General features: G+C 37.8%; 2 protein-coding genes across 11 annotated transcripts; one reads left to right on the top strand and one right to left on the bottom strand.

Annotated features, from left to right (window-relative positions):
- Nucleotides 1–11,113: 11,113 nt before the first annotated feature.
- LOC127963680 (calponin homology domain-containing protein DDB_G0272472) lies at nt 11,114–53,488 on the top strand. Of its 10 annotated transcripts, XM_052563715.1 has the most exons (15): nt 11,115–11,624; nt 16,676–16,769; nt 17,771–19,064; nt 19,561–19,639; nt 24,770–27,719; nt 27,762–27,803; nt 27,846–28,135; nt 28,379–28,501; nt 46,221–46,327; nt 47,643–47,796; nt 48,235–48,403; nt 48,580–48,704; nt 50,183–50,316; nt 50,433–50,522; nt 51,939–53,488. In XM_052563715.1, exons 3-14 carry the CDS (start codon nt 17,779–17,781, stop codon nt 50,512–50,514), a joined length of 5,541 nt encoding a protein of 1,846 aa, XP_052419675.1. In that variant the 5' UTR covers nt 11,115–11,624; nt 16,676–16,769; nt 17,771–17,778; the 3' UTR covers nt 50,515–50,522; nt 51,939–53,488. The 10 variants fall into 10 exon arrangements, with proteins under 10 accessions (XP_052419672.1, XP_052419670.1, XP_052419675.1 ...); XM_052563712.1 differs by having other exon boundaries at nt 11,114–11,624; nt 24,770–27,677; nt 27,720–28,135; XM_052563711.1 differs by having other exon boundaries at nt 24,770–27,803.
- Nucleotides 53,489–54,237: 749 nt separating this feature from the next.
- Nucleotides 54,238–57,805, bottom strand: LOC127963691 (beta-crystallin B2-like). Its single transcript, XM_052563736.1, has 6 exons — nt 56,535–57,805; nt 56,219–56,306; nt 55,995–56,113; nt 55,124–55,256; nt 54,665–54,807; nt 54,238–54,541 (listed from the first exon to the last, which is right to left on the bottom strand). The coding sequence occupies exons 2-6, from the start codon at nt 56,279–56,281 to the stop codon at nt 54,373–54,375; spliced, it is 627 nt and encodes a 208-aa protein (XP_052419696.1). The 5' UTR covers nt 56,282–56,306; nt 56,535–57,805; the 3' UTR covers nt 54,238–54,372.
- Between the last annotated feature and the right edge of the window lie 14,284 nt (nt 57,806–72,089).

Consider the following 72,089-nt stretch of genomic DNA (forward strand, 5'->3'; position numbering starts at 1 on the left):
CCTTACAGCCATTTAAAATGTAATAATGTCCCATATCTCGAAAATGCTGCAGTAAAAGGGTTTGATATGAGGTGTGCATATAGTATGGGATGTCCTTTATAAGAACTGACCATTGTTTTTTTCTACTTATTAGAAATGATGTCTTTATAGCCCTCCAAATCACCATTTGGACCCATATCTCAAAAATGCTGCAGTAAAAGGGTTTGATATGAGGTGTGCATATAGTATGGGATGTCCTTTATAAGAACTGACCATTGTTTTTTTCTACTTATTAGAAATTATGTCTTTACAGCCCTCCAAATCACCATTTGGACCCATATCTCAAAAATGCTGCATTAAAATGGTTTGATATGATGTGTGCATATAATATGGGACGTCCCTGATAAGAACTGACTATTCTATTTTTCTACTTATTAGAAATGGGATCTTTATAGCCCTTTAAAGTGTAATAATGTCCCATATCTCAAAAATGCTGCAGTAAAAGGGTTTGATATGAGGTGTGCATATAGTATGGGATGTCCTTTATAAGAACTGACCATTGTTTTTTTCTACTTATTAGAAATGGGATCTTTATGACCCTTTAAATTGTAATAATGTCCCATATCTTGAAAATGCTGCAGTAAAATGGTTTGATATGAGGTGTGCATATAGTATGGGACATCCCTGATAAGAACTGACTGTTGCTTTTTTCTACTTATTAGAAATGGGATCCTTACAGCCATTTAAAATGTAATAATGTCCCATATCTCGAAAATGCTGCAGTAAAATGGTTTGATATGAGGTGTGCATATAGTATGGGACATCCCTGATAAGAACTGACCATTGTTTTTTTCTACTTATTAGAAATGGGATCTTTACAGCCATTTAAAGTGTAATAATGTCCCATATCTCGAAAATGCTGCAGTAAAATGGTTTGATATGAGGTGTGCATATAGTATGGCATGTCCTTTATAAGAACTGACCATTGTTTTTTTCTACTTATTAGAAATTATGTCTTTACAGCCCTCCAAATCACCATTTGGACCCATATCTCAAAAATGCTGCAGTAAAATGGTTTGATATGATGTGTGCATATAATATGGGACGTCCCTGATAAGAACTGACTATTCTATTTTTCTACTTATTAGAAATGGGATCTTTATAGCCCTTTAAAGTGTAATAATGTCCCATATCTCAAAAATGCTGCAGTAAAAGGGTTTGATATGAGGTGTGCATATAGTATGGGATGTCCTTTATAAGAACTGACCATTGTTTTTTTCTACTTATTAGAAATGATGTCTTTATAGCCCTCCAAATCACCATTTGGACCCATATCTCAAAAATGCTGCAGTAAAAGGGTTTGATATGAGGTGTGCATATAGTATGGGATGTCCTTTATAAGAACTGACCATTGTTTTTTTCTACTTATTAGAAATGGGATCTTTACAGCCCTTTAAAGTGTAATAATGTCCCATATCTTGAAAATGCTGCAGTAAAATGGTTTGATATCAGGTGTGCATATAGTATGGGATGTCCCTGATAAGAACTGATATTTGTTTTTTTCTACTTATTAGAAATGGGATCTTTATAGCCCTTTAAATTCTAATAATGTCCCATATCTCGTAAATGCTGCAGTAAAAGGGTTTCATATGAGGTGTGCATATAGTATGGGACATCCCTGATAAGAACTGACTGTTGCTTTTTTCTACTTATTAGAAATGGGGTCTTTGTAGCACTCTAAATCACCATTTGGACCCATATCTCAAAAATGCTGCAGTAAAATGGTTTGATATGAGGTGTGCAAATAGTATGGGACGTCCCTTATAGGAACAGACCATTGTTTTTTTCTACTTATTAGAAATGGGATCTTTACAGCCCTTTAAAGTGTAATAATGTCCCATATCTCGAAAATGCTGCAGTAAAATGGTTTGATATGAGGTGTGCATATAGTATGGCATGTCCTTTATAAGAAATGACCATTGTTTTTTTCTACTTATTAGAAATTATGTCTTTATAGCCCTCCAAATCACCATTTGGACCCATATCTCAAAAATGCTGCAGTAAAATGGTTTGATATGACGTTTGCATATAATATGGGACGTCCCTGATAAGAACTGACTATTGTTTTTTTCTACTTATTAGAAATGGGATCTTTTAAGCCCTTTAAAATGTAATAATGTCCCATATCTTGAAAATGCTGCAGTAAAATGGTTTGATATGAGGTGTGCATATAGTATGGGATGTCCCTGATAAGAACTGACCATTGTTTTTTTCTACTTATTATAAATGGTGTCTTTATAGCCATCGAAATCACCATTTGGACCCATATGTCAAAAATGCTGCAGTAAAAGGTTTTGATATGAGGTGTGCATATAGTATGGGAAATCCCTTATAGGAACAGACTATTGTTTTTTTCTACTTATTAGAAATGGTGTCTTTATAACCCTTTAAATCATTGTATTGTCCCATATATTAAAAATGCTGCAGTAAAATGGTTTCATATGAAGTGTGCATATAGTATGGGATGTCCCTGATAAGAACTGACCTTTGTTTTTTTCTACTTATTAGAAATGTTGACTTTATAGCCCTCTAAATCGCGATATGGACGCATATCTCAAAAATGCTGCAGTAAAATGGTTTGATATGAGGTTTGCATATAGTTTGGGATGTCCCTTATATGAACTGACCTTTGTTTTTTTTTCTACTTATTAGAAATAGGGTTGTGATGAGTGGGGCGGGGCCGCGAGCCATGAGAACGGAATGAGGCTAGTGGAGTGACTGGAAATGAGCGACGCCTGCTCCACTCACCGGTCTCGCGTCCCGCGGTGGAGATGGAAGGATACAAAAGAGGGTGCGACGACAGTGAACAACGAGAGAGGGCCAGGCCAGGCCATGATTTTAGTTTGTGTTTGGTTTTTGTTTGTAAGCGACAGTCGTCCGTGAAGGGCTGTCGCAGTGTTTTGTGTTTATTTTGTTATTAAAAGCCTTATTTGATTGATGGCCGGTTTCCGCCTCCTTCTTCCTGTGGATAAAAAGTTTTGTACTCCGCTATAGGGGTCTTTATAGCCCTCTTAATCGCCATATGGACCCATATCTCAAAAATGCTTTAGCAAAATGATTTTTTGTGTATATAGTATGGGACGTCCCTGATAAGAACTGACCATTGTTTTTTTCTATTTATTAGAAATATGATCTTTATAACCCTTTAAAGTGTAATAATGTCCCATATCTCAAAAATGCTGTTGTACAATGGTTTGATATGAAGTTTGCATATAGTATGCGAAGTCCCTTATAAGAACTGACCATTGTTTTTTTCTACTTGTTAGAAATGGGATCTTAAAAGACTTGTAAAGTGTAATATTATCCTATATCTCTAAAAGTCTCCAGTAAAATGGTTTTATGTGAGGTATGGATATAGTATGGGATGTCTTCTTTAAGAACTGACCTTTAATTGCTTCTTTCTCATCATAAAAAAGTGTCTTCTAAATCAATGAATGTCCCATATCTCGTTTTCTACTAATAATTGTAATGCTTTGAAAGGCTGAAAATTATAGTAATACAGAGCAGTCAAGGAAAACAATAAGTTACACGAATATAAGAGCAGATGGGCGAAAAAGGTCGTCATAAATCAAATCTGAACGTATAGATGAAAAGCGCTCTGAAAGCGCGTTCCCTCTCTGTTGTTCCTGCTATTGCCGTAATTATAGTAATACACGCGCATATAAATTTCACTCGCGGCTGGCTTGACGGTGTTTTTCTGAAGTGCGGCTGGCTTGACCGCAGTCTCATTTCTCTCTCGTCTTTATCTCTGTTCTTTGGCCAGAGACATAATTTACGTTATAAAACGTATTCTTAAAATACACATTTCTGTTTTAATAAATGGTCATATTAAATCATAGCATAACACATAAGTAGGTACAAAAATAATCAGTGATGCATGCGACCCTTTTGGTCTCAGTGTAGCTCCCTGCTTTACCATGTTATGCAACGCTGAGCAATCGCTGCGATGTTCAGCCTGACAGATAAATCTCACAAGCACATATAAACACTCATTTTCATGTGTATAATATATTATTCTAATTGTTTGGTGCCGTATCGCTGCAGTGTTTATATGTGAAAGGCTGTAATTTCTCTGTGGACTTCAAGTGTTCAGAGAAATACATCGCTAGCTCGCGGGCAGTTGGCTGCCGCGAATATATCATGTTATTACTTTAAACAGTTCAGAAACATCTGAATTTAGCTCTTGGTGTGCTCTAACGTGTGGATTGCGTGCAATCGCCGTTTTAAAAGGTCTTAAATAAGAATAAATTCGCTCGTTGTGAGCTCTAAGAGACAATGCCTCCAGCAGCTGACCAGCCGTGATTCTTCTCTCGTCTGACTGGTCTCTGCCCAGAAATAAATTATTAATGAGCCCTGACCCCTGTAATCAGATATGTTGGTTTAGCTTGTCAGTTTGAGGGAAATTGTATTATTTACTTGTATTTTTAACCAATGTAAAAGTGAAAGTAAACAAAACTCCGGGTATTGCAACCAGTAGGGGCGCGATTTTTCTCAGACAATGGAAGTCTATGGGTAATGAGTTTTTACATTTAAAAATTAATAAAAAAAAAACTTTAAGTCTGATCCGTCTGAAAAGATATAGCAACCAACACCGCTCTATCCCGCAGGTGTCTGCCGAGTTTGGGGCTTGTGGCTTAAAAGCCCTAGGAGGAGTAGCGTTCAGAATTTCTGTCAGAAAAATAATAATAAGAAAAAGAAGAAGAAGAAGTTTAAATAGCATAACAGTATGTTGGCTTGTTGCCAAGCCAACATAATTAAAAAATCTTCTATTCACAGATTTGCAGTTAAGATGATGGATTTCATTCCGTATACACATTGTAGATGTACCTCTAAAATGTGCTGTAGACCTGTCAAAATAGATGTTTAATTTTTGATATCAAGTAAAACAGTCCCCTCTGCTGGTCACTGTAAATACTTATTACACACACAAAAAAGAGACCTTCAACTTCAACTTCAGCATGTACAGAGCACTGATCTTGAAAACCCATCCATTACATAAACTAGAATATGTTATGATTTACTGTGACATCAGTCTCTTCACACAACCCTTATTTTCCCATGATACGTAATTAGATTTTAATAATATAAATGCCAGTAATATTAATATGGTCTTTAAAAACTTATCCTATTCATACTTTATGAAAGTGGGTTTTGTAATTGTAATTTGACATATTTTATATATGAAAGTGGGTTATGTAGTTGCAAAGTAATGCATTTTCTTCACATCATTCTAGAGAGTAGGTTCAGACCGAGTGAAAGAAATGATAAGAAGAAATGATAATGAGTTGGAATTCAAGAATCAATATTAGTGGTAAACAGTTACTATACCTGAGATTTAAAATGATCTTTTAAAGAGAAATCCTGCACAATTTTTTGTCAGGTTTTCTAACCTAAAAATGGACTAATCCTAAATTAGAAGTTAAAATTAAATTAAATCTATTTTTTTTTCTTCAGAAATCAGATCATCGTGTTACTGCGACTGTCTACTGCAAACTGTTCTGCATGAATGGTCATAGTCCAGATATTTGGGGTGTCACCTGGAGTAGCAAGTAGCAAATTACATTAGTGTCTATTATGGAGTTAGTAGAGAGATTGATTTTTCCATATGCAACTACAAAATGTGATGAAAACTCACCAGATACAAAACGAAGTTACAACTGGTACCTTATGGTTACTGGTTGAAATATATCCACTCTTGCACTAACACAGAAGGGTGCTTGTGTGTAACATGCAACGTCGTCTACATTTTACACTATTTCACTTCAGATGCCTGTGTCCACTTTTCCCCCCAAAACACACACATTCAATCGACTTGTGATCTCCTATAATCCTATGAGTGCCACTTGGACAGCAGATTAAAAATATTTTTAAATTATAAATTAATATTATAATATTGTTGCAGTGTTCATCTTGGTTCTTGGTTGTTTTCTACATTGCAATGGACTATTTTTCTTTATGGAAGTTTTAAACTATAATTGAATAATTTCAAGCCAAATCAATCTTTCATGTGCAATTATATTCAATGTATTTCATGATCATGACAAACTTTATAAAACTGTAAAATGTCCCTATGTTATAACCAGTGTAAATTAATATAAAAAGTCTTACCTGACTTTGGCTGTTATGTACAGACAACTTGCAAAATAGTAAAACCCAAAATGACAAAGAATCTTGATAAAATCGTGATATTTCTGACAAAAAATTAAAATAATAATCGTGATATGATATTTTTGCCATATCACCCACCCCTACGTGAAATCTTTGAAAATGGCTTAAAAAAGCACATGGTGCCATAGTTTTATTACCTTAGAGTATCACAGTGACTGTCTTTTTGCAGTAAAGGACCTGTCAAAGTTTAATGAGTGGGAAGATGACATGAAGTGACGACGCAAGGTTAGCTGTATTGAAAACAGATGAGCGCAGGTGAATATATAGCACCCGATCGGGGGAAAGTTAATGCGATTTTGATGAATGATAAGAGCACACGTTTTAACATATTATTTTATTATTTCATACTCAGTATTTTTAACTTAAGCGCTGCAAGCATGCATACTGCGCCGGACACAACAGATTTTCTGATATGCAAAACAACAACTTTAGGAGTTCCTTAGCTTAATTTCTGTTACTGTGGCAGCCAACAACAGCACAGCTTAACTCTGCTCACATTTTTATATCTAGTTACCGTATTTTATCAGTCGCACCTGAGTATAAGTCCCATCAGTCCAAAAATATGTCATGATAAGAAAAAAAACATATATAAGTCGCATTTGACTATAAGTCGCATTCATTTAGAACCAAGAACCAAGAGAAAACATTACCGTCTCTGTATAGAGCGCCCTCTCGCGGCTGTAGACGGTAATGTTTTCTTTTGGTTCATTTCTCTCGGTTCATGCCAAATAAATTTTGATGAATAAGTCGCACCTGACTATAAGTCGCAAGACCTGCCAAACTATGAAAAAAAGTGTGACTTATAGTCCGGAAAATACAGTATATTGAAAAAAGTTCAAGTTTCCAGTCAATCTTTTTTTTTTTTTGTTTTTGTTTTTTTTTTACAAACTTTAAGTTGGATTTCTGGAGAAAGCCATAGCTGTCCGGGAAGATGGCGGATAGCAGCAGCAGTACATACTATTTGCATACTGATTGGTCAGATCGCCTGTCAGTCAAGTGCTTTGCAGATGGTCAATAACATTATTACAACAAAAGCACATTTTAAAGAAAGCAGAAAATACTTAGTTATATTAATTGTATATATTAATCTTTAAACTTAATATACATATATTTATTGTAGAAATAACAAATGTGAACAAATATAAATGGCTGAACATAAATATACATTTATAAAGCCACATTTTCTTTTCTTTTTAATTCAAAAGCTAGCTTATTCCTTATGATAACAGCTATACAAAGTGGCCAGGTTTACAATGCAACTAAATGAGCTTGTCAATTCTCCTTTTAGTGCTTAATCAACTTCTGTTTCAAACACTTCAAAAGTTTTTTTCTCCTCTCTTATTTTTGCTTTTTTTGCAAAAGGGTGTATTCAATAGCCTATAATGTATCACATTTGTATTTTTATTAGAGAAATACACCTCTTACAACAAATGTATTGCAATTTCTTTGCAAGCACACACACAAATTTTCACATTTCTTTTTAATTCATAATTAGCACCAAAAATATAATTCTTCTTTACATCAATAAAACGTAATCAGATTAAACGCTAGTAGATTCAACTCTCTGTTAAATGGAAAAATAGGCCTCATGGCACGCTTCTTGGTGTATTTTCCATTGTGACTCCATGACTTTGACCAAATGCGTGAGATGGAAAAGTTAGAAATTTTTACATCTGTGTCAAAGTTGCACATGGTGAAACTGTAAATGATGGGATTCACTCCTGTATTTAAATGGGGTTGTCTCTCTTCTAAACTTTACAGTGTGTATGTGTCTGTTTATGGCTATCTGTTAAGTGCTCATTTCACTTGTTTAATTTGTTTCATGGTCACTTCAATCCTCACACATATAACTGGATATTCTCTCATCCCATCCTATTCTGTGTTTTGTGTCAGAAATAAGATGGTGAGCTGTGATGCTTCTGCAGCTGTCACTGCCTCTATCTCACTAATTACTGGATAGGAAAGACATACAGAAATAAATCACTATTGTGCTTTGAGCTTACTTTAATAAATAATAAATAATCTCCCAAGAGCTTTATTTGTCATGAAAGCCTTGTGTTGAGCTGGTGATGCTTTTCCGCATTTTACACTGCCTTCAATTCAGTGAAAACAGAGTTCCAGTTTTCTTCAAAACATTATTGGTAAGAAAAGTATAAAGAGTTTACTTTTGTGAACATAAAATTCAAATAATGAAACCGCTTCTATAAGTTGTACTTCCCTCTGATTGCAAAACTTTATTTAAATATCAACTGCCCCCTCTGCTGGTCACAGGAAATATCTCCATTCACAACACAGTTCTCTTCCACAAATTTTTGTGGAAACCTTTCCAACAATGGCTGCATGATTTTGAGAAACTGAATTGCCTGTATATTTATTTGAAGCATATCCTGAGTCATTTGAACGGAAAGAACTGATATTCCTTCCAGGTGCTGTGAAGGAAAGGTGTTCAGATGAACCTTTTTCTTCTTCATTTCAAAATACGAGTAATAAATTCAAATGTATAAACCTCTGTCAATTTTAGTTTCAGGATCATGTGACAGCTTGTATCTTATGTTGGTCAGCAGACATGTTACCCTGTAGCCCAAGACCGGTTTACCACTGAAGCCAAGCAGGGCTGAGTCTGGTCAGTACCTGGATGGGAGACCTCCTGTAAAAACTAAGTTGCTGCTGGAAGAGGTGCTAGTGAGGCCAGCAGGGGGTGATCTCCCTGTGGTCTGTGTGGATCCTAACACCCCAGTGTAGTGATGGGGACACCTTACTGTAAACAAACACCGTTCTTTGGATGAGACGTTAAACTGAGGTCCTGACTCTCTGTCTGCAGTCATAAAAAATCCCAGGATGTCTTTCGAAAAGAGTAGAGGTGTGACCTCGGCATCCTGGCTAAATTCACCCATTGGCCTCTGACCATCATGGCCTCCTAACAATCCCCATATCTACTAATTGCCTTCATCACTTTTCTCCTCTGGCACAATGTGGCTGCCCTCGCATCATCCTGGTGGAGGATGATGAAATTCCCCCCTTTCATGAAAAGTGCTATATAATGTAAGGAATTATTTTTATTATTAACTGAGAAGTCCTTGCAGAATCTTAATTTAAACTAACCATACCCTTAACATATATTAAACATGCTCAGATAAAATAGATGAGGAATAAAACAGTGTGACCTTGGACATGTTTTGACATACACTCCAGTTGTTCCTTTGTGCTCAGTTCACTTGTTTGGATTGTTTCATGGTCACTTGAATCACTTATCACTGGATGCTCTCATCCCATCCTACAGTACTTTGTATTCGTGGTTTCTGTTAGAAATGTGATATGGTGAGGCACGTTACTGGCTACTGATACTGTCATTGTCGCTTACTGTATAGACACAATAACACATTATAATATTGCTAATTTAATATTTAGCTAACTACTGTAGTTTTCAACTCAGAAAATTGTTAGTTGGTTCACACACACACACACTGTGAATTATGGGGACTTTCCATAGACTTCTATCCTTTTATACTGACCAAACAATATTTTTCTATCCCCTAAACCTACCCCTAACATGAAACCTGTTTGAATTGTTATACTTTCAGATAAACATTATTTAGCTTTTTTAAAATAAAAAATGTAAGGTTTTACTATCCTTGTGGGTCCCCCGCAATGTAGCATAAACAAGCCGACACACACACACACACACACACACACACACACACACACACACACACACAATGTCCCAGTTTATCACCATCTCAACATTATTATTATTATTATTTGTCATTAGAATGATACTGCTAAAATGCGTGTGCTTCTTTTAAGCATGAAAAAAAGATTATTCAAATGTAATTATTCATTATTTTGATTTTACTATATTCCATATAGCCTACTTTGTCGTCTTGTTAAAATATTAAAGGGGGAGGGGGGGGGGGGTGAAATGCTATTTCATACATACTGAGTTTTTTACACTGTTAAAGAGTTGGATTCCCATGGATTCTCATGGACAAAGTTTCAAAAATTAAGTTGTACGTTTGAAGGAGTATTTTTGTTAAAAAAAAAAACTCTTCCGGTTTGTCACAAGTTTCGGAAAGTTTTTTTTGAGTATGGTTCTGTGTGATGTTAGATGGAGCGGAATTTCCTTATATGGGTCCTGACGCACTTCTGCCGGAAGAGCGCGCGCTCCCATATAGCACAGCACTGAGAGGCTGAGCACAGACAATCACTGATCAGAGCGAGAGCGTCGCGAAATGTCACAGAAGAAGTGTGTTTTTGGTTGCCAGGGCAAGACAACCCTGCACAGATTACCAAAAGAGAAACACATCAAGTAAACAACATGCGATGTTGTCATCAAACTGCACTTTCCACATGTACAGCTTAAAAAAAAAAAAAAAAAAGATGACATAAAGTGGAACTTAGTCATTTTCCAAAACCGCTAAGCAAATATATACAGTTTCAGTACATACCACATAGAGACGCCTTTGCTGATGCTGCTCTTGTTAAATTTCAGCCTCTGGATCTGTGTCACAGCTTCCAAACGCTCTCAACGCAAAAGCCTACTGGCGCTCGTGATTCTTTAGCTCCAGACTATCTTTCTCTTATAAATATAATAAAAATAAAGACTTTTTGGAGTTATGAAGGATGCAGTACTCTATAGGTACTCAAGATTAACAGGATATTGAGTGAAAACGAGCATTTCACCCTCCCCCCTTTAACACAACGACAATGCATTTAAATATTGAAATAACATTACAGTGACTTGGTATATTAGGTATGAGCTAATATAATAGCATACAACTAGCTATTATCATTACTAAATCAAACGTACATGATAAGATTCCTGTATATAAATGTGTTCGCCTTTGTAAAGTAATTACTGCAGTTTGTCTTACCTGACTATATATGGGGGAGCTGTCACGTTTGTACTTCAACCACGCAACAGACTGAACTGAAAACTCTCAAGGAACTGAAAACTCTCACGTTGTCACGTGACCAATATCTCCTCTATCGAGTCCAGTTTGTCTTGGTCTATTTGATCATCCTCCACAAGGGGGCGCAGGGACTAACTCCCCCTCTAAACTGCCCAGTCTGGCGTACCAAAACAAATCCTCCATCCTTCCGTGCAATGCGATCCCACGCCGCCTTCCGGCTCTCTCGGGAAGTTTGTGGGAACCAGCCTGTGATAGTGTTCGTAGAAAGACTAAAGTTTATCCGGGGGTAACGTTACAGGTGTGAGGAATGGTGTCCCGGTGCAATTCCTGCAGGATATAACTTACCAGCTAAATAAAGAGCGACTCTGCGGTGGTGGAGCCGAGCGTTAACCCGCGATCGACAAGGACGCTGGCTCCGGTGTGTACGTTACCGACAGACAGCAGCGAGGGTTGAGCTCAGATCCCAAACAGCTCACACACAGGTGGGGCACAGACGGCTGCTTGAAGGTGAGGAAAATGTGCGTAAAGTGAAAAGTTGCGCTTCTGTTTGTGTTTACCTTCTTTATCTCACGCTGCTTATGTTGATCTTCAGACTAATGACAATAAAGAAGCAGGCTAGTCAAGTCTGCTAACAAAGAAACTCACACGCGAGCTATTTACTTTTCTTACCATTACAAAATATACCATGTTAACCATAATTTACGCCAAAGTACCATAGTTACTGTATGTATTGTTACTGCAGCAAAACTGAAGTTTTCTCAGGAAAAGTAACGTATTATGGAATTAGTATTAAGGTAAGTTAATAGCTTGTGATACAATAGAAATAAAACAAAATTGCAAATCTTGAGAAAGCTCCTTACACTGTTAGCAAGGGACCATGATAGTGACCATAATAATTCCCACACTGCAACCATGTTGCATTTTAAAGGGCTTTGTGCTTCGTTTCACCATTATATGGATGGAAACATTGTTTACTTTACGTTTCTGTAAAGGATTTTGTGTCCTTAAGTTTACAGTGTACATTCATTGTGGTGGACTGATGCTTGTTTTTTTTTATATTTTTATAAATAATTTTTATTTATTAGTATAACTATTATTATAGTCATAATAAGCATGTAGTTGTACTGTAGCTGTTTATTTCTGGTAGTTGTTAATCAAGCTTTTCTACAGTGAGTCAAACTGTAGATCTTTTGTTATGGTCTGTGATTTTGTTCTTGGTGACATTGTGACACTGTATGTGTCACACGTTTCTGAGTCAGCTTTCTTCTGTATTGAAACATTCTGCATACAGTACGTGACTTTAAAGGGGACGGCATCATCAACACTGCCATTCAAATGTTTGGCACCACTAATTTAGAGTTTTTTTCTTTTAATCTGCAAGGATACTGTAAATTAAACTAAAATGAATTTAAATAAATTTATAATGTTATAAAATATTTATTTTTCAAATACATTTATATTCATAAAATAGTCCTGAATAACTGTTTTTGATAATAAAGACTGAAGACTGGAGCAACTGCTGCTGAAAATTCAGCTTTGCCATCACAATAAAAAATTTTCAAATATTTCACAGTATTACTCTTTGTACTTTATTTTTGATTAAATAAATGCAGCCTTGGTGAGCACAAGAGACTTCTTTAATAAACATTAAAGGGATACTCCAAGCCCAATTTTTTTTTTTTTTTTTAATGAATCACTTACCCCCATGTCGTCCCATAGACTTCCTAGTAAAATACACTATCAAGGTCCAGAAAAGTATGAAAGTCCTTGTGGCGAGTCTGACACAGAAGAGCGTACACAGTTTGCGTTTAGCAGGTGTTTTCCAAAATGGCATTACTGTGATGTGGGAAGAGAAAGAGGAGAGAAATTGTAGAATAAATTGTTATTTTTGTTTTCTTGTCGCTTCATAACATTACGATTGAACCACTGATGGCAGATGGACTATTTTGACAATGTTTTCATACTTTTCTGGACCTTGACAGTGTAATTTACTTGGCAGTCAATGGGACAGTCTCAAGCCTCCCGGTTTTCATCCAAAATATATTAACTTGTGTTCTGAAGGTGAACAAAGCTTTTATGGGTTTGGAACAACATGGGTGTAAGTGCTTAATGACAAAATGTTCATTTTGGGGTGGAGCATCCCTTTCGAACTTACGAAGTGTATGTGTCTGAGTGGTTGATCAAAGTAAATTCAGTTTAATCTTAATCAGTTCACCCAAATACGGCATCCTTTACCTTTTTGGTATTCACATTTTTCTTCGTGAACTCCACTTTCCTAGCAGGTGTGCTTTACATACAGAAATACACTGAATGATGTCATCTGTGTGTTCAGGTGATGAGCTTCATGTGTGTGTGCTGAAGCCCTGTCAGTCCTGCTCATTCATTAGTGCTGTTGCTCAGGTAGAGCATGGAAATTATTTTCTGCAAAACAGGTTGAACCAGAGTGTCAGTTGTGCACACACATGCTGAAAAAAAAAAAGACAGGAAACAAACTGGTGTAAATTGGTTTTAGGGCAATCACTTGGTCCTTGCTGATTTGGGTTCCTGCCAGGTTAGTTGAAAAATGGTAAATCTATAAAACTGATGCATTCAATCAAATTGTGCTCACTACCATTTTTTCAAATATTTTCAATTATGGCCTAAAATATTTTATTTTTAAGGACAGAAGTATTTTATTTGACTTTTAAGCACTTGGCTTTTTTTTAATATAAGTATCTTTAGCTCAGAGATTTTCTTTGCAAAGTTGGAAAGAGGGTGAGGTTCAGAGTGTTGTTCTTCAATGGCATCGCTCTGAAGAACCCTTTAAGCACCTTTATTTTTAAGAGTGTACCTTAGACATACTAGAGTGAAAGTACAAGATGTCTCTGCTTTTCAATGTATTCAAGAATTTAAAAGTAAACATTATTATTATTATTATTATTATTATTTTCGTTGCCTTGTACCTTACATGTGCAGTGACAAAAAGTTGAATCTAATCTAATCTAATTATTATTATTTAGCCTATTTTTAATGGACTGCAATCATGACACCCTGTGGATTTTGATTCACAAAAAAAAAAAAATAAGAATTTGCTAAAAATGTACTCACTCTCAGGCCATCAAAGATGTAGATGAGTTTGCTACTTCAACAGAACAGATTTGGAGAAATGTAGCATTACATCACTTGCTCACTAATGGATCTGCAGTGAATGGGTGCCGTCAAGATGAAAACCCTAAAAACGGATTCAAAATATCACAATAATACACAGTTTATCCACATGATTTAGTTCATCAATAAATGTCTTGTTGAAGTTAAGCATGCTTAGGCTGCATTTATGTAAGAAACATTCATCATTAAGGCATTTTAACTTTAAACCATCGCTTTTTTTCCAAATTATCAGTTCTGTAATAATACTTCACAAAATGTTAATTGATGGACTGGAGTGGTGTAGATTAGTTGTGGATTTCTGTGATTTTTTTGGATTCTTATTCTGATGGCACTCATTCACTGCAGAGGATCCACTGGTGAGCAAGTAATGTAAAGCTAAATTTATCCAAATCTGTTCCATTGAAGAAACAAACTCATCTACAAATGAGTCATCTTGGATGGCCTGAGCATAAGTAAATCAACAAATTTTCATTTTGAATGTTAAACTGAAACCGATATCCTGAAGTTAAAGTTAAATTCAGTAGCAGAAGTGCCATTTCTAAACACTTGAATATATAGTAAATCAGATATTGTCTTGTCTTCACACTCATCAAGTTTGTCTTTAACAATGGTCATTTAACACAGTTACAATGTATTGCCTAGGACAAAGACTCTATGTTGTGACTGATGAGATGTTTCTTCACAAGCATGAACGACCAATGTTTTAGGCCAATTACTTTTTACTTAATTAGCAACAATTACTGTAACATGAGCTCAGTAAGAAAGTACTTCATTTTTATGATGATAGATTTATGTCATGGTGCTCACTGATCAGTAGCATGTTCCTTGTACTTTGATTATCTAAACGAAACTGAAAGGAGTAAAAAGTGACCTGGGTGGTGCACAGGTACTACTACCCCTCTCTTTTGTCTACTTCCCAACACTTTAGCATTCTTGTAAATAAAAATGAAATTAAACCAAATGAAATAGATGTAGTAACTCTGCCAGCTTCTTCTTAAAAACAGTTGTTAATTTACGCTCTTTAGGCAGCTAATGCAGTGCCTGAGGACGGTGTTCTTGTTTATCTTTCCACTGGAATCTGATTTGATCTAGACATTTTTATAGCCATTCCTAGAGCTTGACTGTGTGGTGCTGACTTTCAGTATGTGGTTTTTAGTGTGGTTTCTGTTTTTTTAGTATTGGTTTGATGGCCAAGGTCAGGCCAAACATTTGACCACAACATGGTGGGAAAGGTTTGCACTTTGTGCTATATAAAAACATATGGTAGCACTGCTGGTAAAATATTTAAAGCTTGCCCATCACCATACACAATTTGGTTTATATAGTACAGTTAATATATTTGAGTAGATATAGATTGAATGATAGTGATTTCTTCTGTATAGTTTGGAAAAACGATAAGAAATATCCGAGTCATATTTTTCACTACCAAACAAAGAAATAACTAAATACATTTATTTAAATAATATTTATTTAAATGAATATAATTAGTATTTTATCTAAAAAAGAGAAGGGTGTATATGTTTAGCACCATTATACAATTTTTAGTACTGTCACATAATTGACTGTCCTTATATAAAAAATTTAAACCATAAATATGAAAAAAAAAAAAAAAAAAAAAACGTGTTTGAGGCGTAAGATTTGCTGTTACTAAGGAGTCTTCCAAGTTTTGAGATTTGCAGTGTGACGTAAGTACTGCTAACATTAACACAGAGGTGTAAAGATCTGTCTCAAAATTTCTAGGTTAATGGCTTTATCATGTTTGTGTTTAAATGGGTCTCCACGGGATGCCAGAAACGACTTCCCTAAACACTCTGGAGCTGAAGTTTTGAAGCTGTAGATATTAAACATTCCAGCTGCAGAGGCGTTTCCTGTCAACAAGAGACTGTCAGTCAGTGAATTTAGACCATGATCCTCCTTCTTTCCTTCCTTCACAGTTGTTCTCCCTCTTTCTGTTCATCTGTGTGCCGTCCCCCTTCTTCCATGTCACTACTTCTGTCCCCCTTGCGCAACCACACAGCTACGATTTCACTACGGGAGACGTATCGAATGTTTTGGTTTGCTTGGTAATCTGTAGATGTATGTCAGTCGTGCTGGTAAATATCTGGCTTCGATCTGTTTGTCTGCTTTCTGTGTGTTCATTTGTTTGTAAAAGAGACTGATTGAGTCTAATTTGCATGTTGCAAAAATTGTGTAGATTTTGGATACGTGTTTGTGTGTTTGAGTCTGTGCTGTGTCTCAAAAGACTTTGTTACATTCTCATTTGACTTTTCAATTATGATATTCAAAAACTTAAAAAGCTCTACCATTGACAACGTGTGTGCATGTGTGGAGACTTCAAAATTACAAAGGACACCGATACCTTAATTGTGCAGAAGTAACTGTGTCTGACCATGCTGTGTTCCCTGCAACAGAGTCCGGCTCCGCCTCCTCTACATATGATATGACATCACTCTGCGGTTACCACAGAAACCAGGGCTCCACTGCAGACGGTTGACAGCCAAGCAGGTGAGTTATTATCGTGGTGTTGGAAAACTGCAGACAAAGCACAGTTTACTAGCAGCACAGGGAAGCATGGCAAACGCATGTGCATTTACACAGGCATGTGAATGTGTTATGAAACGCTCTTGCATTTTGATTAAAATGTGTGTGCGTGTTGTAAAAGTCTGCGTGCCCATCTAAGTGTGAACACGTGTTTGTATTAGCACACGGCTTCCAAGAGTGACATGTGTATTGGATTAGGAAATATGGCTCTTTGGATCCTCCTGTGAATTCCTTTTGTTTGATGCGTGTTTGCCTGTAGTAGCAGGATTTTTTTATGCACAGACCCGGTCTCTGTCTGGACTCTTAATTCAGCAAATTGATCCCTCCCTTCTGGGTAATGTCCAATCATACTGATTTAATACAGCCGTACACACACGCACTCTCACGGCGTGATTAATGATGTGTCAGTAAAGCGTTCGAAAGTGCTCTTGTGAGCTCTGTATCTGCAAAGGCAAAGTCCACAGCAGAGGAGAGGAAAAGGGTTAGAGAGCATTTTTCTTCAGCCTCATAGACACACCCCACCACAGCAACATTTCTGAGAACACTGTATTTGTTTGCGGTGTAAAACGATACTGCAGAGATTCTGCTCAGCTTGCCGGATTTTAGACTGGTCAGTGGTTTCAACTGACTACACACTTTTTCTGCAAACTTATCAGAGGGTTTGCACTGACAGCATTGAGCTACGATAAGTTGACTGGATATCATTTCCAATGAGAGCACGTGACAGTTGGCAGTAAAATAGTGTTAAACCGAGCTAAAATTTATGCAAATTAGCAACGAAGAGATTTGGTGACAAACAAATTGAGTGCAGAAAGTAATCTATTGCCAGATACAGTTTAATACCTGACAGTGTAGGATAGCCTTCTACAAACTGAAATCCTAGTGATCTGCAATTTATTCTCTGTCAGAAATTTTTTTTAAAATTTTGTTAGCTAACTCTGGATCTCTTTTGTTTCTTGTTTTAGGTGGTGCGATGGCTGCCCAGGTGGAGGTTGATGCTGGGCGGCCATGTGTGGTTGGAAGTCGTCTGCACCTTAGCCCTCTCATAGACTCTAGTAACAAGAGCTTGATGGAGAGTTCAGGTGGCACCCAGGGGGCACTTATTTTTCCCTCGGAGCTTAATAAACCTGCCCCGGGTCCCAAGCCTAGACTCACCCCAAAACCTTTCACTGTGGAAAAAAATCCCACTATACGGCCCATTCTTGCTCCTAAACCACAACCAAAACCAAAACCTGAACCCAGTCGACCAGTTTCCTCCAAACCAGACCTGCCCAGCAAACCTAAACCACAGCCAGCCAGTAAACCCAGTGTACCAGCTGCCTTTAAACCGAAGCCCAGCGGGCAAACAAACAAACCTGTGGCCTTTAAACCAGCACCTACCATCGCTTCTACAGATTCCAGCAAACTTAGAACAACCCAAACCGGGGATGTGCTGAGAAGAACAAGCTTTGGAGCCTCACCAGCTCGACCCAAAACTGATTTTCAGACCTCCACTCCTGATGCTGAATGGCCTTTTGCTTCTCGGAAGAAACAGCCTGGCCGTTCAATCACTCGTGCTAAATCATTGGGCTTTCTCTCAGAGATCGAACTGAATAATGAGGACACTAAAGAGGATTCTGGAGCCAAGGAGGAATGTTCTTCTACTGTTCTTCGCCCCCAGTCTAAAGGTTCAAGACCCAGACCGGTTTCAGCTGCTTTCCTCCAAAACCCCACTATGTCTGAGTCTCAGGTTGTATCCCCTACCCCTGCTCCTCGTTGGACAAAGGGACGACCCCTTTCATCTGATCTTACCTCAAAGTTTGAGTCAATTGGGCTGTCTCTAAACCAGCAACCTACCAAGGAGGACGGCAAAGAAAACACTCCTCAAATGTCAGAGGATGTTGGAACTAAGACTCAAGAGAAAGAACACAGTGCTGTGAAGGCAGAAGGGTCAAATAAGATCCCTGTGCCTGAGAAAAGGACTCAAAAGATTGAATCAAAAGATGAGGACTCTAAACCGGAGGATACAGGAGGTAGCAGTATAAAGAGACGCATTAGTCTCCTCTTGGACTCTTCTTCTTCCTCCTCCTTCTCAGTGGCACGTGTGGATACTCCAGGGACTGAGCCTCGCTCACCAGGGCTGTCTGTCTCTGATACTGATGGAGCAGTGGGGGTGAAACAGCGAATCAAAGAACTGACCGAAGAAGTGCCTACTACACTGTCACCACCCCAGAAGCCACAATATAAGCCACGTACCCTAGTATCTGACCGCACCAAAAGGTAAAGTCCAGTGGTTTTCAACATTCGTTACCGAGGTCTGCTAATAACAGTTGTATAATCCGTTATCAACCTCATGTTGTATGTAAATATTATCTATGTAGTAAAATACTTAAATATGCACAGTTTTTCAGTATTTTAATGCCTTTGGGTTTTACAAATGAGTTTCATAAGTTGTAATTATGTCATTCAATGGTTTTTGTGGGAATAAAATAGATGTGGTATGCAACATCTTTTATGTTCTGAAAAAAGAAGAAAGTACAAAGGAAGCATTTTATGACTGATCTACATTATGTGCATAAGTGATTCTTTATGTATATTATGCTGACATTATGTGTAATTACGTCTCTAACCCCCCCCCCCCCAAAAGTACACATTTGTGTAGTACACATTTACAGCTGGATGGTACATAAATCATAATTAATGCCCATTTGCTTTTTTCATGACTCACATTCTTTACTTTGAAAATCAAAGCTATAATAATCTGATTTGTATACAGATTTGAAGCAGATCTTGAAAGCCATAGTTCCTATGAGCTCAAAGGCCCCCAGCAGGTTGAAAAAGATCTCAACAAAAAGGTAAGGGAATATGAACCACTGCTATTAATCATACTGCCCCAAACAAAGCATCTTTGCAAGTTGCAGTTAGGCTTTGCATTTAGAAGTTTAGTTTTTCCATAAAATCTTTTTTTTTTAACAAATGACACCAGAGTATACTATAATTGTGATAAGTCTTTCACAAATTGAGTGAACTAACTGTAATTGCTTGTTTTCATTTCCTTAAACATTTGTGGCAGAAGGCCCTGTTTAATGATTTTAATAAGGAAACATACAAGTGTTTTAATACTGCATACAGCATTTATTTTAGCTCTTTATTCTCAAAAATTATTTGTATTTGTGTGTTCTTACCCTGACAGTTTTTCTATGATAGTCACATGTTTGATAAAGTTAAACAATATATTGTTACATGAATAGAAAAATACTTTTGAAAAGGACCTTTTTTGACATTTGTGACAGTAACTCTCCTACTGTGGTCACAGCCCCAAAATAAAAGTTGATTACCCTTGAAAAAAGAAAAAGATAAATTTCACTTTCAGAGAGAAAGAGGAATAGAGGAATAACAAATGACAGGGCTCCAGACTGCGACCAAATGGTTGCAATTTGTGACCATTCTTTCTGCCGGTGCGACTAATTTTTGTGAGCAGTCGCACTGGCGCAACCATTGTGTGGTCCAACTCATAAGCTTTGCTATTTCTGTTGCATTTGAGAAAATGTGCATAAAAACAAATGAAAGTGAAACTAACCCCTGCTACGTTTCAGCAGCGCAGCGCGGACAGTTTGGGGTCATTCACATATCGCGTCTTTTGCGTGCGCAAGTTCGTTATTTCCAATGTAGGCGCGCGGCATGCGCGCCCATAATAGAAGCGACGCGCGTGCGGTGCGACGTGCCCGTTTTTTCCAGGCGCGTCCGCACCGCATCAAGTTAAAAACATCTCAACTTTTCAGAATGCCGCAAGCGCACTGCGGGTCATGTGACAAGAACTAACCAATCAGCTTCATCCTTTCCCGTAACAACGTTGAAAACTCAGCCAAGATGAAGGAACAGTTGTTCATAGCTGTATATGGATTGCCATTTTGAAATAAATTTAGTAGCAGAGACATTGCGAGTGATTTTTAGTGCTGCAAATCCATTTATCCTTTGCTGAAATTTCCGCGTCTTCATGGAGAGAGCACGTCATGGTTGCTTAGCAAAGGCAGACGCCTCAGGGGCGCAACTGCCCGAGCGATTTGGAAAGAACGGCGCGCCTAGCGTTTTCCACGCGTTTTAGGCGCGATATGTGAACGGCCCCTTATTTGTGATTATTTCATTAATTTCAGGGTTTGTACAACCTTTTGAGAGAGAAATTCAAGCACTTTTTAATGACTTTCAAGCATTTCACATGCACTTAAAAATAAGATGATCCAGTTTGAATGTTATTTTAAATGGGATGAATACAAAAAAATTGTGTTAAACACTTATGTAAAATTAAAAAATTGGTTGCACTTTATTTTACAGTACTTAAATACACTGTAAGTACACTATAAGTACATGTATCTAAGAAATTTCTGGTAATACAAGGTAACTACATGGGGTAGGGTTAGGTTTAGGGCTAGGTTCAGGGTTAGTACCTAGTTATTACATAGTTATTGTAATTACTATAATAAGTACATAGTATGTTCTAGAGATCGACCGATATGGGTTTTTCTATAGCCGATGCCGATGCCGATGTTTAGAGGTCAGGGTCAGCCGATGGCCGATATGTGCTGCTGATTTTTAGGGCCGATATCTTGGAGTTTTCCCCTTGATTTGCATGCTAAAATGTCACACTAATAATAAGTGGATGCACAACACATTTTTTCTAAACCTATCATAATTTATTGAGCACTGACTTGAACCATCTCTTCATTCATCTTAATTTAGTGCACTAAAATTAATAAACTGACCAAGTATTAAATATATAAAACAGGTAATATATATGTCAATCATTTACATAAAAGTTTTAGAGCATTTACATTTATCAAGTAGAATTTTTCAAGTTTGTTGGAACATAAATGTAAACTTAAATATACATTTAAATAAATACAATTTTAGAAATAAAAATCAATTAAACTGAAAAATATAAAAAATTAAATATATAAAAAATAAATAACAGTAGTGCTGCAAAGACACTAGCAACCAGCAACATTTGTGTTTGGTATAAATGACACAGAACACCTAAAGTGCATTCTAATTTCGAACTTACATCGCAGTCTGTTCATTATTAAAATAAAGTAGAGTCAACCAAACATTTAAAAAGTTACACTGGTCAGTTTAAATACACCCTATACCGGTCCTCTCTGCTGTTATGCAAAGGACGTTTTTGCTCATGTGAAGAGGATGATTTTTCCGTCTAGTTTACATTAAAAAAAATATTATAGTTTAACATTCAGATACATTGCGAATATGGAAACATTTGGATATGTGCAGAACGAGACGTGAGCAATAACCTCCAAATACATCTAGTCAAACCCGCGCTCGCTCGTCCTCGTATGGACTTAGTGCACATGGCATAATATCTTCTTTTTAACATAATAATAAGGACTTCTCATCTCCCAGTCTGCTGTGATGAAGTGAGCAGTTATCATCACAGAGCTCTCCCTATCCCTGGACGTCCACCCGTCTGTCGTGAGCGCAACAGAGGATGCTCGGGATAGCTCATCCACAACTTTTTTCTTCTCCTGTTCATAAAGATCTGGCACAATCTTTTCACTCTAACCTCTTTCCTTCATCATTATATCTGACAGGGAAGCCAAAATGCGCGGGGCGTTCAAGCTCCTCCGCTCGGCATTATCACTGAGTGTGGACTGAACATGTGCAACTTTTTTTTCTTTTTTTTCATAAATCAATCCGCGGGTCACGCGTATGCCGAACTGAAGATATTGATCTGAACGGATCACGGATCAATGATGATCCGTTGCACCACTACTATAGTGTCATTTGAAAACATTGCAGTTGCGTTTCAAAATACAACAACGAGCACCACGAAACCATTTAAAGAGGCGCATTCAGCTGTCTCCTTGACAGAAAACATTCAGCAAAGTAAAATGATCTCAAACGTATGGCGCGCTCTCTTCAATTTATCAAACGATCATAATCACATTTATTCATTTTACAGTCCTGCTACTAGCATTTTATTAATACTAAAACCCCTTTAATTCAGGTGAGAAAGCTTTTTTTTCCAAGTGGCTTTTGCACATAATAATAATACCGCTGCAGACGCATTTTGCAGCATTAAGGTTATTGCTTGACCGTTAATTTAAACGACGATCGATCATGGAAATTATCAAATATTGACATCCCTAAATACAAATGAGTTGGATGGAAAACTGGTTATTGTCTGCATCAAACCATGCTTCCGAACACATGTGATTCACCGTTCTGGGCAGCTCCAGGACAGCTGTCTCTCAGAGCACGCTGCTGTCTGTGAGCAGGGCGGAGTAACGGAGCCCTCAATCACGCTGCAGTGTTTGTTAGAGCTGACAACTTCTCCACCCCATTTACAGAGTGAAATTCTCTGACTACCTTTATCTCGCAGGTCTGTTGTTGAATCTTCCAAAAGCTTCACATGCAGTGGCTGCAGCAGCACTTTCCACCGCGTTAATAACACGGGGCTGTCCGCCGACGTGCCTGACTTTAAATCGGCGCTACTAAACACGGATATCGGCCGATGCCGATATATTAAAAAATGACAAATATCGGCCCGATATATCGGCCGAGCGATATATCGGTCGACCTCTAGTATGTTCGTGAGGAACAGGACTGTAAAATAAAGTGCTACCAAAAAATTCATCAAATCACAATTATAACCAGTAGGCAGCAGCACTTATTGGATTATTAGTCATTAATTTCTACTTTTTCCTCTATATTTTGAAATGATAAAATCACTATTATAAAATATCGAATCAAGAAATCTGATTTTGTCGGAATTAATTTTTTTTGCATATGAAGTAAGAAAAATCACAAACTTTGATTTGCTACTACTAAATCACACATAGTGAGTGAAGTTGATCAGTTCCATATGCTAGAAGATTAATGGTACATTTAATAAGAGTGGAATATATACATTTTATGAATATAAAAAGTTGATTTTTGGCCTTGATGCTTTACTGTTAAATCTGTATAAACAATAAACAAAAGAAAAATAAACAGGAATTGAACATGAAATATTATTAGTAACTGCACTTATTAATGCAAAACAACAGTAATTTTATGATTAAATGATCTTTATTTTAAATACCCTACACACCACCCCCAGTGCTACCAAATCTGCTTCTGGTGCCACCATCTATAGAACTTTGTGGCACTGGTGCCACTAGTCTCACATGTTAGTCTTGAGCCCTGAATGTTAAAAAAAGGCACTTCTGATGTCACAGAAGGTGTGGCACTTCAGAGATCTGAGTTGTAACATTAGTCATATAGCAATTATAAAACATGCATGCTTTGAAGGGAGGAGGGTGAAAAAGGTTCGTTTTTAAGAGAAGAGGACACTTTGATTATGGCCACTTCATGCCCCACCCTGCTTTAAGAGCATTGACAAAGAGCATAGAGATCTAATTTCACTGTTCTCTGTCACACGTATCAGACTCCTCTCTCTTTTCATTTGCCCTTAATGTTTGCTTCAGTCTCCATCCCCTCTTTGTAGTACAGTTATTCACATATCAGTTTTTTTCATCTGTCACTATCTTGTACTTATTTTTTGTTATCTTTTTTTTAATACCCTTCTTGGTAAAATAATAACTTGAGTCTGTATTGCATACTTTCTGTGGATGATTTGCCCTTTGGAGTAGAAATATTCTATTCCCTCTCAAAATGCACCCCTAAATCAGTCATGTAATACATATAATGTACAAAGGCGCCCACTGTAATGATAGCTCATATCTGAGCAAAGAAAATGTTACCTCTAAATGCCATAACTATCAGTGAAAGCTATAATTACACATGTGGGTTGTCAAAGGCTGCTTCTTTAAGGATCACATTTGCAGACAGAGCTCGCCTTGTCTGTCTGAAAGTCAATCCAAGTTATCTGTCCTTGCTTACTCATTAAAAAGTAACTGAGACAAATAAAGGAATCAGTGGCAGTAGAAATCATGTAAAATGTATTTAATTGATTTTTTTATACCATTTTGTAGTTTGATAACTCCACGATTGAAGGGCAGTTCACCAAACAAGAGGACAGGAAATCATCATCATTAGGTGTTCAAGACTTGCCTACCAACTCTGGTTCTGATAGTGACAGAGTGCAAACAGTACGAGCCTCTATGTTCGAGCATGTGGTGGAAAGGCATAATGTTCATATGATGGAGGATAACATTTCACAAGACCCAAGAGCACAGCAGGAAAGCACAATTAAACCCATGCCCAGGCGAAACCACTCTTTGCGTATTCAAGATAACACCTTTAAAGCTCTTGAAGATGATGATCCTGGTAGTTTGGTCAAAGCAACCTATAGAGAACCAGTTTCTCCTTCCAGCCCTGTACGTGTGGAGCATGTCTTTGACACTGTGGCTTTGTTTGGGGAGAACCATGCTGTTAGTGAGGTTTTGCCAACTGCTTCCCTTGAGGACAGAGCTCATACATTGCGTTCTCGGCGATCAGCTCCTCACAGTAAAGAGGACAGACCTACCTATGAGATAAATAACCTGCTGAAGGGTGAAGCAGCCACTCCACGTTACCTCAGAGTAGGGGCATTACAGAAATGGAATGCCACAGAGGCAGACAGAGAGATTGAATCTCAGATGAAGCAACAAAAAGAGATGTTGAGAAAGATGGAAGAAGAGATACAGAGGCAGACAGAATTGCACATGGCTGCAGCAGCAGCATTGGAGGAAGAGGATGAAGACAGCGAAGCAGAAAGAAAGAAGCAGTTAGAAGCACAAAGAGTCAGAGAACGGGAACGAGAGGAAGTTGCAGCACCCAAACGGCCTAAGATGCTAGAAGCCGAAGAACAAATTAACAAACCTAGAGCCACTTACTTTGCTCTGACTGGTCAGATTCAAGAACCTGTGCATCAAGGTAAGAGAGTGGAAGAGGAAGCAATCTTAGGGAGCTTTAAACCAGGGATGAAGGAGGTTCCATTTGATGATTTCACTGTTAGATCAGGGCAGTGGGGTCCTCAGAATCCAATTGCTCCATTTAGAAGAAATCCTTCATTGGAAGCTGCAATGCAGAGAGATTCGCAAGAGGAACTGCATAAAAATGACACTGGATCAAGAAAAGATCACAGAATACAAGAAAGGGAACGACAAAAAGCATTCAGCGAGGAAACGGAAATAGAGAGACTAAGACTAGCAGAGTTTGAAAAGGTGATGGAATTGGAAAGGCAGCAAGAAATAAAGAAACAGAGAGATTTAGAGATTGAGAAACAAAAAATTGAAAGGGAGAAAATTAGAGAAATTGAGATACAGAAAGAGAAAGAGAGACAAAGGGAGTTGGAAAGCCAGAGAGAACAAGAAAGGGAGAAAAAGAGGGAGTTGGAAAGACAAAGGGAAATTGAACTCCAGAAACGAGAAAAGGAGCGACAGAAACAAATTGAATATGAGCGAATGAAGGCTGCAGAAAGAGAACTAGAGCAGCAGAGAGAGTTTGAGAGGCAGCGACAGAAAGAGTTTGAACTAGAGAAAGAGAGAATGCTTGACCAAGAGAGGCTTAGGCTTAGAGAATTTGAAAAATGGAAGGAAATGGAGAGAGAAAGAAAGAGACAGCTGGAGTTGGACAGACAAAGGGAAATTGAAAAACAAAAGCAGAGAGAAGTTGAAAAACAAAGAGAGATGGAGAGGATAAAGGAGTTAGAGAGACAGCGAGAATTGGAGAGACAACGAGAGTTTGAGAAACAGAAAGAGCAAGAGAGGGAAAGACAGAGACAGTGGGAAAGGCAAAGAGAACTGGAAAGGCAAAGGGAACTTGAGAGGCAACAAGAGTTGGAGAGACAACTGGAGATTGAAAGACAGAGGGAGACTGAAAGGCAGAAAGAATTTGAAAGACAGAAACAGAAAGAGCTGGAGATTGAGAAATGGAAGCGACAAAAAGCAGAGGAGAGGGAGACCAAGAAAGAGCTAGAAGAACTTGAGAGGATCAAGGAGCTTGAGAGACAACAGCTTCTTGATTTTGAGTTGCAGAGACAGCGGGAAAAGCAACTCCAGCAAGAGCAAGCCAAACAGAGGTCAAAAAAAGAGCGAGAAGGCAGACAAAAGCTGTCTGAAGGGCAGAGACCATCAGAAAGGCATCAGATGGAGACAGAGCAAGAGAAGGCTATACCTACATCTCCGCTTCGGCCAAAAGTTCTAGATCTGGATGCAGTGTCTCTTAGTTTTAGGACTGGTCGAGACAGCCATGAGAATAGCCCCACAGCCCGATGGAAGCAGCCCTCCCTTCATCCTAATGAACTGTACAAACCTTGCATCTTAGATATTGATTCATTCAGGAGTCAAACTCAACCTGATACCTTCTCTTCAAATGGATATAGAGGTTTAGAGTCAGGAAGTGTTGGTTCAGCGATTCAAGCTCGTCCACAGGCCACACAACCAAATGTTCTCCAACCCCAAACAGCATCTCAAGTTCAGTCTCCTCCTCAGTCCCAGTTTCACTCTCAGTCCCAGGCTTTCTTCCACCCATCTCCAGCAGAACGTATGTTAACTCAACTCCCGCCACCTCTGCAACCTCAAATTCTGCATCAGTCCCAGCCTCATTCACTGCCATTTGCTGCAGAAAGACCTAGGCCACAAACACACTCATTGATTGAGACTTCAGATTGGCCCTTTGGTGCTCAGCATCCACATAATTCTTGGGGCCATACTAAAGCAGAGTTGGCTGTAGATGAGCCTCTTTGGGTATCAGCCATGGAAGGATCCAGAAGACCAATTAGCACCAGACCTGTTGGCCCTGAGCAGCAACTCTTGCATCATGAGGATAGAGGTTCAATTAACATTTTGACACACAGTTCAGCCTCTTCCATGAGTCCAATCTTTACTCCTGTACTGCATCCCAATATTGCACCACCCATGGTTCCAATCCAAACTCCTGTGCCAACTGCACAACCAGGTCTTGGACTAATTAAAACTCCAATGCTGACTGCACAACCAGGTCTTGGACCAATTCAAACCCCTATGCTGACTGCACAACAAGGCCTTGGACCAGTTCAAACTCCTATGCTGACTGCACAACCAGGTCTTGGACCAATTCAAACTCCTATGCTGTCTGCACAGCCAGGTCTTGGACCAATTCAAACTCCTGTGTCGACTGCACAAACTTGTCCTCGTCCCTCTGTAGCACCTATACTGACCCCAGAGAGATGCTGGACCTCAGAACCGTTGGATATGAGGTCAAATGAAACTTTGGTTCATCCTCCCACAAAGCCATTAGCTAAGAAAGAGACTTTAGTACCCACTGGTCAGGTTGTAACCTGCTCTGTCATTGATCCTATATGGAGTCCAAACTGGGAGCTGGCATCCCAGGGACAGAGAGAGAATCTTGCCTCGCACAGTGACAAAGTACAACAGGTGAGGAAGAGCACACTCTGGCCTAGATGTTTGCGCAAACATTCCCAATGTATAGACTCTGTTTGTTTTGTATTTAGCAATGTAGTAACATTAATCATTTGAATGGTAGAACCACACAACTATTGGCACTGAAAACTGTTTTTTGGAATGGTCAAAAATTGTGTTAGCCTCAGTTGTGTTGCATTGCATTTCCTTTGAATTCTTTAAAGAAGCTTGACTGTTGGCCCTTCTATGATTTTGTAGAAACGTTCAAGGAGTATGTGTCGAAGATCTGCCCCCACGGAAAGTTCTGCTGATGGTCCGCTTACCCAAATCAGAACTCGCAGAAGTCGCAGTGCACACAAAGAAAGAAGTGGAGAGACCTCAGTAAGTAGAAGCATGATCAGAATTAAAACTTTTCTATTTGTGTATTTTTTGCTCTTTTATGTTGTTCATTTTCTCATACAAATGCTTGCATTCTCAAAACTATTTACAGGTACTTTGCACTAAGTATAGGTACTTCATTGAATATTTACTCAGGAATGCATCTATATGAAAAGTTTTGGTCAGTTGCAAATTTAGCATGTTTTGTCACTGCTGATTTCAGCTTTTGTTGTCAGTTTTGTTTAGATCCTGTTTTGTTTATTTTTCCAAGCTCTACTTTGCACATAGACTAGGAAACATCTTACATAAGAGTCAAGTTCTTCACCATGTTCTAATGGAAAGTGTTCAAAAATGAAGGATGGAGAAATTTCTTGTTAACTTCTGATGATGTCACTAGCCTTTAGAGACCAGATGTTGGAAGAGTTCCCCAATTATGTGAATTACAGCTGTCATATGATCCATTTCTCGCATGCAGTGCTTGGCTAATGATGTTTGCCCATATCTGATGGACTTAATAGACTTGTTAAAGCACATATTGAACTAGTTGTTTAGGCTGAGGGTTATTAAAGCTGAATGTTTATATTTATATGCATGTTTGTTGGGTATGGAGGCTAACTAGTTTTTGTTTTATTTGTTTGTGTATGACTGGGTGGTGCAAGAATGCAGTATGATGACAGAAAGGAGTGTCTTAATGTTACTGTGTAATGGTAGAGCATTTTTTTAACACAGCTACACTGCTAGCATAGACTAAGATTGAAAAACAGACTAAATCATGATGCGTTCATCAACTGTGTGAAAGTATGGACATATGTATGGAAAACATTAACTCCAGTTTAAACATTCTGTTAAAAAACTTGAGATCAGTCTCATTTTCTATTGATAGAAGCTTCATACATATTCTTGTGTGATGATGTGTTGTCATGAAAGATGATAGATTTTACACCTAGAGACTTATTCCAAAAGGCAGTTTTAGTCTCCTTAGTTCCTCTGAATGCACACACAGTACCATCTGCTGTATGAATCAAGTAATTACAGTGTTGATTTTTATGTTTCAAATTTAACTGTGGCTATAAAATGGGGCTGATCTGACAGCCGAGAATATCCTCTTAACCTTTAATTTCATTTGAAAATTTCCAGGAAGGATAGTTTGTTTCTTATTTTTAACATTTCAGTTTATTGTTGTTATGTAGGTGTCTGCATGTAGGCTTCAAGAGGAAGCACACTCTCTCTCTTGCTCTCCCACTCTCATCGTTTCTCAGTATTGGTCATCATAGGAAGTATCATTTTTACATCACCGTGTGCTCACGGGCACAGAAGATTTGCACAGACACTGAGAGAGGTCAGGAAGTAATGAACATACTAACAAACCTCACAAAATTAAAGACTATAAGATCTTCTTTTAGGCTAAATATAGAAACATGGCTTATCACTTCTGTCCTTCCTGCTGTTGGTGGCTCTGGGTAAGCTTACTTTCTTTTACTGAAAGTTGGTAATGTAACTACACATGCTACTACACAACCACAAAACTTCATGCAGTCTGAGATAAGTACAAACAAATGCTAGGTGGAGGTTTGTGACATCTCTTGTCATAGATCGACTGATGTTTGACTTGTGGATTTTTTTTTATTTTTTTTTTTTAATGTAGATGAATTTTATAGCACATTGATTTGCGACGTTGCTTCTTACTCTGTAATTTGTGCATATCATTATGTTTAATAATATTATCTTCATGTGACCAAGGTGAGGCCTCTGCTGATGCATACTGTTGTCTGTCTCATTAAACCGACGTTGTTTTCACGCTGTTCTTAATTAGTTTATTTAATTATATATGGAGGTGGACAGATGGTTCACTCGCTATAAAAAAAGTACCAAAGGCAAGTCTCCCAAGGCATCTCTGAATGAATCCAATATGTGTTTTGGGCTCAGATAGTACATTTTGAAAAGAAAAAAAACATAATTCAGTATCTATTATTATGTTGTTAAAAATACAGTAGTATTTTCTGTTTGTATTGTGCTAATAGAGCCTAGTACTCATGCAGTATTGGACAAATTAAATATAGGTAGATGTGATAGAATTAATTTTTTTTAAACAATAAACATTTTATTCAGCTAGCACTGCCTACTGGCTGGCTATGTGCATCCTCCAGATAACACAAAACATATACCTCTGTAGTATTTTTATTTATTTTATCTAGTGCTTGGCAATGATTAATGGTGATTAATAGCATCCAAAATAAAAGTTTTCGTGTGTACTGTAATATGTGTGTGTGGTACTGTGTATATTTATGATATATACACACACACATATGCATGTGTATATTTAATAAAAATGTAATGTTTATAAATATACAGGCAACATTTGAAGTGGATTAAAACCTTTCATCAAAGTTGTCCTAAAACCTAAAACCAAACTTTGTTCTTGTCCTTGGACATCTTTGATGAGCTTTTATGATCCAGTTCAAATGTTGACTGCAATATTTATATATAATATAAATTATATGAATATAAATAAGTACATGTAAATATTTTCAAAATATTTACTGTATATGTTTGTCTTCATATATACATATTAAATATACACAGCACACACACACATTTTATATAAACAACATTAAAATTTTATATGCGATTAATCGTTGCCCAGCACTAGATCACTTATTAATTATTTTAGAATGCTTATGAAGCAGTTCTGTTAATATAAATGCCCAAGCCAGTCTCAAACAATGCACAATAAACTTATTCAAGTTCTTATTCAGTTCTCTTCTATATCATCTGCATATCAACAGCATCACTTTGATTGTCCTGTGACTTTAAGAGCCAGTTTTGGTGAAGGCAAAAGGAGTTTAAACTATAAGTTTAGATTTGTTTCATTCCCAAAACTAGTTGTGCATCATTTTTAGCAAACAAATCTCTTGCTTTAACACAGTTTTGTGTGTGAGTCAAAAATAATAATAATCATCTTTCTCACTGCTTTTGTTACATGGCTTGATATATGAAAAGCCAAACATCCACATATGTTATAGCCTGTGCCACTACCTGTCATTTAGAGTTTTGATGTGTAAAGTTTTGACACAAAGGAAGTAGCATTATTGAGTGTCAACAGAGTTACCCCTTCCTGAATGGGCCTCGTGCGGTTTAAAGAACATCACACTATTAGACCACTTGTTCTGTTTGGACTTTATAATGGCTCTTTGTTATCTTGATGTAGTGAGAGTAATGGGATGTGATGATCTCAGTAATAAACCTTAATGTGCTGTTGTTTGTTGTTAAAAGCTAGAGATTAACTCTTTAAAATTTAATTGGGATATTGGAACTGGCAACGTAGACTGGCGGAACCAAAAATGAGGTCATGTCATTTTAAGTGAAATATACCTACATAACCATGCACAAAGTGCACACACATACACAGTATTGCCATATTGGGGCCAAATTTATTTGACATTTTTGTTACATTACGTCAGTTAGAAGAAACAGGCGTAGCTTGACAGCATTTTGAAGTAAAAAACAAGATTTGTGTTTAGTCAACCTAAACTAACGTGGTTACTATTTTAATGGGGTTTAAGATCTATTAAAAGGTTTCCAAAACTAAGCAGGAATAAGTAAACCACTCTATCATAAACTGTACTGGCGATGTATGTCATACATTTTCTATGAGTGATGTCAGTAGTTATGGAAAACACAGTAAGCAACAGATTCTGGATCTTGAGGTGGTTTTTCCATCAGGCAGATGACTGAATCATGACTGTGACTCGCTCGAACACCAGGCTGACAGGATAGTATTCTAGTGATGATACATTCATTAAAGTATGGTCATCATTTTACCACTCAGCGCTGTGGCTAATGTATGTATTTAATCAATATTTGAACATTTGCCAGATCCTCCAAATGTCAGCTTATATCATGGCTGTATTTTAAATCTTTGCCTCTAAGCTGCTTATCTAGTAATAAGATGTGTGGTTTGTCATGAAAGTTGTCATTACATTTTTCTTCATTATTATTTTACTTTCTTTTATGTAAAGCACTTTGAATAACCATTGTGTATGAAATGTGCTATATAAATAAACTTGCCTTGCCATGTATAGCTATTGCTCTTTTTTCTATGAAAGGAACAAAAACTTTGCCATTTATGGGACTCTCTGGTCATGCTTTACTTCCTTAATCTAATCTTTATCTGTGTTATCTGAAACTGGAGTTTGTATTATTTTATTTAAACATAAATTGTTTTTCATTCATGGGGCAGTCGTTGCCTAATGGTTAGAGAGTTGTAAGAGACTTGTAACCCAAAAGGTCACAAGTTTAATTCTCTGTCCCGGCTGGTATTGTAGGTGGGAAGAATGAATAATAATAATAAGACCACAACTGAGGTGAGGCCCTTGAGCAAGGCACCGAACCCTCCAACTGCTGTGTGTGTTCACTACTCACTAAGTCACTAATGTCTGTGTGCACTTGAATGGGTTAAATACAGAACACATACTTGGCCACGTGTCATATCTTTTCCTTACCAGTGTTTTCCTTTACTTTTTTATGTCTTTCATTATTAAAGTTCACATGCAAGTGTTCTAAATATTGCAGAATTTTGCATGCACCATTCATTTTGTGTCAAAATGTTTAAAATATACTTTATTTCAAAATTTTAATTGGATCTTGAAGCTTAGACTTTACATGATGTCTATTTTGAAGCCCACAGTATGTGAGTATTAACTGACTTAATAAAGCTATGAATAATGAGACAGAGTGATTTAGATGGCTGTAATAGTTCAATGTGTATGTTATATTATTCATATCAATCTTGTTTTTTATTTAGATTTGGTCTCAGGTGAGGTTTGTTTTCTCAATTTACATGATACAGTGTAATTCACTCTCAGTCCACTAGTGGGTGCTAAATTTGACCTCAACATTTCACATGATCAGCCAACTACCCCCCCCCCCCACCCAGGATTTGTGCTCATGTTTATTTCATACAGTAAATCAGTGAATCAAAAAATATATTAAGAAGTGCAGAAAGATTTTAATGTTAATTTCCCTTTTCGCTTGTGATTTGTGTTGATTTCAAAAACACAAAACCAGAATTGAAATTGAAATATGGAAATAAATCCCGGGCCAAAAAAAGGACAGAAAGGTTTGGTTAGTCATCAGTGATGTTTGCATGACAGATTGTGTGCATTTGCAATGCAAACTAATTCAGGTGCCATGTGCTTTAAAATCCTTATAAGCCAGAGTGATTGGCTCTTAACATGCACGTATATGTGCCATTATTCCCATTTATTTGTTTCTATTAACAAATTCTGTTAAAGCATTCTTCTGCTCTTAGCAAAATGAGTTGCTGACAATATTGCATAACCAATGCACCTCTCTCCATCTGTCTCTCATTCCTTCTCTTTCTCTCTCAAAGCTGGAACAGTAGCAGGGAACACTGCAGTGCATATATCTTCCCCTCTCTCTCTCTCTCTCTTTCTCTCTCTCTCTCTTATGCTCATATCACAGGCTTCCCTTACCCCTCCCTTTCCGTCTCTGCTCTCATTTTCCTCCTCCCTCTGTTTTCTCCTTGAGCACAAGTCCTGTAGCACAGGGGGACGGAGGCAGGAAAGCTGACGCATTTCTGTTCTACCTGCCAGTACCTGCAGGGACACATTTAAGGACACCAGAGGAAACGACCACCTTGAAACATTTTCTGTATTTCCAGTCAACGCCTGCGAAACCACCTGGATACTTCTGGCTCTTCATTTCCATGTTTTATGAACAGACTTTCACCCAGGACTTTTATGAAATAATCATCTTGGTCCCCAGCTTTCAGTTTGACCCTACATTGAGAGTTACAGACGTATTCCGACTTGGCATTTGGACAGTTTTGATGCTTTTTGGGAAGATGCAGTTGTTGAAGTAGCTCACGCTGCCTCACAGGTTTGAGACGTGACTGGGAAAGTGTGTGTGTATTTGACAGCTCTGATTCATGAGTTGACTAGCGTTTGTTTGAGTATGTGACTCTGCCGATAGATCCACTCAAAAGGTGCTCAAAATTCATGTAGAGGTGTTGAACTGCTCATTTCAGACTGTCTCTAGTGACGCGGCTGTTGTTTCTCAATTAAATGTGAAAAACATTTGCATGCTATTGATGCACTGATTGATTGAAATGTAACCGTTTAAAAAGAGTTGCTCAGGTTAGTAAGGCATATTGAATCAGCCTCCATGACATCACACTACTCTATTTTTTGTTTAGGGACATAATTGCAGGTGCCTTTGTGGTTACATAATAACTATAACTTTGTTGCTTTGTCACTGAGCATGAGGCATTGCAGAACTGCTGTGATCTCTGGGACAATCCAGTGTCCTCTGTTCTAGCTTTTACTATGATGTCTCGGAAAATGGTATTGTAAAACTATGACTCTATCAACTGTGAGTCATGCATGAGCCTAATATGTCCATGTAATCTTAAATAATCTTAAATTAGGAGTACCTGAGTTACCTTATGTTACTCTATATCTCTGACTCACATTTGAAAATGTAGCCATTGAGCTATGCCAATGAAATAGTCCCCAAACTTTGGTCAAGCATTGTTGGAAGTTAGATCACGGACGACTGCTTGGTGGCGATTTGCAGATTGTATCGTACTGCAGTGCAGAGTGGAGCACAATCTGTTCTGGCCTCACTCTGGAGACATGGTGTATCAAAACAACACTTAAGTTGCTGGACTGGGCTAAAGAAAAAGGTCCTCCATATCATAACTTGCTAACCAACCATGGATTTTAGACATTGATGCACTTTCAACTGGACCTCTCTGGACTGGATTCTCTTGTAAATCGAGGCCACTTGACTAAAGGTTAAAATTGGACTATCGTCAATGGACATTAGAGCCTCCATTTGAGAGTCTTGATTGGATGTCCACAGTGTCCCAGTTAAAAAACTTTACTATTAAAGCTTGACGTTCAGGACACAAACCTTTTTATTAATTTTACTTACTCTAAATCCTGAGAGATGGAGTACCTGGGCGACAAGTTGTCGGTGGCCCACTCGCAAGTGACGGGCTGGATGGGGAATGTGCGCCGTTCCCTTCAAGGCACCCTCAATTTGGTCTCCAGCAGTGTGGAGAGAAGATCAGCAGGAGGAGGTGGAGAGGACGGAGGTGGCTTTAAGAGGGCTGCCTCTCTACGCAGCCTGGCCAATCGCAGTCGTGATTCCTTCCGCAGATTCAGCCTGCGCAGCCAACAGCGTTTATCCCTGCGCAGACGAACCACATCGCTGGCTTCGCCGAGCACTCCCTCTTCTGTAAGAGAAATATATGCAATTTCTAACTCTGCTCTACCTAAAATCTTAATTTCTAAAACCACTCATCTCACCCAACACAAATACAGAGTAGTGCACCTACTGATTTCCCACCTGGCATCATGTAGCCCTCAATCTCTGTCTAGGTGGTCACTTTCCATTAAAACAAAACTGCAACTTTATAGTGATCCTAAAGAACCTGATTAGATTGTTCATGTGTGTTTGATTAGGTTTGAAGATGAACTCTACAGGAAAATGGATCTCGTGGGCCAGAGTCGAGAACCCATGGCTTAATGCCTTTCTTTTGTCATTGTCTGAAAATAAAACTGAGCTTGCTTCTGTAGTTATCTCAACCTTTGCGACAGGGGTGGTAAACTGCCAAACTGGTGACCCACCATCCTACAGGTTTAGCTTCACCCCCTATCAAACACACCCAACAAATCCAACCTCAGAGGTTTTCAGGATTGCTTACAAATTACAGGCAGATGTGTCTGATTAGGCTTTCCAGGACAGAAGTTGCCTATAGCTGCTTTACAGAGCACCTGAAACAGGGGTGCTCAATCCTATTCCTGGGGGTCTGTCTTCATGCAACGTTTAGCTTCAACTCTAAGTAGACACTAGGTGCATTTCCATTACAAATTTGCACAAAACTATTTATATTTTATTAATATTGATAAAAAAGTTTTGCGATAAGTCATGGCAATTTATTTTGAAGGGATTTTGATGGATTTTGGCTACATTAACCATTTATATTTAATCGAAGGGGGTGTATGTGTGTATCTTAACAAAAGTATCATGGAGCGCAGCTTCTGGGACGTGCCGTGGCATGACGGGTAACACAAGCGTTAACTAGTGTCCACAATCGGCTCTGGTGGCCATTTAGGAGCCGTAATGCACCGCAGACATGCAGAGTGAAAAGCATTAATGACAAGGAAATGCCCTTTATACTTGAGAGCAGCCACATATGAAGTGTTTCTTGGAGGTTATAGTACATTGAGGAATGATCATATGACTTTTTATGTACGCCATGTGACCTGTTAATGCGAAAAAAAAAATGAATTATTCTTTTTTCACGTTGCCTGAAAAAACACAGAGAGGGTAAAAAAAATGTTGCGATATATTTTGCTAAATTTTTGTATTTTCAGCTCACAATTTGCGCAATATGAAGGGTAATGGAAATGTGCATAATGACAGATGAACCAGCTAATTAAGATAATCAGGAATGTAATTAAAAATTAGTGTTAATTTTGTCAGATGAGACGAGACGAAATATGTTCGTCAACGACCTTTTTTTTCATGACTAAGACGAGACGATGACAAGACTGCACCACTGTCCAAAAAACGCTGACTAATACTATATTACCATGCATTATTGTTGACGAAAAAAGACAAGACGAAAATGTTTTGTATAAAATAAAAACTAAGATAAAATCTCTCTTCATTTTCGTCTACAATCGTCTCTGCTTTTTTATCAGCTGTTACACCTTTAAAACGAGTTCGCAGCTCCGCGTTGTTGCTCAAGTTACAGGTCTCATACTCCTGTTGCTGCCAGCCTGTGGCTGCAACACGAAACTGCTGAAAACACAACACCCGAAGCAAACGCAAGTGACGAGCAAAAAAACCCGAAACAAAACATGGTTCTTGTAGCAACGGTAACTACAAGTTAACCATGGCTTTGATACTTCAAATCACTTCAAATAATACGAAGTAATTATGAAGTATTTAGATAATATTTTTGTGGTAATAAAAACAGACCTAAGTGAACAAGAAACTTTTAAAATGCTATAAAATGCTTTATAAAAAACGAGGCAATAATGATTGGTTAATTAATAATAATTGAATAACTGTTCAAATACATAATATAATACAAAATAAACTATTAAAATAGGCTATTATTACAAATACCTACAAAGGGCACCAAAAGGCCTGATAATTGCGGTTTTAACACTTATAGGATGATCAAATCCTTGTTTAATATTGACCAAACATTTAATTCATATATCCACTTTATCTTTAATTTGTGTCCACCTTTTTGTGATAGAAAAGCTAGCCTCTATAATTTCTTCAACAAAAACATGGACATCACAAACCTTACAAAAAGAATCCTTGGTTTTATTTAAGTTAAATTGTCTTTTGTGTCGTTTCTGAATGCTTGACACTATAAAATCAACCAGTCAACTGTATTAGTAAAAGCATAGCCATAGGCAACTGTACAGTATATCTACAATTGTAATTATAAAAAAAATAAAATTGTATTACAATTTAGTTATTTACGTTCATGTTTTATTAAAGTTATATTCTGACCCCTATAGTAGGTGTTTTTTTATTTTTATTTTGCATTTGGCCAGCAGCGGCCCCGGTGACGATTAATTGACGTTTAACATTTGCATAAAAAAAGGGTAACTATGACATTTAACCAATGTTTGAGATATATGTGAAACACTTTTTTTTTTACTGAAATGTTTATCAGTAAAAGTCTCAGTAATAATATGTTATTTTTAAAAAAAGACTAAATTTTTTGACTAAAACTAGACTAAAATGACGAGACTTTCAGTGGACTAAAACTTGACTAACAAAAAAAGATATGTGAATGATTAAATATGACTAAAACTAACATGGACATTTGGCACAAGACTAAGACTAAGACTAAATTAAAAATAGGTGACGAAATTAACACTATTACAAATGTAATGTGTTGGAATTTTTTTGTTAAACGCTGTGAATCTGGAGCTATTTTGATGGCTGTAGCAGTGTTTCTCATCCCTGTTCCTGGAGGCACACAAACACTACACATTTTCAAACTCTTCCTGACTAAACACATCTGATTTACACTCATTACAATCTGATTCACACTCATTACAATCTGATTCCGCCAGCTTATTATTAGAGATTTAAATGGTCCATCCAAACTCACATATTGTCTGAGTATGTTCTAAGGTGGATGAGAAACAAACTTTATGATCGTTTAAAAAACAATTCTGTATGTATTATGAATGTGTGTAGTATTATTATACCGTCAGGTACTACATCTGAAGTTGTCATAGTGGTTTGACTTGTGCTGTCAATGGTAGTGTTTCACTGCCATTCCCAACCCTTACATGTGGCTTAATGGCATAGTAAAGTGTTTATTGAATGCTCACTTAAAAATCTCAGTAGAAGTAGTAGGTCATCCGGGTACCTTTTACCTACTTTTTTATTAATACTATTAAATAGTTAAAGCACTGCTACTACTGTCAGTGTGCCTCCAGGAACGGGGCGAGGAAACATTAGGCATACAGCATTTTTATAGGAGATGAATTTCGAGACTTCCTATGTCATTCGATCTGGAGAACTTTCACATCTAGAATCCTAGCCACTGCTAGTTTTTAAACCATGTTCCTATATTTTGTACACACTTGCTTTCTTTTGTACCCAGTGCCTCTCCATCTCCTACTTTGTTTGTGTTCGTTGGTGGCTTGACCTTTGCAGTGGTATGAGAGAAGCTTTGAGATTCACAGTGAGCCCAGAAGGGCATTCTGGGAAAGCTAGGTCAGCACAATTGACATAAAATGTAGACATCATCTGCAAGGGTACTGTTTCATGCATACTGAAACCTGCCAGTACATTGCAAGGAGACTTTGCATTCACTTCTTGGACATTTACATCCATGTTCTCAGTTTTGCACCAAAAGAATAAGTATTTGTGATGTTGTTAGAATTGTGCCTCAAAGTCAGTGCCTGTTGGTGTTTAAGTATGTACAGTATAAACCAGATGAAAACAGTGTTGTCCTGGTTGAGTAAATCAGGGAATGCTGATGGGCAGGTTTTCAGCTACATTATATCCCCCCCGATAGTTGAGTTTCAGTTATGTCACATCTCATAATGCTCATTCACTCTGCTGTCAGTCAGGGGTTTTTCCTCTATCACTCAGACTCTATTTGTGTGCTTGTGTGTCAGAAATATTGAACAAAAGATAGAGCTGTACTGTACATTGATCCTTGGTTTCAGTGTCACAGGAAACAGTCAAAACAGGTAATCATTGTAACAGAATTAACTAGCCATAATGGGCTGTTTCCTGTGTCCTTCGACCGTCACCGCTTTCTCAGTGACATACACAGACAGAGAGCTCTATTTCCCCTTCAGCCGTTCTATATATTATTACACATGAACAAACTGAGATATGGACACTTTTCAGGGGATACTTTGTATTTGTAACAATGCCTCAGGGTTGAAGGCTCAGAATTGTGCATGTTTGAAAGTAAATGTGTACATTAGGAGCACTTGAAGCATATTATTTGAAGCAAAATCACCAGTACCTCTGATTGAAATGCTAAAACTACACGTTAGAGACCAATAATCAAACTGCTTTCTTTAATACTGTGTCTACCAATACAATATGTAGTATAACTTAGCATTCTAAAGATTCTAGTCCTGTTAGACTGTAAGAAATGGATACTTTTATTCATCAAGGACACAGTAAAGTGATCATTAGTGACAGTAGACATTTATAATCTTACAAAAGGATTCTGTTTTAAATAAACGTTTCTCTTTTGAACTTTCTATTCATTGAAGAATCATGAAAAAAAGCACAATTTCCACAAAAATAAGCATTACTACTGCTTTCAGCATTGATGATAAATGTTTCTTGAGCAGCAAATCAGCATATTAGAATGATAATGAAGGATTATGTGAAATTAAACTTTGTATTACTAATGCCGAAAATTCAGTTTGCCATCATAGGAATAAAATAATGTACAATATGTAAAAAATATAAAGCAGTTATTTATTTCAGTATTATTCTTTTTACTGCATTTTTGATTAAATAAATGCAGGCTTCATGGACAAGACTACTTTCAAAATTATTTAAAAGTTGTATACAGCCCAAAATGTTGTACTTTTTGGATTATTATTATTATTATTATATGTCAACTTTTTAAATAGCAGCCATTCATTCTCAAGTGCTATAGATTAGCGTTGTCTTTCTGCAGTTTTTAATGTATGTAAATTCAGTCTGCCAAGTATCTTGCGCTGCTCCTTCACAGCCCAGTAATATCAGCTGTTAATGTCTGATTGTCCCTGAGGTAAATGTAGCCACACCTTTGACGGGAATGTTTTATGAGAATGCCAGGAGATGAAAATTAGTCTCTGAGTGCACACACACCAATAAACATGTACAGTACGTGCACTAATGAAGAAAGTCTCTTGTTGACTCTGAAGTCACACAAAGAGGAGATTCAGATTTGGAGAGGAGACTCTCACAAGTGTAAATAGAAACACAAACGCATCTCTATAAAAGGCCAAACATCAGTGTGTTGGTGTTAAAGTGAGGACTATTCCCTTTTCTTTCTACTTCTCATCTTTTCTTTCCATCCGTTCATTGTTTCTTTGCTTCCCCTGACGCACTCTTCCTGTTCGTGTAGTGAGACGGAGAGAGGTTTTTAAGTACTCTCTCTCTCTCTCTCTGCTGCTGAGGTGTATATGTTATTTTCACACTGTAAGGTTCAGATAAGAGTGTTCTTATCCAGGGCTTTGCCCCTTTAAAAAAAGAAATTGTTCTATCTAGACCTACACCCTTATGATGTCAGTGTGGATCTTTAGGCCATTACAACTAATGTTAGTCCTGAGTACCACTCCCTCTGTCTGTGTGTCTGTGTGTGTGTGTGTGTTTATTCATGTGTGGTCAGCAGGCACAGAAAATCAGTCATTTCCAAGGTTAGCATTTAGATCATTGGTGTGTATTTGTTGGAAGTGCATTGCTGTTATTAGCAAACTTTGTTTGAGACTTGTAAGATTTACCTGCCATAAATAAACCCAAATAGTTTGGATAAGCCAGAAATTAAAGCATTTTTAACCTGATTGTGAAGGACAATGTATTTTTTATTCATATTATTAGTAGTTTTATTTGCTTTACTAAGGAGTGTTCTTCATTTATTGAAAGTCTAATTAATGTGCTTAAGTTTGTCAAACGATAGATAAGACATAACAGGAAATCTAAATATAAGACGTGTGAGACGAGAAAAAGTTATGTTTGCTTTTTAGATGTCCTGGCTTCTTAGAAACACATCTGGAGGACATAGTTAGGCTCCTTAAAGGGGTCATATGATGTTGCTAAAAATAACATTATTTGGTGTATTGAAATTTGCTTATGTGGTTTAAAATTCAAGAAACATAATTTTCCACATACTTTACATTATTTCTTCTCCACTATGCCCCGCCTTTCTGAACCGCATTGTTTTTTCTAAAAAGAGAGGTGTGTTCTGATTGGTCAGCTATCCAGTGCGTTGTTTTTGACGAAATACCTCAAGCGTGTGATGGAAATGTTACGCCTCACCATACTGTGATGTTTGGTCTGTATAGCTAATTTTGTCCTTCATGAAAATTGTGAGGGGGTGAATTTTTTTTGTAACTCATCCGTTTAAATTATATTAAGCCTTAAATCTCTGCATAATTAAGTGCGTGGCCACTTGAGTGACAGGGGGATTGCCGCTGATGTTGCCGCCGTCGCGTTAGATAGGCATGGTTTCAGCAACCAGCTCCCACCTTTTTGCCCATTTTTGATTATCCAGCAGTGACACACTGCCAAGATGGTAACGGCCGGCTCTGCCCACTTTTGGCTTCAAAAATGCTCTTCGGAAATATATGGGTGATGTCACGGACACTACATCCATTTTTTTACACAGTCTATGGTTGCATTGCATCGCGCCACGTAAACTTAAAACCATATCTGCATTTGTGGTCAGAGAAATGACAGACAACAAGCACTTTTCTCTACACTTCTCAAAACTTGCGTTTCAATCATCTGTGGCAAATTTATTAATGGGCAATTGTACTTACAGACTGTGAGTCAGAACATCTGGCACTGTAGTCTTCTCTCCCAGGATCAGGAAAAAATCCTCCATAAAATGTGCTGCACACATCTGAATATTTCACTTTCACAATGAAACCGCATCTCCCCAAAATAGCAGCGACAATCAAAGTTACGCCTTATTTCTTTGTGTGAACATTTAGGCGGCATTATGCAAATCGTCCCACATCGTGACGAAGACGTGGGGGTGTGTTTAAACGAGGCATTTTAAGAGGGCGTGGATGAGTGGTAACTTTTATAAAGGATAACTCTTTAGGTTTGAGGTTTAGTCTTTGCAACTTTACAGATCTTATCTATTCACTATTCAACAGCTTGTAACACTCCGAAGAGAAAGGAAAACTTCAAATCGCATCATATGACCCCTTTAAAAGGACATATATGTTGAATATGCATTATGATCGGATGAGATCAAAGCATCCGAATTTGATGAAGGTATAAATGTTGAGTTGGGGTGTTGCCTCTTTGTCACACTCTGCAGCCAATCTGAATGACTGTTGACATTTCTTGCAAGAAAAAAAATCTTAAAAAGACTTGTCTCATACCTTTATTGAAACAGAGAATTGCCACAACACTGCATTGTGTTCGTTGGCAATGCTAATGAATCAGCTCTGCAATACGTACTAAAAGCTTTAGTAGGTTAATCAGCCACCAGCTGTTTGAGACATTCCTCTTGGCTTTTCTGGTCAAGTGATCAGCATAAAAAGTGTAATTCCACCCTGTGTTTTGGATTAGTCATTCAGTTATATATTTTTTAATAACACAAAGATTTAGAGAATTTTTGTCATACCGTTTCTGGCATTAGCTTGCATACAAGCAACTATTTGAATACCTTAATATGGTACTTAAAAAAAAAAAAAATTATATATATATATGCTGTCTTGTTATTGAGCTGTACACACAGACATCTGTTTCTTTTGTCTGTTTCAGCATGTTATTATGACTAGAGGTCAACTGAAAAATGTAGTTGCTGGTACTGATATCTACAGACCGTGGCGGGCTATTGTTAATATATAATACCAAAATACTTAGAAAATTATAAAATATAATAGAAAATTGTTTTGTGAAGCCAAATGTGCACAAAATTGATCAAATGTAATTAACTTATTTTATTTATTAAAAAAAGACACTTAAAAATTACATTTTATATAGGCTAGGGTTTGATTTCTGAATATTTATAATTAGCATTATTTAAAAAAAAAAGAAGCTAAATGTGTGGGTGTGTGAGATGAGATGTTTGTCAGGTGGGAGCGCTGCTCTGATGTTGTCAGGTCTGATTCTCACTGCTCTCTGTTGCTTGTTACTCTTCCTGACAGGAAAGGCAGAGCAGATGAATGACATCCTGTGCTGTTTTCTCTAATGCAAACAGCCTCAACACACACACTCTCCCTCTCATTCGGTCACTTACACACACAGTCTCTCTCATGGATACTAATGACTTAATGCTCAGGTCGATAGCTGTCGTCTTAAATTCTGAATTTTGCTGTTTAAAGGGGGCATAACACACATAGTTTAACCCAGTCTCAGTTTAAAAATGACTTGCTGCCTCCACCTTGCAATTTTAATTTACCATTCAGGGTATATTTTATTATTTAAATAATTTCAAGTGTTTTATGTTTAATATTATAAACATTAATGTTTTTTTAAGTGCAGGTTAAAGCATTCATGTCCTGCATTAAACAGTTTGTAGACACATCTAAATGCCGTTTCAGATGCAGCTTCTGTGTTTCCTCTGCGTTGCAAAGATGAATTTTGTTCATACTGATTTCATTTGCATGGTAACAGCACAAATGTCTTAATTTTGTTAAAACAATTTTTTTTTAATTGAAAAAAAAGCTTAAGTAAGAAAAAAAACAGTAGATGGAAAAAAGAAAAGAAAATTAGAAACGTGTTTGCAATGAACCGAAATAAAATGCATGTAAGTACTTAAATGACAAAAAAATAGCTAAAATAAAATAAAGGTTCATATTAATAATATACGTAAGTATGCACATGAAACAAAATGACTAAAACTAGAACTAAAATAAATGAAATCTGAAAATAAAAAAAAATCAAGTACAAAATATTAATAAATACTATAACAGTATATAAATTATATTAAAATAACACAGGCATATGTACTAACATTAAGGTCATTTTTGATTTAATTAATGTATTATTTATCAAAAGCTTCCTTAAAACCTTTTATTTGAATTATACGACTCTTCATATTCCTCGTATTCAGGAATTGATTTGAACTTCTCAAGTGAAGTGTTCTCAGTTCAGTTCTGATCGACACAAACCCCTGACAGTCAGTCACATACACAGACAGTGCTCAATCTCAGTTCTGCTTGTGATCAGGGAGCTAATGTCTCTGTGTGTGTGTGTGTGTTAGATACACTGTACCCTCTGTAGTCTCCTCATTAAAAGAGTCACGGTTGATTGGATGCACTCACCAGTTCAACCAGTACATTTCAGTACTTTCGTCCGAGTCTCACCAGTATGTCCCTATGTTCCTATTTTCCTCATCATTCATTTTCACTAGACTGTCACACTTACAGTTTTCATGACTCTTCTTCTAATTAAAATGTGCAAATAATTTCCTTTATATTACATTATATTGCATTACTGCCTGAAAATATCAGCAGCTGCCCAGTTATGACACCAGGATGCCAGTTTAATGTTGTTTCTTGTTACAGGATGGTGAATCGGTGCTGACAGGGTTGGTAGATGAAATGTGATCAGGGTTAATAGTCCTGCTGTTCTGTTCTGTGATACACACCAGATAGTTGTATGCCCCACTGGGTGGATTGCATCTTTTCACTCAGTGATTGGCTAATGTCCAGCTCTGGTGCTGTGATGTCACACCTAAAGGGAGCGGTTGGGTTTGTGACTGGGTTGTTCAGTGTGAGATTTAGCTTCACCTGCTGGTTGTTTAGAGTGCTGCAGGGTGATTAAACTCCCTCTCCGTCTTCATTCATGCCTTTCCACAGGTAGAAGCATCATGCCCATTCAGAAAAACACTGACTGTCAAGTTCACATCCAGTATTTTTGGCTTTATTAAACAAAATGGATAGAAATAAACAGTCTGTTTTATATACTACAAGGGCTGCACAATTATTTGAATTTCTAATTGGGATTAAAATTATGGATGGCACAATTACGTAATGGTTTAAAGTGACAATTAATCGTTCAAAGTCCACTTATGTTATTCTGTGTGCTTAAGATGCGTTTTTTTATTTCTATGTGTTATCTTTAGGGTTTTCCTTATTTTTTTAATTTTAGTTTTAGTATAACATTATAATACCATTCATATATATATATATATATATATATATATATATATATATATATATATATATATATATATATATATATATTGGGGTTAAGACTGGAATCATGATGCTGAAAATTCAGCTTTATCATCAGAGGAATAAATGCTAATAAAATGCATTTAAATAGAAAAAGGTTGTTAGAAAACATTGAAAATATGACTTCATAATATTACTGTTTTAATGTATTTCTGATCTTGGTGAATATAAGAGGCTTCTTTAAGAAAAAAAAAATCTTACTGACTCATAAAAGATATCCCTGTGTGAAATTATATTAATTTAGTAGCGTTTTCTTCTTCTTCTCTCTACAGGAGCTGGTAAGGCAGTGTGGTAGTGGATCGGAGGAGAATAAAGATCTGGTGCAGGAGACCGACAGTCAGTATGGCACATGGGAGACAGGACTTCGCACAGATGACAGGTAAACACATGCCTTCCAAAACCATATAAAATCTTAAAAACAACTGCCTTCTATGTCTATATAAAATAATTCCTGACTGGCTCCAAATTATCCTCGGTCACTGTCTGTAACTCAACTCCAGGATCAATTGCATCTTTTTGAGTGGGTCATCTATAACAGAGCTAGAATGACCTCACGGACAGACACACAGACAGATACATCTGCATTACAGATCAGACTGGGCTTGTCGGAGAGGTTTGGTTACAGCAGTGACTAACGCAAGGGATTCAGTTGAAACGAGAGCTGATATACAGTATGTTAATCACTGGGTTGTATCTGTGGCCTCAAATGACCTTTGGATGGGTGGATATGTTTTGCAGCCGCTCAGTACTCTCAGTTGGCCGGTAACTTTATTAGGAACTGCCAAATTATACATGGTTTAAATTCAATTATATGAACGGGAGTCTGACCAGCACTCATATAGGCCTAAATGACGTGTGCAAATCAAATAAAAATCAATGGGCTACTAACCATCTGCTGTTAAAAAAAGTGGTGATGTAACCGAAGTAGCGACAGAGCTTTTATTCCGTATTTTGCCATCTGAGAACAACAGATTATTGAAAAAGAAAAAAATGTAGGGTGGGAACTTGAATGCATAGTTGATTGTAAAGAGAGTATTGTAAGTTTAAGTCTAGGATACATGGCCAGACAGAAGTCTGCAACCCCAGCTCATGAAAATATGTGCCTCTATATACATGCCTGCAATACTATAATCACATGCCTTACTGCACGTTTCATGTAAACTCATGTATATGAAGTGGTATATGTAACACCAACATTCAAAAGTATCAGTTTTCAAATCGCACGGGATGTTAAAATAGTTTTGAAGCCATAATATTCTGCATATTCTGCAAGTAATTGTGTGAAAATTAGGCTTTATTGATCAAATCTCTGTACCTGTAAATCACACTTTATGTGAAAAGGAATTAAAGTTGTCAGTTTTACTGCTTCTAGTGTTGTTTCAACTCGAAACTGCAGTGAATCGTTCATATAGGTACGTTTTTTCAGTTTTGCAGAAATGTATATATTTTACTTGTCATATGTCAAATGAATACGTACACTGTAGTATTTATACATTTAATATATTTATGCATAAATCTAGCTGCTTCATTTTTTTTTCCAGTTTACTGGCCATACATTGGTGTGGGTAAAAAAGCTCAGTTTGAGCCTCTTAGCAACCTAGTTTTTCTGTCATGTTTTTGGTTGCTTTCTACATTTTCTCCACAAATACAGACAACGTATATGTGTGTTCAAATATCTCTTTTCTTCTCCACAGCCTCACTCCAGCTACACCTTCATCTGATGACAACCTCACCCCCTCTCCACGGAAGCCCACCCCGTCCCACGTGGCCGAACAGCCCCTTCTCTTCGACACACCAGATGGCCTGACCGCGTCTCCTCAAAAGCAGACAGAGCTCCCATTCCCAGAGGTCAGTCTTCACCCTTAAACCATAGGGATAGTTCACCTAAAATAAAAATTGTGCTTATTCAATCACCCTCATGCTGTTGCAAACCCATAAGACTTTCATTCATCTTCAAAACAAAATGAAGATAGTTTTAATGTAAACATGTAAGAGGTTTGTGTCAACGTCCATGACAGAAATGAGCAGATTACTTTTACTGCAACTTTTTGAAGTGTCAAAGTTTTGGTGGAATGGATTTCCATTATAAGGACAAGAAACACAATGAAAGTCATGTTGTAACTAAAATGGTTTGATTAGCAAAATATCTTTGGTGTTTCGTAGAAAATATATAGTCATATAGGTTTGGAATGACATGAAGGCGAGTAAATGATGACTCTAATTTGAATGCAAACACACAAAACTGTACATGGTATTTGTTTGACATGTCGCTGTCTTTGTCTGTAGACCCCTACAACACTGTTAGACTCTAGTGCACTACGTGCCAGGGTCAATCTGAACAAGAAGAGCACTCGCAGAGCCCCGCCCTCTCGAGCCGCCCGTCACAGTGCCCTCTTATCACAAGTACCCGAGGGAACCGGAGCAGATGATGAATGGCGCTATAAGGACTCGACAGGTATTACACACATCTTCGCAGTGAGACACACGTGTGTGTACCTGCACATCTCATCCCATGTGGTTGGGTTTATGTAGGTTGCAGGTCCTCTTTGGATCATAATTGTCTTTGTGCCGTAGTGAACTCAATCAAATCGAGTCCTCTGCACTCACACCAGTCTTTCTCTCTGTATGTAGAGGAGAAGCAGGGTGAGGAGTCCGACTCTGAGGAGCAGGCCAAGGGAATTGAATCTCGTACTTCCTCCGTGTCTCAGCCTCAGAGAGTGGCGGTCTTCCCTGGCATGGACCCATCTGCTCTCAAGGTGAGGGGATTTGGGGGATTTTTTTCCACCAGTTTCCATTTCTGTAACCTTGTAATGCCTGACATATTAAATGAAAGACGGGAAAATCTCATTTTTGGAAATGGAACCATTTATTGAAACCTTAGACAAAATCTGAAAGCTTGTAATGTAAATCAGTGAGATACAGTTACAGTATAACAGACAACTTAAGAAAAATACACATATATATATATATATATATATATATATATATATATATATATATATATATATATATACGTTGTGTATAGTGGTGTGCGATGGTGTTTTAAAATGATGATATATATATACTGTCACACCTTAGACCTTAACTTAGACCCTCTTGTGGATTAATTAAAGACTGTTTTCATTGCTCATCATCTTCCTCATGCATTTCATTCCACTGTAGCATGAGATACACTACCGTACAGAAGTTTGGGATCAGTAAACTTTTTATTGTTTTTAAAGAAGTTTATTCTGCTCATCAAGGCTGTAGTTATTTGATTTAAAAATAAAGAAAAAAATGTAATATTTTGAAATATTATTACAACTTCAAATACTAGTCTTCTGTTTTAATATACTTTAAAATAGAATTTATTCCTGTGATCAAATCAGTATTTTCACTATCATTACTCCAGTCAGTGTTACATGATCCTTCAGAAATCCTTGAGAAATCATTCTAATTTTTTGATTTATTATCAATGTTGGAAATCGTTGATACTTTTTTCAGGATTCTTTGATGAATAATAACTTAAAAAGAACAAAATGGAAATCTTTTCTAACATAACAATTAAAGTCTTTATTATCACTTTGTATTCATTTAACACAACCCTGCTGAATAATAGTATTCATCTCTTTATTTTTATTTTGTGTGTGTGTGTGTGTGTGTGTGTGTGTGTGTGTGTGTGTGTGTGTGTGTGTGTGTGTGTGCAAGCCTCCACTGTACCTTTTTTGTGGGTGCTGCTGTTGGACAGTTACTTTACAAAAACAAGTGACTTTTATACTTTTAATCACATAAATAGTAATATCTGCATTTTTATTTTTGTAATATGAACTTTTTTTTTTTGAAAAACATAAAACAAAAAACAAAGTCAAATAAACCAAATTTGCTTTAGATTTGAGATTGTACTAACAATATAACTTTTATTCTTGCATTTACTTTAATCAGTAGAGATTTCACAGCAAAAAGGAGAAAACCATAATCTGAAGGTTATATTTATTATTTTTACTTACTAAAACAGTATGAACTGTTAATCAGACGACAGAAGGAATGTAGAAAATTCTGTGAAGTTTTGATCATGATGAAGACTGACATTTGCATATCATATATGATATACACAGCTGCAGTTCATAACTTTTAATTAAGAATATGAAAATCTTGGTGATTAAACACAAGCAATGTTTGTTTTAGGTCTTTCAGGCTAGAGTTGTATGCATTTGTTTGAAGCTCGTTTGACGTGAGATTGGGTCATTCGTTTCAGACTCAGCTAAAGAAGAGAGAGTCAGAGAATCAGACAGACGGCCCGTCACCCTCTCAGCTCTCACGCTCACCCAAATCTCCGTTCTTGCCCCGATCCGCCCGTGTGCTGCCTCCTGCTGGCGGCAAAGAGAATGGGTGAGTGCTTTAGGTCAACAGACATCAGGAAGTCTCAGAATTGTCTCTTGTTTGGCAGTACTGAGCGTTATGATGTGGTATGTTTCTGATTTGTTTCTCTCTTCATCCCCTCACAGAGAAGAGTCCTCACCTCAGTGGCTGAAAGAACTAAAGACTAAAAAACGTTTGAGTCAGTATGAAAACGACAGTAAACCCTGAACAAGCAAGTAAATATATCTGTTTGTGCAATTACATTATAATTAGGTTTGTCACAATATCTGTAGTTTTTTTTCTTTCTTTTTCTTTTTTAAACAGTGTTGATACCATAGCAAAAACAATTTTACACTTAATTAATGTTTTTTTTTTTTTTTTTTTTTTGCAAGCATTAGAACAAATAAAGATTCCTTTAAGGGCTTTGAATAATTGACAGCAACATATAATGTTAAAGTAGAGTAATACCAATGATTCCTTACATGTTGGCTAAAAATTATTATTATGAAAATTATTATTATGCATGATTATTAGATACAATACATTCATGTCAGTCAAAAGATGTCATCATACCCACCCTCATTGTGTTTCAAACCTATAGGGGCTTTCGCACTGAACGAACCTGTTCATAGTTCTTAGATCTATTGGCGGAAGTTCCCGCTAAATGTATTTAGTTATAAGAACTCCATTTGGGGGAAACTAATTTAGCTCCTACTTTAGAGTAGTTTAGCTACATTTAGCTACCTGTTGTGTTCTTTTCTTAGACTCGATGATATGTAACACTGCAAGTCGTCTTAGGCGATTCAGCCAGATTTTCATGCTTTTATAAAAAAATTGCATGAATGGTACGTTCACATCCCAGCTCTGTTATCATGAAAACGGCTCCGATCACAGCGTCCTCCATTCATCAGTTGTTAATAAAGATGTCGGGTAACACTTTATTCTAAGGTGCCCTTGTTACACGTTACATGTACTTTACTATTATGATACAATAAATGATGCATAATTACATTCAAGTAACCCTAAGCCAAACACTAATCCTAACCCTATAGAAGTATCATAAAATATATAAAGTTAAAGTAGTTTAATAATACTTTAATGTATAATTACACTATGACAAGGGCACTTTTAAATAAAGTGTAACCAGATGTCACTGTCGGCTGCTTCAGAGTTCTTTCTGCAGGTGCGAATGCAACAGGAAAAGAGCCTGAGGGAGAAATCGGTTCTCTAGGAACCAACATGCTGGCTAGTTCCTAGAACTACGCCGTTGCGAAAGCCCCTCATGTGACTTGCGTGTTCTGTGAATCATAGCAGTGTCATTAAATGAGCCACCAGAACACAAATAAACAAATCAAAGAAATGTATACATGCTAATCAAGTTTTGATTAAACCGTTCATGACCTTTTTGACCCCTTAAAAACACAAACTGTAAGGCATTCACATGACATATTGCCAGGCTAATAAAGCATAATTTTTATGTTTTCTGTTAAAAACCAGTAAGATTTTATAAAGTTGTACTACTTGCATTGGAGGAAAATTGTAACTTGTATTGTTACTTATTGTAGATTTTCACAGAGTCTCTTACTTCAGTGTAATGCTCCTGCTCATCTAACACGAACCACATGTCCCGTGTGTTTTCCCCATCATTTCAGGATGCCTTATAACTGCAGTGTCTGTAGCTGGAACTTGTGACAGAAGCCTTAACCTTTGACCTGGAGTTGACGGGAAGTCTGCTGCTGCTCACTACAACATCATTCTGTTTCGTTGGTTTTTCTGGCCTTCCCCGTGAACATGTGCATGGTGCCTTTCTAAAAGATTTCTGACTGACATAAAGAGGGAAACAGAGATCTGTGTGTGAAGTGTGTGTCCATCTATGCATTGTCAAGTTTCTCGTCAGCTCTTCGTCATACGAGAGAATTATTTTTGCATAGAGCCACTTTAACCTCAATTTAACGAGAGATCATCTTTTATAGTGGAACTGTGGGACCACATGCACCACAGAGTGACGTGAAGTGCTTCATATAACTGGAGTATGATGTTGGTTTCTTTTTACCCTTGTATATTCATATTAGTACAGCTTCCATGCTCTCTTTTGTTTGTTTGTCATATTTTCATTATTTTTGTTCAGTTGGTGGTTATATGCAGTTGCACATGCATTTCCATAGACGATCACATTTTTATTTCTAAACTTTAATAGTCGAGAAATCTCTGTATAGAAAGTGTATTTAGTTATGATGAAATGTCAGTCACAGAATGTTATATTTGTATTAATGTTGGTTTGAAAGGAAAATGGTACATTTTTAATGATCAAAAATGGAGTTCAAATTCATTTTAAGAACAGCGGTCCTGTATGTGTGTTGATGTGAATGTGGGAACCTGTTTGGATGGGCCGCTGAATCAATTTAGTTCATGATTTGTTTGTACATCATCACTCCTAATAACTCATTTATTTTTACTTTTTTTTGTGTGTGCTGCCTCAGTTTGTCTAGCTTTCACCAGTCCATCATATCCTCCATCATGTTTGAATCCACAATAATATCATGACTGGAAAAATTGCACATGTACAATCAGTCATTCCACTTTACGCTCTCCTTTTTATCCCACTACTTTACTTGCTTAAACAACGGGCCAAAAATGGTGATGGGAAATTGCACAATCAGCATATAAATCCGTTTTTCTTTCCTTATAAGATAATGAATTAATACTAATAATTAATCCCTCACTCTTGGTCACACACATCTTGAGTTCTTCTCTTTTGTTTACTAGTTTGCTAAGGGAAATTTGAAATGTCAAAGTACTGTAAACATTGTTCACATTACATTGCACACCTGTTGTTACCGTATTTAAAAAAAGAAACGTTGGGCCATTGTGCCACTCCCACCTAACAAGCACTTTTCACCTGTTAATGATCCGTGGTTCTGACCAGTAGTCACTTTTGTAATGCATGTGTCTTCACACGTGATGTCAATGTTGTGATGTTGGTATGCTGACGGTATGTGAGTACTGTGTCCTATAGTTGATGTTTTAGTTTTTTTCTATTATCAGCCTTTTTTCATTGTCTGCCTACAGTTGTTATAGTCTGTTTAAGGGTAATTTGTCCTCTTTGTTTTAAATTTGACTGTAAATATGTTTATTGCACTGTTGTAATGCCAGTGTCCAATACTGTAAATTCATAATAAAATAGAATAAACATTTATTTTAATTTTGTTTTCAACAAAGAAGTGTTTTTCAGAGCTTGTAAGGTTTTTTTTTTATTTTTATTATTATTGCAAGGCTATAAAGCCACAGGGATGGGCTCATCCATTAATACCATTTTTGTCAAAAAACAGCTTCACATGCACATAATAGTCCATATTCTGATTAAAGCTCATTCTGAAAAGACATTTACATTTACAGCTATTGGAATTTTTCCTATTAAACATATAATCAGAATATTCCAAATGCAAATTTTACTGCTATTTTATTATGGACATGTCAGATGGGTCAGAAAATTTTATTCAGCAGGGATTCATTCAATAAGGATCATGTGACACAGAGGATTGGTGCAATGGCTGTGACAAAATCAGATTCACCATTACAGGAATTAATGAAATGATATATATTAAATATATTATTACAGAAAATTAAATGGTTTTACCACATATTTTTTATCAAATAAATGGTCTTCAATGGAACACATGAGTAAAGAGACTTTCAAAAACAGCAGATATTAGCTTAGTTCTTGTAAAAAATAATAATAATAATAAAAAAAGATTATTGATCTCAATGGGAACATGAACATGATCTTGAATCTTTATACGATGCAAGTTCAGATGTCAATTTAAAATGTAACACACTGTATGTAATATATGAATTATGGAGCAATTAATAGACTCAATCAGCAATAGATTTCAAAAAGTCTAATTTACTTCTGAAACAGTGAATGCCCAAATAAAAGCTCAGAAACATTCATAACGCAGAGTCACTTATTTATTTCTCAGCAGTAGCAAATGGAATCACTGACACAACTGAAAGAGTTAAAGATTTAAAGCATTCAGAGGTAAAGCGTAAGGAAAGCTTTAGGCTTTGAGGAGAAGTGCTGGGAACTTAGGTGGAGAGTTGGAAGGCTCCTCTTGGGTGATACTGCATGTCACGGATGCGCCTCACGGACTGGATCTGAGGCAGCACGGCCCCGAACTCAGAACACTCCTTAAATTCTCCTTTCTCAAACAAGTACTGGTAGCCTCTGTATCCTGGGTACTGATAGCCCACCCAGCTGGAACCAAGATAACGACAAGAAACAAGGAGAACATTTTAAGGTAAGCCTGGAAAGTGTCAGAAATTGTCTTAAATGTGAGTTCACTGTACGTGTGTCAGCGTTTTTTGAGGTGTTACTCACGTGCCACTCTGCACACGAACTGAAGAGACTTTCTCATGGTATCCATGAGCGTGGAAGCTGGGAACATCATCATCTATGATCTCAATCTTCTTCCCAGCGAAGCTTGGGTTCTCATAGAGTACGATCTTGTGTTCCTGGCTGTCCTGCAAGGACATAGGAAGTGAAGAACAGGATATTTAGAGCTCTTATTTGGGACATATTAAATAATATACACATCTGGATACACTTGACTCAAACATTTTATCACATGATGGTTGAGAGAATGTCCAGAGGACATTGAAGAAGCTAAATTATTACTTCGTTTTCCTTCGTCACTAAATAATTAAATTGCATAGTTTGATTATGAAAATACTGTTATTTTCATATATGTAAAATTGTCAAATAAGTATGAATCCAAACTTTTTTTTGTTGTTGTATATATTAGACAATTTTATAATCATGGAGATAGCTGTTATTTACCACTTTGATGGGGCGGAAGGCGACGATGCAGTCACTGCGTCTGCTGTTGGTCCAAGCGTCCCAGCGAGGATACTCACCCTTCTCAAACACATACTGTTCCCCCTTACAGCCGGGCTGCTCATATCCCACCCACCTGGAACAAAAGGTGGACAAGTCTTGCTCATTCACTTTTCTTTACATAATAGTTCTCATCTGGTCAGACCAAGAAAACTGACATAACAGTCCAGCAGTTTGTATCGGTCCACTTGTCTGTGTTGACAGATTTCCAGAAAAGTGTATGTGAGTGGTATGGAGTTGTTTCACTGTCTGAAACAGGGTTGCCAGATCTATGTAATAATCGAATTGAATAATATAATATATACTCCCATACCTAAAATATACAGTATATTTTACAGTTACAATTATGCATTTTATTTTCAACTGTTTAGTAGTAATCATCTTACCCTAAGACCCGAAAACTAGTGAACAAAATCCTTTTGTGGGGGAGGCAATCCTAATATTTGAACTATTTGAAAATATGCCTTTTACAATGTATAATATATATTTATTTGCCAGCATTGAACCTGGTGAGAGTTGCCAGTGCCACTCCTTCACAAAAGTTTTATCATTGGCAGAATATCAATTGTGTCTCTCAGTCTATTGCATGTTTCTGCAGTAAAATGTAAAATCCGGGCTGGAATTATTTTAGCTGCCGCTCCGGTCCACTCGCACAGTCAAATTCATTTTGTGTGCTGCTTGACATCAAGCAAAGCCTGAAGCTGGCGATTCTTTTAGAATTGTTATGCTTGGCAGAGACAGAGGAACAAAATTATTGAATTTAACTCGGTATTACCCCCGCAAACGTGCTATTTTCTCTCACACACAAACTCACGGTCCACACAGCACCAGTATTGAGCCCACTTTCGCCACGTCCGCCTCCTGGATGTTGTTACAGGGCTCAGTCAGCTCATGACAGCGGCCTTGGAAGTTTTCCTGTTCGTAGATGACCAACTATGAACAGGAGAGAAAGTATTAAGGAAGATAAGCTGAAGTAATGGATAACTTAATAATACGCACACCACACATTCTCTAGTTCATTCTCTAGTCTGTTTGTACCTTGAAGTTACTGGCAACTGGTTGTTTTTGCTTGGTTGCAGGGTTCTGGTGATCAGTTGCCATAGTGAACCAGGATGGGAGTGATGAGCTGGTTCAGAGATGACATTAGGAATAAAATAGGAAGCAAGCAATAATTATTAGTGTCAATTGTGTTGATATATAAATATTGCAAAAGCATAAGAGTTCATGACTGACAAGGTTGAGTTGTTATATTTCACAATTAAGTAGCTAAAATATATGGAAATGAAAATAACACAAACTAATACTACTACTACTACTACTACTAATAATAAAAGCAATAATATGCATATCTTACCAGCTCTGGGATGTGCCAGTCACTGTGGAGTGGCATCAGTAGCTTAATATATACCACAGGCTTAGGGGCGGAAACACTGCCAAAACATGTCTCTGTCCAGAACACGCTCATGGTCAGGTCCTAATAGGCTGATCAGCTGGCACTGGGAGGGCTGAAGTACCACCAGCCAAACATCCTCACCCTGGCCATCCTACCCTCCCTTTCTTTTGATACCCCACAAAGTTATTTCATTAGTTGTCAGTTTTCGCCCAGCCACGCTTTGTTCCATATCCCATGATTCAGCACAACCTGTGCCAAGAGTCCGGGACCTAGAACAAGAGAGACCAACTCTGGATGTGGAACTGAAAGAGAGAGGCTGATGCATCTTTGCTGTTCACAATTACTCTGAATCCTGTCAGCTTTGTTGTGGTAAAATTAAATCAACTCTCATCAGCATAAGAGACAGGCTCACACTCAGTTATAATTAAAAAGAAAGCTTTATTCGTTGCAAAGAAGGTCAGACAGTCTACAGCAAAACAAGTTTCCTGCAGAGTGCGATGACAGGGGAGGGCAGTCCTCCACCTTATATACCCTGCTTCAGTCAGTCAAGGTTATAAACTCTCAACAGCAGTACTTTTCCATGGACAACATAAAAGTCAGAAAACACACTCTCTGTGGGTTGTTTCTCACACATTTAGGACTTAGGTGACGCCCTCAGGTCATCCTCAGGCATTGTCCCCCCACTATATGGCCCAGTGACCCTCTCATGTCATTCTCGGACATCTGTTCCCTCCCCCAGGTGTCGCCTTTCTGAGCCCACATGTATCCCTGAACCACCTGGTTGCCATTACTCTTAGGCTATAAACCCATCTCACGGTGCCTATACAGCAGTTCTAAGAAAACACATGCATATATGAGCATACAGAAGCAATATAAATGAATTTTTCCACCACAATTTCCCCTGTGGCAGGAGGAGCACATGACAGACACAGTGGGCATGGTGTCAGGCCTCAGAGAGGCTTTTTATTAACAGAAAATCATAAAATAGGGGATAAAAGTGGCCAAAGGGGGAGAGTGTCCAAAACAACAGGGAATCTGGCGACCCTCCTCTCTCACACACCCACTCCTGTCGGAGCCTGTTGAAGGGCGGCGATTTAGGACGGGGTGCCGATGACAATAAGGGAGGAGGCAGCTCGTTACATTCCCCCTCCGAAGCAACATCCCCATCACCAGGGCGCCGCCCACACGAGAGTGCTACCATCCTCAACCAGGCTCAAAATGGTCGGAGTGGGCTGGACGGGGATTCCTCTCCGGGCCGTCCTCCCTCTCGCAGCGCCGGAACAGGGACAGAGAAACCGGGTTTAAGTCGACAGCCTCAACCAACCACAGGGAAAAATGACAATAAGAGCGAAGTCACTTATGTGGCTGAGAGGCTGTCTCCGGCATTCTTCCGTCCCAGTCCAGGTTTTCGCGGACATTTGCACACGAGAGGGAGTGACGTCATCAGGTGTTTCCCAACTGCGCTATCTAGGCTCCGCCTACCCGCATTCTCCACCACTGTGGCTGGAGGAGCACACGACAGACACAGTGGGCATGGCATCAGGCCTCGGAGAGGCTTTTATTAACAGAAAAATCAAATCAAACGGGATAAAAGTGGCGCTGACTCGTCACACCCCCTTTTTATCATTCATTGATCAATAAACAAAAATTCATTACTACTAGTTATACTTTCACTACACACTTAGCACCATGTGCTCTGGAAGTCGGGCTAAATGAATAAACACTGTTATTGCATTTCTGACATGAGTCAGACCCTCAGTCACTACACAAACACAATTCAAAATCAAGAATTCACACTTAGGAATTCAAACATAATTCAAAATAAAGCAAACTTAAGGCATATCATCACATTTATACTCTTCATCTCTGATATTCGCATAAATGAAATTTTCGAAAGTCGGAAAATATGCTAAGGCTTTTTGTATGGGGACAGACCCTATTTTAAGCAAGCAAACAGTACAGATTCAGGTAGGCCTGAGCATTACTTATCATTTTCAAAGAAAATATCATAAGTCTCATACATTTAACACATTTCACTGTAGCTTTCGCTGTTTGTCTCTTCATCAATTGTTTTCTCCCCACTCAAATCCATGATAATGTCTTCATTGTACACAGTCATTTTAACCATTTGATGTGAAACGCTTGACCTCACTAGTCTCTGTAGTGAGCTGGATATCAACTGAAAAATGCAGGGTAAACATAATAACAGCAAAAATCCTACTGCTACAATTGGTAGCACTGTGTTGCACAGACAATATCCCCATACATAGTGTTTACACTCAGGCTCTTTTACAGCCATTTTCATTTGGGCGATGATATTGGTAACGTTGTCACCATAGTGTATCAAGAAGTTACTTGACACAGGGACAGGTTACTCTAAGCACCTGATATTGGACCAGTGATTAGGTTCGTTACAGGAGGGTAAGTGATCAAGGCACACAAGGACACAGATAATAGCTGGGAATGAACAAAATGTATTTTGTTGGTGCAAAAATAATAATAAAAAGACAAATGTAATACAACCACAACAACAATTGAAGAAAAATAAATAAAAACAAATGAAATAATTGTTCTTTTCAATCCCTTGTTCTTCTTTTTGGTATCTTTGAGCTCTGTTAAATATTTAAATAGTTTTTTTCTATTTGCTTCTAGTTATTCAATTTATATATCAGTTGTTTAGTTTATATTTTGGTTTATATTTAGTATATGTATATATAGTATATATATATTTAGTTTTACTAACTTTTAGTTTAATAAGAGCTTTTCTTATCTTTAAGTTTTCTCCTTTTTTGTTCAAGCCTTTATATAAAAGATCATAGAAAAGATTAACCCAAATTAAAACAATTAATATAAGAAAAAGTAAAGTCCAATATCAAAATAGTTCAATTTGATAACAATTCCAACAATAAAACAGTCAATAACTTCTCAGTCTGTGTATAAATGAATGTATCTTAGTCATCCAAAGTAAAAAAAAATTGTTAGTGTATGCAAAAGTCTCTTGGTGTAGATGGAAGCTTGGTTTCCACAGTCAGTGGTGCAAAATAATCGCTTAAGGAAAAGTCAGATCCTACCTATCAAAATATATGCAATGAATTGGAATCCACCTGATCCCCTGAGCAGCTTTCACCTGCACACAGACATTAGACAACAGAGAAGACATTTCCTTGCAATAACTCAACATGTCATGCTCACACACCTCTGTAGATGGCAGCTGTTGTTTACCCCCCTTCAATACCCATAAATGGTGGTTTGCCAAAGAGTGTGTAATGTGCAATTTAGCATGTACCCAGCTAACAGGGAACGTTCACATAACTTTCACTAACATTATGTAAAAGTTATGTAAATGTTAGAAAAAAAACGTTCCTGACGTAATGTTTCTGGAACAGTCTTATAATGTTTTCATAGTTAAAATACATTGTCGTAACATTGAGGTAAAACGTTCTCATAACAACGTTCTTGTAACGTCTTTATGATGTTATTTTTAATTGACTGATGTTCTCAGAATGTTGAGGGAAAACGTTCCCATAACAACGTTCTTGTAACGTCTTTATGATGTTATTTTTAATTGCCTGATGTTCTCAGAATGTTGAGGTAAAACGTTCCCATAACAACGTTCTTGTAACATCTTTATGATGTTATTTTTACTTGACTGATGTTCTCAGAATGTTGAGGGAAAACGTTCCCATAACAACGTTCTTGTAACGTCTTTATGGTGTTATTTTTACTTGACTGATGTTCTCAGAATGTTGAGAGAAAGCGTCCTCATAACAACCTTCTTGTAACGTCTTTATGATGTAATTTTTAATTGACTGATGTTCTCATAATGTTGAGCGAAAACGTTCCCATAACAACGTTCTTGTTACGTCTTTATGATGTTATTTTTACTTGACTGATGTTGTCAGAATGTTGAGGGAAAACGTTCCCATAACAACGTTCTTGTAACGTCTTTATGATGTTATTTTTACTTGACTGATGTTCTCAGAATGTTGAGGGAAAATGTTCCCATAGCAAAGTTCTTGTAACGTCTTTATGATGTTATTTCATAATGTTAAACAAATACATTCTTAAAACACCATTATTGGAATGGCTTCATTTTCAAAGTGATGGCAACAGAAATTACAAGTGTGACAAGTAAAGTAGACTAGGCTATATACCACATTTCTGATCTTTGTTTCTATTTTTCCTATTTGTTCCCTATATTGTCCTAATGACAAATGTGGTCACAATTGGTTTATATTATAATACACCTTTGCAATAAATCATCATGTCTTTGATGAACAAAATGTATTTTTGTAGAACAGAATATGACAAAACATAAAGCCTATCTTATTTTAAATTAAATAGGCATAGGCTATCCTGCTGTAAGGAGGATTTAGGCTGAGTGGATTCCATAAGCGGGTCTTTATTATAGGATCTGAGCATAAAATCCAAACAATATTCACAACTCATGGTCAGGTCACAGGCTTGGGTCAAAACACAGGCAAAACAATCCACTGGCAGACAAATCCAAAACAGTAATCCAAAAACGTGAGTCAAAAGAGCAAAAACAAAGATCATAACAAGTAACAACAATGGAACAATGAAAGAACACTTAGTAAGGCAGTGAACTGGCAATACTTCGCAAAATGGCAGTAGAAACAAATGACTTATATACAGGGTGACAGGAAATGACAAGACAGGAAATGATGTGGCAGGAACAGGAAATGGCAGAGTTCAATATTCAGGTGAAGGCTCCCTCTGGTGGACTGGAGCCTGATCAAACGTTACAGATTCCATCCCCCTAGGAACACCTCTAGGTGTTCTTCTAGGACGACCCCTTGGTCTGGGTGCCGGACGATCTGGGTGAGTTTGGTGAAAGTCTCTGATAAGTGATGAATCCAAGATGTCCTTAGTTGATACCCACGATCTCTCCTCCGGGCCGTATCCCTCCCAGTCAATGAGACCTTGCATCTGACCCCTCCTCCTGCGAGAATCTAGGATCTCCCGGACTAGGTAGGCAGGAGCTCCCTCGATCTCAAGCGGTGGAGGCGGTTCTTCGTCAGTGGTTTCGGGGCTCAATGGGCCGTGGGCCGGTTTCAGGAGGGACACATGAAAGGACGGAGAGATGCGGTAATTAGCAGGCAACTCTAAACGGTACATAACAGGATTAACTTGACGTATAATCTTAAAAGGACCAACGTACCTTGGACTTAATTTCTTGCACTGGAGTTTCAGGCGTAGGTTACGAGTGGAAAGCCACACCATTTGACCTGGCTGATACTCAGGATGTGGACGTCTGTGTCGATCAGCTTGAATCTTTTGAGATCGAATAGCCTGCTGGAGATGGACATGAGCATTGTCCCAGACCTGTTCACTTCGTGTAATCCAATCATCCACAGCAGGCACTTCAGATGGCTCCCCAGACCAGGGAAACAGAGGAGGCTGATATCCAAGAACACATTGGAAGGGGGTAAGCCCAGTTCAAGAGTGAGTGAGGGAATTTTGGGCATACTCTGCCCATGGGAGGAATATGCTCCATTTCTCCTGTTCATGGCTACATGATTAAGACACTCTACTTGACCATTCGCTTAAGGATGATAGCCACATGTGAGACTGACATTGATGTTTAAATGTTTGCAAAAAGATCTCCAAACACGGGATGTGAACTGTGGCCCACGATCAGTCACAATATCATCTGGTAGTCCGTAAATCCTAAATACTTGATTGAACAAAACTTGGGCAGTTTACATGGCAGTGGGTATTCCTTTCAATGGAATGAGACGACAAGACTTAGAGAAGCGGTCAATGGAGACCATATTGGTGGTGAATCCTTGAGAGTTAGGCAGATCAGTGACAAAGTCAATAGACAGGTGTGACCAGGGCCACTGGGGAATTGGTAGCGGTTCTAGAAGTCCTGCAGGCAATTGTCGAGGTGTTCGTGACTGAGCACAGATCTGACAAGCATGTACATAATTACTGACATCTGCAGATAATGTGTGCCACCAAAAATAATTTCTGACCAAAGCAGTGATGCGATTAATTCCATGGTGTCCAGAAGCAGGGGATGTGTGAACCCATTGAGTGGTTCTGTTACGCAAACTGGTTGGAACATAGATTTTCCCAGCTGGGCACTCTGGAGGGGATGGCTCTTCGTGTTGGGCATGTTGAATCTCTTCCATGTCCCACTGGATGGGTGCGATGATGATGGATGGTGGTAAGATGGTTTCTGGTCTCATCTGTGATTTGGCAGAGTCATAGATACGTGACAATGCATCTGCCTTACTATTTTTGCTCCTTGGACAGTATGTGACTGCGAAATTGAATCGAGTGAAAAAGAGTGCCCATCTTGCCTGACGAGGATTCAAACGCTTGGCATTCTTGATATACTCTAGGTTTTGTGGTCTGTAATGACCTGAAAGGGATGAAGGGCACCTTCTAGCCAGTGTCTCCATTCTTCAAAAGCGGCCTTGATGGATAATAATTCTTTGTTACCAATATCTTAATTTTTTTCGGCTGGAGTTAACTTTCTTGAGAAGAATGCACAAGGGTGTAACTTGCCGGGTGTTCCATGACGCTGAGAGAGGACAGCACCGATTCCACAGTCGGAGGCATCAACCTCGATGATGAAAGGGAAGTTTAGGATCTGGATGCTTAAGAATGGGAGCTGTGGTGAAACTGGACTTGAGCTTATTGATTGCTGAAGTAGCTGCCTCTGTCCATACTAACTTCTTGGGTTGTCCTTTAAGTAGTGAGGTGACAGGTGCAGCTATGGTACTGAAATCACGGATTAATCTACGGTAGAAGTTTGCAAATCCTAGAAATCGTTGTAACTCCTTAACAGTGCTGGGTGTGGGCCAGTCCGTGACAGCTTTTACTTTGATGTCATCCATCTCAACTCCTGAATGGCTAATATTGTATCCCAGGAACTTAATTGATGTAACATGAAACTCACACTTTTCCGCCTTGACAAAAAGACCATTCTGGAGTAGGCGTGACAACACAGTTCTTACATGAGAGACATGATCCTCCATGGAGCAAGAGTAGATCAAGATATCGTCTATGTAGACAATCACATACTGATTCAAGAGATCCTTGAAAACTTCATTAACGAAGGACTTGAAGATTGAAGGTGCATTGGCCAACCCAAATGGCATAACCAAATACTCGTAGTGCCCCCTGCTGTTGAGAAAAGCCGTCTTCCATTCATCACCCTCACGGATTCTGATGAGATTGTAGGCAGATCTGAGATCCAATTTTGTAAAATAGCTGGCCTCACGTAATTGCTCCAGAGAAGAAGGGATAAGAGGCAAAGGATGTCGATTCTTAACGGTGATAGCGTTGAGTGCTCGATAGTCAATACAAGGTCTTAAACCACCATCTTTCTTGTTAACAAAAAAGAACCCAGATGCTGCGGGAGAGGTGGATGGCCTAATAAACCCATAAGATAAGGCCTCTTCAATGTATTCTTCCATGGCCTTGGTTTCAGGAATAGACAGCGGATAAACACGACTCTTAGGTGGAGAGGTGTTAGGAAGGAGGTCAATGGCACAGTCCCAGGGGCGATGAGGTGGCAACTTGATGGCTTTGTCTTTGCTAAACACCTCGGCTAAGTCAGCATACTCAGTAGGGACATTAGTGGGTGGTGAAGTTGGATTCTTGGCTAGATGAGTCGTGCAGACTGGAAGCTTGGTGGGTAGCTCTAGACAGTGAGAGTGACAATGAGGTGACCAACTGACCAACTCCTTCTCCCTCCAGGAAAACTGTGGTTCGTGCGTAGACAACCAAGGATATCCTAGGATAACTGGGTTTCGTGGTGATGATATAACATATAGAGTGATTTCTTCCATGTGAAACAAGCCAACTCTAAGTTTTATGGGAAGTGTTTGATGAGTGATATGACCTTTACCGACAGGACCATCATCAACGGCAGTAACAGCAATAGGTGGCTCACATTTGATTGTAGGAATGTTCAACTGCTTAACTAAATCTTGATGGATCACATTTGCAGCAGCTCCAGAATCTATTAACGCTGAAAAATGATGGTCTTGATTAGCAACTGACAAAATGATGGGAAGTGACAAGCATAAACTGATTCGTAAAGTATTGAACATGTGACTCACTCGATAACTTGAATAGGGGTTTGCAGCAGGTTTAACAGGACAGTTGGAACAGCGATGTCCTGATTCACCACAGTAAAAACAGAGTTGATTGAGTAATCTTCTTCTCCGTTCATCAGGTGGTAAGTGAGTTCGTCCAATTTGCATGGCTTCAGAAGGAACAGACTGACATGGTGTTTGCGCAGTAGTAGTAGGCACATAAGCGAAGTTAGACTTGGGATTTGGTTGAGTTCGTAAAAGATTGTCAATCTTGATAGCAAGGGTAACAAACTGGGAGAAGTCGAGGGAGTCATCTTTAGATAGTAATTCCGCTTGTAATTTAGCAGACAGACTTGAACGAAAGATGTGCTTCAAAGCAACATCATTAAACCCACTTTGTGCTGCGAGAGTGCGAAACTGGATAGCATAGTCAGAAGCTGGCTTGTTGTCTTGGCGTAACTGAGTTAGTTGAGTTGCTGCATCCATGCCCCCAGCAGGATATTGGAAGACATCACGAATCAATTGAGTGAAATAACTATAAGACTGCTGGATATGTGTATCATGATCCCAAACAGCAGTAGCCCACTCTAATGCTTTCCCGGTAAGCAAGGTCATGATAAATGAACACTTTGTATGGTCTTGGTGATAAGTTTCAGGTTGGTTAGAGAAATAGATAGAACACTGTCGTAGGAAACCAGTACAGTTGTCAGGAGAGCCATCAAACTTATCAGGTAATGCAAATCTTACCGGGTCAGGTCGTGGGGCAGGGAGAGACCGAATGTACTGTGTCAAATGCTCATTGGTGGCTTGTAGCATCAACAACTGGTGTTGAAAACCATTCAGCAGATCCTTTTGATACTCAATGGTAGAAAGGAGTTGAGAGACTTCCGCTGGATCCGCACCGGGCGAAGTATTCTTTAAGGAGGATTTAGGCTGAGTGGATTCCATAAGCGGGTCTTTATAATAGGATCTGAGCATAAAATCCAAACAATATTCACAACTCGTGGTCAGGTCACAGGCTTGGGTCAAAACACAGGCAAAACAATCCACTGGCAGACAAATCCAAAACAGTAATCCAAAAACATGAGTCAAAAGAGCAAAAGCAAAGATCATAACAAGTAACAACAATGGAACAATGAAAGAACGCTTAGTAAGGCATGTAAACTGGCAATACTTCTCAAAATGGCAGTACAAACAAATGACTTATATACAGGGTGACAGGAAATGACAAGACAGGAAATGATGTGGCAGGAACAGGAAATGGCAGAGTTCAATATTCAGGTGAAGGCTCCCTCTGGTGGACTGAAGCCTGATCAAACGTTACAACTGCAAAGGTAATGCCATTTACCACTGCATTTTTCACATATTTTATTACAAACGTTTCCTGAACAAGGTCGACATTGTGAATGGATCTTCAGGTTTTGTACACCACAGGCTTTATTTTATTTTATTTTATTTTTTGCGCTGAAGTGGACAGGACAGAAAAGTATTGGGTGGAGAGAGTGGAACAGGAATAGCATAGAGTCAGGATTGGAACAACGGTCGGCTACCTAACCAGTAACAATTAGGCAACTGCATCCAAAGTACCACAAGAGAATCGATCTCGCGAAAAAAACAGAGTTGCCAAGAATTGGGCTACTTTAACACTGCTCCGTGAGTTGTTTTTCATATCCGAGGGTTTAAGCGACACCAATAACGTGATATTTAACTCTAAAATGCTCTAAAAACCCTTACCAAAAACGTGTATTTTACCTCACCGGAATGTGATTTTTATGGGGGATCCATAGAAACATGAGTGGACTGGTGTTATGAAAATCTGGCACCCTGAAACAAGCCGTCTTTCAGGTACTGTCGTCATCACGGTGCGTATGCTTCATGCAGCGCCGTTTTCAAACGAATGGAATTCAAAATCTGCAGCTCACCTTTATATATGTCTACTAGGGATGGGCGATACCACCTTTTGTCCATGCGATACGATACCGATACTTTTTGTTACACTTTTAACGATACCAATACCGATACTGGTTATAATTTTAAAAGTGTATGTGATTTTTCTAAATAATCTTAATTTAGTATATATATATATATATATATATATATATATATATATATATATATATATATATAAATTTGCAGTTACCATGGCTACAAGAACAATGATTTGTGGTGTTATTGTTAAAACCATGGGTAATTTTCGTAAGGGAACCTGAAAAAAAATAAAATAAATTGTGTTTGAGCCCATGTGAAAAAGTAGCACAATTTACATATGATTTACAGTTTATTTTAATAAATATCAAACATTCAATTCAATTGTGCATTATAGCTGACACCTACATGAACAATTACTGTTGTTTTTATGACTGTAAGTCATTCTCCTCAAATGGTACTTACGTTAGAAAAGTGTATACCAATATTGCATGTAACTTTAGAGATGGTCCCTAAATTTGAGACTCTCGAACGTCCAACGTCAGGCCAACTTCATTTTTTCATAGTTTTCTTTTCTCTGCGCCGGATTGGTGATGTCCTGTAACCAGGCATAGATGTCCATCCATCAATTATGAACATTCAGCCGCAAACATGAGGTGCGAGCGGTCGGGAGCGCGGATGGGAGAATGGTGCAGTCCAAACCCCTCCGGGATTTGGAGCCCTATGCAGACTGCATATTCTGCGTATAGGGAGTGGCGGTACTGCTGTCATCTTTCGTGCAAGTCGCGACCGTGCATGCTGTGTTGTGATGGTGAATGGCACATTGCACTGCGCCCAGCCGCATACCAAACGGTGTTAACGTCATACCACCGCGACCGCGAGACCTTTTATTTTTAGATCATACACACACCGTCCCGATTGGCCTGCACACACTGCTTAAAACATTTAGTTATAAAGAAATTATAAATATAATTAAGTATCGATACTTTGCAGAAAATATCGATACCACAATAGAGGCTTCTGAGTATCGATTTATATCGATACTGCACATCCCTAATGTCTACCTCTGAGGCCAGATCGCAGCCATTCTAACAGGTGAGTCGATTACACAGTAGGTTTTTCTTTAAAGGGGGGGTGAAATGCTATTTCATGCATACTGAGTTTTTTTTAACCTGTTAAAGAGTTGGATTCCCATGCTTAACATGGACAAAGTTTCAAAAATTAATTTGTATGTTGAAACCTTCCGGTTTGTCACAAGTTTTGGAAAGTTTTTTTCGAGTATGGCTCTGTGTGACGTTAGATGGAGCGGAATTTCCTTATATGGGTGCTAAGGGCACGTCTGCCGGAAGAGCGTGCGCTCCCTTATAGCAGCGCACTGAGGCTGAGCACAGACTCACTGATCAGAGCGAGAGGAGCATCGCGAAATGTCACAGAAGTGTGTTTTTGGTTGCCAGGGCAAGACAACCCTGCACAGCTTACCGAAAAAAAAACAGCATTAAGGGACCAGTGGATGGAGTTTATTTTTACAGAGCATCAATGGAGTTGTGCAAGTGTTTTTGTTTGTTCCCTGCATTTCGAAGATGCTTGTTTTACAAACAAGGCCCAGTTTGACGCCGGGTTTACACATCGTTTATTTCTTAAGGATAATGCAATCCCAACGAAAAAGGGTCACGATCTTGTGTTGGAACTGCATGCGGTGAGTAAAACTGCTTAAAATATCTCTGTGTTGTTAACTTAGCTATCGGCGCGTAAGCACATCAAGTAAACAACATGCGATGTTGTCATCAAACTGCACTTTCCACATGTACAGCTTAAAAAAAAAAAAAAAAAAAGACGACATAAACTGGAACTTAGTCATTTTCAAAAACCGCTAAGCAAATATATACAGTTTTAGTACATACCACATAGAGACGTCGTTTGCTGATGCTGCTCTCGTTAAATTTCAGCCTCTGGATCTGTGTCACAGCTTCCAGACGCTCTCAACGCAAAAGCCTACTGGCGCTCGTGATTCTTTAGCTCCGCCCACACGTCACGCCTCCAGCCTGTCGTGTTTTTCCGGGAAAAATTGGTACAGACTATCTTTCTCTTATGAATATAATAAAACTAAAGACTTTTTGGAGTTATGAAGGATGCAGTACTACTCTATAGGTACTCAAGATTAACAGGATATTGAGTGAAAACGAGCATTTCACCCCCCCCCCCCCCCTTTAATATGCAAATTTGTATGACCGGGTAGCTAAATAGTTTAGAAGCTTGCAGTTATTTATGCGGGAGACAATTAACTTATAGGCTAACGTTATTTGTTGTTGTGTGGGATTTACTTTGAAGGCCTTTGTTAAATTGAACTCCTATTTGTGTGCAGACAGGCTTTGCCGCTTTATATTTGATAAGTTACTGAATCTTACATTAATTAATTAACTACAAGTATTAATTAACATTAGTCGTGTTTCCACTGTAGGGCCAACAGCAAGTGCATCACTACACTAGTCAGAAATATATTAATACACCATGCTAAAGGATACGTACTTGCTTAAAGGCAATTAATGTTTTACAAACATTTTTTTTATGCCTGTAAATGTCATAATCACTCAACTGAATAAAATCAAGTTATCGTAATTGCTATACTTTTCTGTGACTGTTAGTTGCACATGTAGGCTAATTAGACAATTAATCAGCTATATGTCAATACTTACAGTTATCTCTCTCTCTCTTTCTCTCTTACAGTTACTTTTCAAAAGTTTCTCAAACATGGAGTCTGACAAGAACGGGGTATGATTTTTTTATTTTATTATTACAAAAAGAGAGTGGTTAGTTGTAACTCCAGCTGTGCGTGATGGAGTGGGCTAAGCATAGCACAACAAACCAAACACCAAAGCAACCCTGTGTTTTCCACATTATTTTATATAATTATGCACACAGTTTTATTTTTCTTGGTACAGATATTGCTGTGTAGCATAATACAGCATTACTTTTATTTTCAGATCGATTGGTTGAGCCTCATGGGAGGCAACACACCTGGAGAGTCGGTCAGAAGACTGCTTAGGAAACTCGGGACAAATGCTCTATGGGCCCAATATAGTCTTAAAGGCCGCAAGGGAAAGAAGAATTTCCAGGAACTGGAAATATGTAATGTCATAATACTTGAGTTGTTTCTCAGTTGTTTCTTATTCCAAACATTTTATAGTAAGTCGCAGAAGATAAACTTTATTTTCAGAGCAAGCTAGGCCAAAGACTGCATATGAGTCATTGAGGAAATGAGCAGTGTATTTGACATACTGTATGCTTAATCATCATTTATTGTAAGTAGCAGTAACATGTTTTTTTTTTTTTTTTGTATCTTAACTGGATTTTAAGATGCCTGTCGTCGAACACACTCCAAGGTGCTGGAAAAAGTAATTGAGGACTTCATATCAGAAACACTGAAGTTTGCACCACACAGGGATAAGGTAAGGCTTTTTTTAGTTTGTAAAACATTAATAAGGAAAACATAATACAGATTATACTGTATAATAATACTATGTTTTGTTTCCATAGATGCTACAATCTAAGGTGTCACTTCAGGCCGAAGCAGAGACTTCGGGAAAAGAAGACACACAGAACACACTTAATTAGTTAATCAGTAATGCCATTTTTTTTCTCATTTAAATGTACTGTACGTTACAGTATACTTAAAGTATCCTTGGCAAAATGTAGAGAAATACAATATGAATGAAAATGATCAAATATATTAAAATATGAAATTTTTTTGTGTAGTGTCTTTAAGTTTCTGGTGTAGACAAATATAATTAAATTATTTTACCAAATTTATATTTGTTTATAAAAAAAGTTCCCAGGGGTAATGTTTGGAGGATATTTGGATATTTTATATGACTTTTAAACATTGAGCATTTTTTTCCCCCAATCATTTTCCTAACAAGATGAAAAATCTGGACATTTGGAATGTTTAAAATTATTTAGAACTAATGTTTTCAAGATAATAGAATGGAATGTTTCTATAACATTCACATAAACCTAGAAAAAACGTTCCTAATACATTAAAAAAAGCACATTTCAAACATTTAACGAACATTCCTTAAAAACATTTTCATAACATTTTCAAGATGATAGAATGGAATGTTTCTATAACGTTCGCATAAACCTAGAAAAAAACATTCCTAATGCATTACAAAAATGTACATTTAAGGAACATTCACTAATTACATTTTCATTACGTTTTCAAGATGATAGAATGGAATGTTTCTCTAACGTTCACATAAACCAAGAAAAAACTTCCCTAATACATTAAAAAAAGCACATTTCAAACATTTAACGAACATTCCCTAATAACATTTTCATAACGTTTTCAAGATGATAGAATGGAATGTTTCTATAACGTTCACATAAACCTAGAAAAACCGTTCCTAAAACATAAAAAAATGCTAATTTTAAACATTTAAAGAACATTCAGTAATTAAGTTTTCGTAACGTTTTTAAAATGGTAGGATGGAATGTTTCTGTAACGTTCGCAGAAACCCCACCAAAAATGTTCTCAATACATTAAAAAAAACTTGCTGTTCTCAACGTTTACAAAACATTCCGAAATAACGTTTTCATAACTTAAGGGAAATGTTAGTAAAACGTTCTGACAACTCATTTTTGTTAGCTGTGTAAGGGCTTAATTGGAATATTACATCACATTTCACACTCCTTCCGAAACTATTACATACATAAAACACTTCAAAACTTCAATAAACAATTTTAACATTCAGTTTTCAGTAAATTGAACAAAAATTACTTAGAAATTAACCAAATCCGGGATTCATATGCTTTTAACCCACATTGGATTTCACAGGGGTTCCCAATCAACAAATCATCAGCGGCAATATCAACAATCACGTTCTAAAAATAGTGCTGTTAAACAACAATGATGCCTCTCCCCATCCTCCTCTGTTGGAAGGAGAGTAGCACCATTCAGGGCTGTGCATCGCTTAACAGTAATATTAGGCATATCAAGCAGAATAGTGTGGTATCTTAACCAACGAGCTGTTGATAACTGTGATGTTTTCTGTTCTTGCAAAATCATGGACACTGCGTGATGTACCATCAATGTCAGAACCTACGAATTCTCTAGAAGCCATCACGGTCTGCTCAGCAGCCGCCACCGCCCTCAGACAGTGTGGCAAGCCTGTTGCAACTGGGTCTAATTTGCTGGAAAAATATGACACAGGTCTCAATTTGTCTCCATGATTTTGCAACAATACAGAATTCAGAAGTTCCCTTTTTAGAAATATATTAACCGATTGCATGTTAAACACACATTGCACTTGCACAGGATTACTCCATCTGCATTTCTCAAATCCACAGAAGTTCAGTTGGGAGGCTCGCCATCTCATTGTCTGAAAGGTTTGATCCAATCACACAAAAAAAAACCTGACCTGTTCATACAAACAGCGTCTTGAGTTTCAAAAGCATCTACACACCATTACTTGGGTAAAGTTGGTTTTATATTCAGACATTCGGACTTCCGGGTTCAATA

Source organism: Carassius gibelio, chromosome B8, assembly GCF_023724105.1.
Source record: "Carassius gibelio isolate Cgi1373 ecotype wild population from Czech Republic chromosome B8, carGib1.2-hapl.c, whole genome shotgun sequence".
NCBI classification, from domain to species: Eukaryota; Metazoa; Chordata; class Actinopteri; order Cypriniformes; family Cyprinidae; genus Carassius; species Carassius gibelio.

Excerpts from the sequence above, each read along its gene's own strand:
- LOC127963691 (XM_052563736.1), bottom strand. The coding sequence starts at position 56,281 with ATGGCAACTGATCACCAGAACCCTGCAACCAAGCAAAAACAACCAGTT. Across the intron at positions 55,257-55,994 it reads ATACTGGTGCTGTGTGGACC|GTGGGTGGGATATGAGCAGC; the intron begins GTGAGTTTGTGT and ends CTTTTGTTCCAG. Across the intron at positions 54,542-54,664 it reads GTTCGTGTGCAGAGTGGCAC|CTGGGTGGGCTATCAGTACC; the intron begins GTGAGTAACACC and ends TCTTGGTTCCAG.
- LOC127963680 (XM_052563710.1), top strand. The coding sequence starts at position 17,779 with ATGGCTGCCCAGGTGGAGGTTGATGCTGGGCGGCCATGTGTGGTTGGA. Across the intron at positions 28,502-46,220 it reads AAAGAAGTGGAGAGACCTCA|GAGCTGGTAAGGCAGTGTGG; the intron begins GTAAGTAGAAGC and ends TTCTCTCTACAG. Across the intron at positions 48,404-48,579 it reads GCGCTATAAGGACTCGACAG|AGGAGAAGCAGGGTGAGGAG; the intron begins GTATTACACACA and ends CTCTGTATGTAG.